The 72089-nt window shown below is 45.8% G+C and overlaps 2 long non-coding RNA genes across 2 annotated transcripts; both read right to left on the bottom strand.

Moving 5' to 3' along the window:
• Positions 1-35595: 35595 nt before the first annotated feature.
• LOC137668083 (uncharacterized) lies at positions 35596-47889 on the bottom strand. The gene is made up of 3 exons (XR_011048873.1): positions 47801-47889; positions 47011-47117; positions 35596-35672 (listed from the first exon to the last, which is right to left on the bottom strand). It is a non-coding gene; the product is annotated as an uncharacterized lncRNA (long non-coding RNA).
• A 3190-nt stretch (positions 47890-51079) lies between these two features.
• On the bottom strand, positions 51080-54161 carry LOC137667549 (uncharacterized). Its single transcript, XR_011048810.1, has 3 exons — positions 53924-54161; positions 53162-53306; positions 51080-51138 (listed from the first exon to the last, which is right to left on the bottom strand). It is a non-coding gene; the product is annotated as an uncharacterized lncRNA (long non-coding RNA).
• Between the last annotated feature and the right edge of the window lie 17928 nt (positions 54162-72089).

The following is a 72089-nucleotide window of genomic DNA, read 5'->3' as shown; positions in this document are numbered from 1 at the left end:
TGCTTCCCAGTCCAGCATTTAATTCAGTTCAGAGCCAGGAGAACACCGGTGACCGAGCCCCGTGCCAGGCTGGGCAGCCAAAGCAGGGGGATGCCCGCTGCACCCCTGCCCTGAGCTCCGTGCACGCATTCACCCCGGTTAGTCCAGCGGGCAGCTCTCGCTTGCACCTTCCTTTTGATGACTTGTTCCATCTTTACAGAGAAGAGAACACTATTTTTTATTGCATTAATTCATTTTGCTCCTCAAAGATTCACCTTCACCGACACTGAACCCGTTTAACCAAACACCCAGGCAGCCGTTCGGAGGGGCAGGACCCCCCCGCTGCCTTGGCACCCTGCAACGAGGCATTTTCTCCTGATCTTGTAGTTTTCTTTTTGTACTTTATGATGTATTTTAAGCTACTCTAGCTAAAATTATTACATTTGGAGAGAAATTAATCTGCATTTCTAAGATTCGACAATTTCTGATTATTGATAGTTGACTATTGCTCATTAACTCTTTGTGTTGTGCAGCAATTGCTATTTTCATGTTAGACAAAGCACGACTTGATGCAGCAAATCAGCAGTTTGATAGGTCAAGTTAAAGACAGACAAAAAATAAATTAACACAGCATAACTGGATTCTACTCAACCTAGTATTTTATTTCTTTGAGAATAAATTCTAAAATTTACCTGTTGCAAATAAAAACGTTTAGACGTGCTTACAGATCTCTGGCATTAAAACATTAAATCCTAACTGGAATTAAGTGAATAACTGAACTGAAACTTTCTATCCCTTTCTATCCCCCAAAAAAAACAGAACCAATAAATCAAATCAATCAGATTTGAGCTGATCAAAACATTTAGTAAATTAACGTCAAAAATCTTTCAAAAACTCAAGCCAGTTTGTTTTGACATTTTCAAATCATTTTGATTCCCTAAATTCACAGTTTAATTATTTTCAAATTTTTTTCTACTGAAAAAATGAATAAAACTCTTTCAAGCTAACGTAAAATTGTTTTCCAGATTTGCACAAAGACTTAAAAAAAGCAAGAAATACTTAAGAATTATTAATTTTAGGTAAAGAAAAACTCTTATAGTGGAAGAAACAACAAATTAACGAGAGAGTATTTTTTTAAAACGCTTATAAATGTACTTGCAGAGTGTGCATTTGCATGGGGAATCGTTTCATCCAGCTGTACCAGAGGAACAGCGACCAGCAGCAGAGCAGCACGGCTCCTTTCACCCGTGCACTTGACCCTTAAAATAGAGAAAAGGAAACCAAAATTGCTCCATCAGTCAGCCCTGGTCCTGGCCCAATTGCACCATTTTTTATTGCGGCTTTATGCTGCCCCTGTCTTTGTACAAGGTTGCCATGACACGGGCTGTTTAAATGCAGTAACTCTGTTGATTAATTAGCTGTGGGGGCTTTAGTGCTCCTTCACACTCCACGCCTGAGCCATCCTGGTGCCACCCCGTGGGTCCTCGGTGCTGCCCTCGCCCCGGCCCCGCAGCACCCCTGGGGCAGAGCCGTGCCCCCCAGGCAGCACTGGGCGCAGGGGCTCTGCTCTCAGCTGATACCATTTGCTTTTATGAGTGAGAAACGGAAAGTTTCTGAACCCAACTCCTCATTCTGCCCCTCGGGGGCTGAGCGGTGCCCACTGCACCGTGCTTTGGAGGTGAGCCCTCCCTGACCCGAGGAGGAGCCCGTGCAGGTTTGTCCTAAGGCTGCGAAGGACTGTTTCACCTTTTGCTCAGCTGAAACCCCACAATGGTATTTTTTTTTTCCCTCATCTTAATGAAAATAAATTGTAGAAATAGATGGTGCTACAAAAAGAAAGACGGCTGCGAGATGGCTGGCTTCAGATGGCATCAGTAACGGGGGCGAAGGAGAAGGGTAGAAAATGTATTTTCATGTACTACAGATATTGTTCTTCAGAGACAAATGATACCAGCAAACACAAGCTCCCTGCCAAGATATAAATATCAAGCTGCTGATACAAGCCTGCTTTTGCTGGTAGCTGGTTCAGCAATTCGGAAACGATGCCAGAGGAGGGTGCGGAATTACAGATGTTGCCTCCGACGTCACCCACAGCAAAGGTGCTGAGGAGCCCATTTATTCTCCAGGAATAGCAATGTCATTACTAAAAAATTCCATGATGACATTGAGCTGTCCAAGTTGTACCAACTTGTTTCTTTTAGAGATAATATCAGACTTCACTTGGAAACATACTAAATTATGGACGTTTTTCAAACCAAGAGAGGCTGAAGTGACCAACATACTCTGCTAATGCTCTTTTCTCTTTATCTTTTCATTTTGGCAAAACATTTTCTGCCTGTCTTCATGCTGACCAGCAAGAGTGACTGTTTCTTTAATAATGTGCTGAAAGATCTTTTCACGTTAAGGATATCCCAGAGGGAATCAATTTGCATGCAGTCCAGTATATTATTAATCTAATGAACCAGACATGCCAAACACAAAGTGAAAAGGAAACACTTAGAGGAGCCATCCTCTGCCAGCCTGAAGTAAAAGGATAGTTGGCAGCTGAGATACAGGCTTTACTGGAAGAACAGCTTCTGTAGTGCTAATCCAATCTGAGATATTTAAATGCTTTGATTTTCACAGCCATCAAAAACCTCAGCAGACAAAAGATGTGTAAGAGGATCCATTAGGCAGAGAAACCAGGGAGCTTGAGAATGACTGAAAAGATGCAAAACAACTAGAGGAGAGGACAGACTGAGCTTATCCCTAGCAAAGAGAATGACATGGGGCTCCTCAGTGTCATCCGACCTGTTGGATTTAACGCTCTGTGCACATCACCGTGAGCCTCCTCAGCACATCTGTAACTGCATCGTTTTAAATGAGTCCCTAGTCCATAAAATGCATCCCAGCATCTGAAATAAGACAGTACGTGCCAGTCTGAAGGGGAACAATCCAAACCCTGAATAACTGTACAGTGAGACTTTTCAGTGCACATGGGGACCAGCACCCCCGACCAAGCTGGCCCAGCCCCATCTCCAGCTGCCTGCTCAGTCTGCAAGGGGAGGGAGAGGGCTTTTGGGGTGGGTTTCCAGTTCCCAGTGTGGTTTTTTAGACACCTGAGTCTATCTGTATGCTGTACACACGCACACACCCATAGAAAGACATAAGAGGCAGGTAGAGCACTGAGTCTCCTCCTGTTGCTGCGAGGACCAAGCTGAGTTCAGTCCTCTCCCTCACCCTGATATCAAAACCTGAGCAGATCTGGGATGAGAACACGTGCTTACACGCAGAGGGAGGAAAAGCTGTGCTGAATACTCACAACAGAGACAAAAACTGTCGTGTGTTAGAAATCAGGTCAGAAAACCAGAGCAGTCACGTTCTTCAAGCGAGCTGCTAAGTCCTAAAACACACTGAGAGCAGAACAGCTGCAAATCACACTGACCAGAGCCATCTGCTCCAGGTACACTCCACATGGGAACAGCATGCCCAAAGCTAACCAACTCATGACCCAACAGTCTTCACATCCATTATTTTACAACTAAATCCAGCTCATTTCAGAGCATGACCAAGACCAAGTGCAGGGCATCAAGGATGTCCTCAGGACCACGCTTTAGCCGGGGCTGCAGAGATTGTGTGCGCAAGAGGGACAGCTTCACTCAACTGCAATGGAAGGGGATTTACTGGTGCCAACAGCTACAAGAGATGAAGCACAGCAAGACCTGCCCTCCAGCCTGTGCAGACCTTGCTCGCCATCATCCTTTGCAAGATTTTCAGGGCTTCATACTTTGGCCTCCTTCCTCCCCTCCACGGGGCTGGTCCGAGCTGCCACCGTGCACTCACAAATGCACCAGCAAGGAGCAGTTTAAGCCCCTGCAAGGGCCACGCTCCCCCAGGGCACAGCGAAGGGCCTCTCCTCCCAAACCCGCTCCTGGAGCCGTCACCAACCCATGCCCACGCTGCTCCCTCACCGAGCACCCCCTGCTCCATCCCAGCCTAACTGGCATTTGATGAGATGATTTCAGATCTGTTCAGAGACATATTATAAATTTTAATTTGCTCTGTTTATTTAATGAAACTCATTGAGACTAATCCTCATTTTCTAGCAAGTGTAAAAAAAGTTCCATTTAATTAAAATTAATGACCTTCACGCCTACAGAAGATTTTTCAGGCTCAGAGGATTAGATTTAACACTTTATGCAAGATGCGAGTACAAAAGCAATGCTCAATTAGATGAGGAAAAATCCCTGAAAAAGACCATTTCTGTTGATAGTTTAAACTTTTGCTTGAAGGGAAAAATATAGTCAGTGGAGGGAAAAAAATGATGTTTCCTAATACCAGATACTCTCTGCAATCATAAAAAATGTGTTTGTAGTTTAATTGCTTCGGGTAAGTTTACTGAAATAGCATTCATCGCTTCTTTTTAATTTTCATTTTTGAGAATTAATATCACAAAGAAAGAGAGAAAATTGGATATATCATCATTAAAATGGCCTTCTTAGTATGTGGGATTTCAGACATGGCAGATTTTAGAAACTAATGGCAAAATTAAATTATATTAATGGCTCTGACATAAAACATGAAGACTAAGCAAATGGTGAGCCACGTTTGGCTGTGCATCGCTACTATTCCCCTCACACAGAGCCTATGGTGCATATTGTGATCTGTATGTATAATTTATTAGAGATGCCAGTGAAGTCCCCTTTACATCGAACTGCTGAAATTACTTTCAAAGTTAATGGATACAGACTTTTAAAAAAGCAAACAGCTTACGTCCACGGGAACGCGCCCTGAGCCTGCTGGGACTCTGCTCATCTCCGTTAATCCCACCCTCACATAAATACTCAGGTATGAAAATTAACTTTCATTCTAAGAAAATCACCGGGTTTCCTTACAGCTGCAGGAAGGTGTATTTCTATTTGTAAACAAGTTATTGTGCACTACTCTGCGGTGTTTTTCTGATTTACACTCGTGTATTTTTAATGAAATAATGCATTTCTGCTTCAGTTAGATGTCTGTATTCTAAGCTGACTGTGCATCGCAGTGAAATTATGAAATCCTTTACTCCAATTACTGTGGCAAAGCAGAACATGACAAATTGATGTGTGGGAGTTGAATGTTCTTAATTTTCTAATTAGTGCTCAAAAAAATAACCAAAAACCAAAAAAAAAAAACACCCAAAAGAAGCTTGCAACAAAAAGCCCAGCAAATGCAAGAACCATCTTAATATCACAGTCAAACCAACCAAAAGCTGAACGAACTCCCTCCCAATGCGCTTTCATAACTGCTCTTCCTCCTAGGGGCATATCCAGCCCCTACCATACATCTCAGGTATTAGGGACTTAGTATTAAATATAAGCTTTCACAGCCTAAAAGCTAGCAGCTTTCCATGCTGATGCGCTTTTCAAACAGAAAAAAGGAAAACATAACCAAAACCACATTCACTTCCACATTCATCATGTTCCCAACTCCTCGTTTCTTTTGGTGTTCACATTTTACTTTCTAATTACTGTTGAAGAAAGTCAGTTTTTCTCATGGTCCAGCTGATAATCTTCACAGCTTGTTGAGTTTTGCCAAGTTGCAAATGGTTTACACATTTTCACATTTATTTTTAAAAATGTAACTTTCAAAAATTTCTCCTGAAGCAACATCTGTGTTTGCATGTATTTTAATTTCTTCCCTGAAGTTTACTTGTTAGTGGCTTTTCCATCTCCACACTTCCATGATGAAGTCTGAGGCTTAAATGAATAAATGCATTTTAGTCAGTGCTGTCTTTTTGATTTAAGAAAATAATTAACCCTGCGTGAACCCTGTGCCATTCCTCCCATCAGTCTGTCTTTAACCCATCCTGGTCACACCACTGGCATCCTACAGGCAGTTGGGTTTTCCCAGTAATTCTTTGTGATACCACCACTGGCAATGCAAGGAATACCCCAAACACACCAATGCAACCACATTTTCCTACAAAAGAAACACTAAAAGGGTTTTCGAAGTTTTATGATGAGGGGTGTGAAGAAAATCCTCTCTCCCCCAAACCCCTGGAAGATCCAGGTGCTGACGGTGCTCAGCCACCTCCCACCGCTCAGTCCTCGCTCAAGCCAAGAGCCAGGGAGGTCAGCAGGGGTTTATTGTGTGGCAGCAGCCACATGCACATGTCTGTGCACACACAGAGCGCCCAGGGCTTGGTGCAGCTCCAGCTGCCCATCACCAGGGCAGCTCTATGCCCATGATGATGGATAATGAAATTAAGTAGCAATTAGGACCGGGCTAACCTCTAAAGGTTACAGGAGATCCTTAAAGCTTTGCAGATAAACATAAGCTACTCGGTGCCTTTTGATTTACAAACCTAAGCTGGAAGCATTGGGCTTAGGGCTGAGGCCCCCTTGCAGCAATTACTCAAGTAAATTCTCCCGACGACCCATTTGCATCCTTAACGAGGCCTCCACATCACTGTATATTGTGTTTAAAGAAAAAAAAAAAATCAGATATATTTTTTGTACTATTTCCAAAGAAGAACAGCAGGGAAGTGTGTGAGGACAGGGGCAAGCGTGAAATCAGACAGAAGTTCACCCTCCCTGTCCATGGACATCTCCAATGTGATGCAGATAGAACATGGAGACCTCACAGTTCAGCTGCTTCCATTAAACAAATCTAAATAAACATTATTTAGACAGATTAGACACCTAATTAGGGTTGTTGAAGACCACTCCTCCCTCTGCAACAGAGGTAAAACCTGCTTGCTTTCACCTGCTCTTGGAGGTCAGGCTGGAGGGAAACTGAGGCACAAAACACCGTGTGACCTGTCTGAGGCTATTCCACAGAGCCGGGTGTAATACAGGGGCATTTGAGAAAGAGCTCTATGACAGGGTCTGTAGGATCCTTCCTAAGAAATCTCCAATGAAATTAATGTTTTTTCATTCATTTGACTAAATTTTTTTCCCTAAGGAAAGCCAACCAAACTCAAACTTTATTCAGTTTGAAAATGTTGAAATATTATGCTTAGTACAACTTCATCTGTCAGATTTCAAAAGTCACTTTTTTCCCTTCTTAAACCAAGAATTTTATAGGAACATATTTCATGTTCAAAACATTATCTCTGTATTTCACAAAGCATTTTTTTTCCTCAGCCAGTTACTTGTAACCAGCAACCTAAAGGATTAATCACCAGCTTGAATGAATTAGTAGGTTCTTTAGTACCTGGGATTGCACAGATCACTCAGCCCCAAGTTCAAGAAAAATTCCTGAGGCTCTTCACTGAAATATATCCCAATTACCCATCACCACTAATCACTTCTCAATGCATTTAGGGTAGCAGTCATGAATCATAGTCTCATCTGCTCATTTCCAGAGCTTTATGCGCTACGAGGGGCTCTCAGGAAGCTCTTCAGGGAGCACTGAGATGCAAGAGCTTCCCCAGAAAGCTCTTTAATGGATCTGGGAAACAAAAGCCTTACAAAAACATGCTCCTAAATGGATCTAAAAATAATTCTGTTCTGGTATCTAAACAACCCTTTAAAATAGAAATATAAATGTTTAAAAGAAACATACCTCAAACAACAAAGCTCTCCTCAGTCCAACAGCTTCGAAAAACCACATATGCCCACAGACCTCCACCCCGAGCTGCAGAAACCCTCCTTTGGCCCCTGCAGCCCCTTTATAATCTGCCTGGGGGCAACGTGCTCTCTCGGGCCCTCCTTGGGCCACTCCCTATGCCAGGTGGCTTCAATAGACTGATTAGTTAGTCAATTAAGCTAACGAGGTGGTTTTTTTTAAAGGGAGTTGACTAATTCAGGAGCACTTCTGAAACCATTTGAAAATTGTGGACCAAACCCTCTTTAAGTTGCAACCCTACAAAAAACATTTCCTTTCACATTGAAGGTGATTGATAAGCAGTATTTTAAATTGTCATCCAAAATTCCCCCCAATTCAGACAAGCAATATTGCAACTGCCTTTTCTACAGAAACCAGCTAAATAAACATCAAGCTACCAACATTTTATTTCTTCTGTGGCAGCACTCGCCCTCGGCAGTTGTTCAGGGCAAGCAGCAGCGTTGTGAAGCGTGTTTGTTTCTATTTGAGTGAGCTCCAGCCGGGATGGGTTGGTGTCAGGAGGAACTGGGTACAGAGGCTGAAACTATGAGGCACTGCAGTGTAAGGGAGCCCTCGCACTCCCTCTCCAGCCACACCAACTCATCAGCAGAGAACATTCAATGGCGATGGTCTTCCTTGCCATTGGTGCAAACACAACAAGGAACGAGCCAACTCTGACAGGGTGGCACATGGGGTGTAGCAGAGTGAGAATCAGCCCTCCTGTCCCACCACCCCATCTCCAGTGAGAGCCAAGCTAACGTGGCTCTGGGCACCCAGACATGGGAGCTTTAATGCAAGTGCCTCTTGTTCCTCCTCCTTTTCTGTTGGGATTAGCAGATCCATCAGATGCTGTTTGGTTACGGTGACAGCTCAGTGGAGGTTTTCAGGATCAATGCTTTAGCTTCCCAAATCTAATGTAGCAAATAGGCAGGAGTTGGTGACCAAGCTCCTGCTGTAGACATCATTTCTATGCCTTACGAAAATGATCTACATCTCTAGTTCATAATAGATTTATCATTGCACTTCATTGAGTTTATAAAACACAGGTGGGGTCCCTTGAAACATGTGCATTTTCTCTGCTAAATGCATCTACCTGTTGCCCATCTCTGCCTCTACATGAGCACCAATTTCTCATTTTAACTTAACTACAGAATGTTTATTCTTTTCCATCGTTGTTGCTTTTGGAAGACCCAGCTGCAGGCTGGGAGGGCTTGCTGCTGCCTTCATCACCAGGTCAAAGCCACTGCGAATGCTCAAGCACAGGGAAGAATCATTGAGCACACATTTAAAATAGTCCAAAAGTCAAGGAAAAACTGACACCGCACTTACTAATGGGTATGATTTATTGAGCAGCATTCTTGAGGCTTTATACCTTGGCAGCAGAGTTTATAATACTCTCCTTTAGGACAAGGACTATAGAAGAGTTTATCTATTGCCTGTTAGAGAAACATCAATTTTTTTAAAGCTTGATTCAGACGTGTAGGGGGGCTCTAAATGCCAAACCACTACTTTTTTTTTTAATTAACAAACATTTTATATGTGTAAATATACAACACACACAAACATATAAACAGAAAAGTGACAAAGGTATTTTAATGCATTAGAATATGAAATCAAAGTAGGATTTTATGGTATAGCTTCGAAGACTGAACTGTGTCTTCTATCGATGTGCTGAGCTGCATTCATTCAGCTCGCTCAGAGTTTGCTGGCTCTGCGGATGAGGAAAGCTCACGCTCCACCCGGGCTCCTCATGTGATGTGCCCGTGTCCTGGGCTGGTTTTGCACCATCTGCAGGAGCCTTCGCTGCTGTCTCTGTGGGGCCTGGCTGGCTTAACCCCACCTCAGGTTTCTCTGCCTGAATTACAGTATAAGCATGCCCTTCAGCACCTAAAAGTTTAACACCTACTTTAAATTATTAGTCACTGTTCCCACCCGTTTGGCCAGCGGAATGAGTTCAGTGTAACCACCAAAAAGGTTGGAGGCTGTCACCAAACCCAGCGCAGGGCATGAACCTTTTTGTGTATCAGAAGCTGCAGAGGATAAAGACGGTCTGCTGCGGAGTCTGGTTTTGTCCAGATCCATTTAGTGACAGTTAAATGGTTTTGTTCCCAGGCACTGAAACAGACAGTCGTGTTTTATCAACTGGTACAAACAGGCAACAGCAAGATAACCTGCCCTGCAGTGACTCTGGAGACCTAATCGGGACTTGTGGCTTTATTACAGGCTGAAGCAGTAAATAAAGCTCCTTCGTCCCAGCGGTGACAGTTCAAAACAGCCAAGCTCACAAAGGTAAAACCTGAAGCCCTTAAACACCCGCCGTCCCTCGGGTAAGGCAGGAGCAGCCAGGCAGGAGGCAGCGGGTCCTGCCCCGCGCGTCGCTGCTCGGGTGCATCGTGACCAAGGGCTGGGCAGACCACGGCAGGGTGCTGGGGTCGTCACAGTGGGTGCCCCGTGGCACCCCGAGCTGCCAAAGCACCCTGGCCTCTCCCCGGCCAGTGGGACAGTGCGGGAAATGAGGGAACACCCCCAGCACCGTGCCCAAGAGAGCAGCCAGCACATCTCTACATGAGCCACGTGCTGTCGTTGTGGTCAATAATACACCAATAAATATATTGATTTGTCATCAGTCGTGCAGCCCCGTTCCATGGCTGGGAGCAGTGCAGGGACCACCTCCAGCACCGCGTTTCCTTACCTGGGGGCTGTGTGTGACACCGAGGGCAGGAGATGCAGCTCCGCCAGCAGCTGGAGCAGAAACACCAGCTTCAGAGAGATGGTTTCAATTACAGCCCCGGCACCCACTCTGAGTAATGACCATGCAGCTGACATAATATTAAGAGCATTGTTAACGCTGTTAATTGTTAAAGAAGAGCCTGCAGAGCAAGGATGGATCACACGTCACAACCACCTCCATGGGAGTGTTATTAACTGCCAGGGAGATGCTCTGAGGTGAAAGCTGCTGAATGAGGGTCAGTTCTGAGACAGCAATTGTGCAGCAAGGGCATTAATACATGGCAGAAGACATCTAAGGGGTGGATATGGCTGTAAGACACGAGTAACTGAGTGCTGCCATTCAGTCTCTACCCAAAATTTAATGTTTGCTGCTGGGTTTACACCAGACAACTTTAACTTTTTAAATACTTGTTATTTACTATTGAATTTATGTGAAATAACTACTTTTGACAGTCGCTGAGTGCTCAGTATTTTTTTTCAATAAAAAAGTAAAAATTACCCAAAGACAGTGTATGCTTTCCATCCCAAATTCAGCCCCACAAACTGGGATCTTGTTCCCTCTCTGATTTCAGGAGCCTTTTGTCTCTTAGTCGCTGGCTGTTGAGACTAGTCACCTCATTTTCCTATCGCTTTGGTGCAGTTGTTGTTGCCAACAACGGCTGAAAGAGAAAGAGAAATTATATTATATCTGAATTTTAATCAAGATTTTCCTAAGAGCTCACTATTCCTAACTGGGACCAGCTGGAGCCGTCCGTGACTTAATTCTTTCATGCTCGCTCGAAGGTCACACTGTAAGTGGCTGCGCTTCCCGAAGAGCTCAAAACCACTTCAGACACTTACACGCACAGAAGAGCTGTTTTAAAAACATGGTTCCCATCCTGGCTGCAGAAGGCTTCAGTATTTAACCCATAAATGCCTTTTGCCTTCACACAACTTCTCCACGAAGGGAAGGAGGTCGGAGCATCAGCGGGGTCGGGAGGATTGGGCTGCTCTGAGGGAGCGGGGCTCAGCCCCGGCTCTCCTGTCCCACATCTGCCTGTGCCCCCAAGGGAGCTGGGTGCTGGGGTCCAGGGGAGGGCTCAGGTCCCCGAGAAGCCCCCCACTACCGCTGAGCCCCCCACAACCACCTGTCCCTCTGCGAGCACAGAGCCAGTGGCACTCGGTATCACCCCACCGCAGCACCCACACGCTCCTTCTCCCCGAGCGGGTCCCACCAGCCGTGGTGCACAGGGCAGGCTGCCCAACGGACCCCGCTGAGCTGGAACCACGGCCCAGATCACGAGGAGTCACCGGCTTCTCCCTCCCTCGGTGTCTTCTGCAAACCCAGCCCGGCAGCTCCTCCCGCGCCCCCTCCAAGCAAGCGGTTTCTGCGCCGCGGTGGGTACTCGTCACCCCTCGTGTCTGGCACTAATAGCCAAAGCTCTTCTGAAGTGAACCTCTCTCCTCTCCTAAAAACAAATGCAACCAATATCAGATGCCATCCTGGGTAGTGAGAATTAATAACTCGCTCCCCCAGAGCCAAGAGCATCCCGTAGACGGGAGGGGACGTGGCTGTGACCTGCCTCTGATTGCAGCAGAGATAATGGGGCCACTCCGGGGCCTTCCTCGTGTGTCACTGTCTCCTCTTGCCATTAGCTATTTACTCCACACTCATTGAATCACACCTTGGATTTCATTATCAAAACCGATAACTGTGTTTTGTTACAAACCAGAATATGTTGCGCTCTGCCTGAAAAAAAAAAAAACAACACCCTGGCATTGTATTTCTCATAATAAGTTTTAATTGGATTTTAGCTCTCTACCTTTTATGCTTCATCTTAGGCTTTATTGGGTTTAATTACAAATCCATAGCCATTTGTTATGTGGCTCTAGTTTGATATTTTGCACTGACAATTATATTTTTATTCAAAGAAAAAATATATTAGGAAAAAATAGCAAGAGACAGGCTCATTGTATGAGCTGATTAATTGAATTCCAGTTTTATGTGCGTTTATGATGAATGATTGTGTGCCAAAAAGTGACTTGAATATTAGATCAGAGTGCACTTATTCATTTTAATTGGTTTGCACAAAGTGCAAGCTGCTGTAATGATAGATCAGCTGTGAGAACACAATGGCAATGGAGGCACTCAGCGCCCCGATTCGGATGTCTCAGTTCATGATTCTTTAAAATCCTTCTGCACAGAAGAGGAGCGAGATGGATGGTGAATCTTCAGCCCTCTCATTTAAAGAAAGCAGAAACAAAACATCCGACCCTCTGCTGTGGTCCCTTCTTTTGAGAGCTGCACCACCAGCTCCAGCATCTGCCTGCTGCAAACACACACCTTGGGCTGAGTCCCCTCAACCAGGACCACGCACCCTGCAAGCCACCAAAAGCGCAGGAGCCTGCGGCAGAGGAAACCTCAATGTGCATTTAAACCCAGAGCAAACAGCAGCCTCACAGCAAATGCACCTGTGGAACCACAAAGGCTTCCACCATGCTTTGAATTCTGTTACAAACAGCTCGCAGCACCCCCCTTTGAGCTCCGATGTGATGTTGTGCAACTCAGCTCAGCACCATCCCACAGCACAACTTAATGTGACACGGCACTGAGAAATACAACCCGACAAACCAGTGGCCACAGCGAGGCTTGCTGGGGAAAGCAAGTTTTACTCTTTGCTTTCCTCACGGACCACCATTAAATATAGTTTGCCACGTAGTGAAACTGTTTAGTCACCCGAGTTTTATCACGTCACGTCAAATTAATGTGAAAGTAGGCAAGGCCAAATGCTGGCACGTGAGCACAGCACACTGATGCTCTGAACCAAGGCCCAGGGTGGAAAAAGAAATGCAAAGTCCCACTTTTAGAGGCTGGAGCATTGCAATGACAGAAAATTTGGTGATTTATTACCACAAACTGATTCAATACAAAAAAAAAAGGAAAAAATTTATTTCTTACTCATCTCTGAAAGCCTGCTGGATTAACAGAGAAGGACCCCCCTGCCCTTGGGTATCCAGCCCTTCTTCCAGACAGCGAGTTTGTTGTGCCCAGCCTTCGTTTCAGATCAATACTCCTAGTCACTCCTTTGGGCTGTGCTTACTGACCACAGCTACCCCTGCAGCCGCCTTATTTGCAAAATGCAGTTCACAAATAAAGACATTTGCGAGGAAAAAAAGCATCATTTGTTCCTCTGAACTTTGCAAAGCAAAGGACAATGAGAATAAGCCAGACAAACCCAACCCTTCTTCCCCTGGAAAGCTGAGCACCAAGGCCTGGAGAGGGACAATCTACAATGTGGAAGTTTGAAACCACTGGCAAGTTTTGATGTTGTGGGTTCTTTTAAAGCTTACCAGACAACTCTGGGAGGAGAAGTTGGTGTCGCAAGCACTGACCTAGATCATAGCAAATTTACTATGTAAAGAATAAACTGTACACTCTCATTAGGTGAAGCCACTGTGACTGTTTGATTGCACTGACACCGCGCTCGTACCGCATCAGTGCGATGGCTTTACAGCCGTCCCTCCTGATCCCCAGTGACAGGAGAGGGGAGCGGGGCTCCTGCTATCAAAGCCAGCAGCATTGTGAACTGACAGCAGAGTCCAGATCCTTTTGCAACAATGCTGCTTTTTACACCATCCCCTCAGCTGCATTCCAGCAAACTGAGAAAACACCATGCCTTGTTAGATATCATTAGACAGTCACGCGGTTTTTCTTTATTTTTATAGTACTTTCACAAGTAATTTGTTTATATAAACCAAAAACTTCCCATGTGTGTGCAGCATAAGTCAGTGACTGCAAGCACAAGTGCTGCCAGGCCCATTCATGCACATCCCACCAAGACTTTTCAGCATTTGGCCTGATGAGAAGGGTGAGATCTGTGCAACGCACAGACCCAGTTACTGATTTTATTAAATTTATTATCTGGAGATAGATTGACATCCCAATACAGGTGAGTCCACAAAGCACAGCTCAGATGGATTTGGAGGGAGGTTCTCTCCTTTTAGGAGTACTAGTCAGAACCATTCTGTTTTTATAAGATCAAATGTTCTTATCATAGCATTACAGCACAGTATAAAAGTCCATTAATAGAAATGGAATAATCAAAACACTCATTGTGAGCCTCGGAGTTGAAATAGGAGTGCACAACAGCTAAGGAAACAGAATACTACCCTTAAATGTGTTTGTAACTCACAGGGAAATAGTTAGGGTCTGCTCTGCCCACTCCTAACAGCTTTCTTTCAAGTTGACCTGCCAGAGCCCAGACTTCATAATTGGAACCTCCCAAAGACATCAAGGACTCTGCAGCTGTCACCACTATGAGGAGAGTAAGCTGCTTGCAACCAGTACTGGGGAAGTCACCCAATTAATTTTTTCAGACCCAAACACCAGCACTGGGAAAGAAATGACATCTTAGAGATCTGCCAGTTCGCTGCGCTCGAAGAGTCAGTAAAGGTCAAGTGAAAGCAAAGTAACAAGTGGCTACATATTTACAGGCAGGATGGTTTCAAGGGATTTTCCTGAATGCTTTAAAGTTCTCAGACTGAGAAATCTGAGCAGCTTTTGATGTTCACCCATGAAAAGTCCCATTTTCTCTGGCTCGTGAGAGGTTTCAGGGAATAAAATTTCCTCAAGGTGTCTGCAAATGACTCTTTCCCCAAGTGGGAGCCCTCGCAGAGCGCTGCGGGTACGAGGCTTGGAGGAGGTCGTGCCATGGGGCTGGTCAGATTTCAGTGGTGTTTCCTCCTCTCCCCTAACTTGCCAGTTTAATCTCTCCACCCTGTTTGAGGCCCCGTATCACATTTGCAAGAGTCGCCTTTGATACCAAGCAGGGGGAATGGTTCTGGCCCTGCTGAGGACCTAAGACCTGCCGCTCTGTACTCCAAAGCCATCCAACAGCACAGGAGTCACCACTGCAACCGAGGCGCCTGGGTTTGCTCTTAACTTGTAGGACAGATGTTCCACAAGTGCTGTCGGACCCCTCAGCTGGTGACATTTGCTCTTCAAGGGCCACATGATGTGATCTGTGACAGCTTTGGCAGGCAGCTGTGAAGACGTGAGGAAGGGGAGATGAATGGCGATCCCCTGACACAGGGACCAGTTTTCACCCTCCACAGGCGGGTTGGTGCTTGTACCTCTCTGGAGACCTGGGACTCCTGACCTTGGAGAATTCCAGTGAGAGTCATTTGTGACATTAATACAAGCAGCAAGTTTGACAACCTGCCTCTGCTGCGACTTCCAAGCCATCACCCTGGTTCAGGGCACAGGATTAATTTAAAGAAAACAGACTGTCCCTACTCAGGGAAAGCTGAGGGAAGCCCAGAACCAACCCTCGCAGAATTAAAGGGGGATTTTTATATGGCTACAGAGCAGAATGAAGAGCACTTCTTTTTAGACAAGCTGCATTGTCTTGCGCTTGTCAGCACAGGTTTGTGCGAGCAACAGGACAAACAAAAGGGCACCGGTATGAAAGTGTAAGAGGGACAAAAGAAAAACAAAGGCTAGACTTGGGCAAGGAGAGATGCTGACAAGCAGCGAGAAAACAGGACAGTTTGAGGTCACATGCTAATTTATATTCAGAAACTGCTTCCAGTTTCAGCCTCAGGATCAACTGTTATTTTTCCCACCTATTATTTTCTTGGATGTCCTTGCACCAAGAGGAAGCGACCGCGATTCATGTCTGTCCTTGGATGAACTGCTCTGAAGACTGAGGAGTTACAGCCCTGCAGAGGCTGCGTCACGGGGGCGTTTGACACCACCACCCCAAGCACATCTCGCTCCCAAAGGTGACTCCCTGTGCCTCCAGCAGCGTCCCCAAAGCAGCACAATGACCAAGCAAAAGTATTTCATTCATTAGTAAAATTGAGGACACTGAGCAAAATGTATCCCTGGGAAAAAAACACCCCTATGTTTACAGTAAACATCGTAATAAAATGGATTTACTCAACAGTATTTTCAAGAGTTTCAAGCAGCCAAAACTTTGAAGTGCTTGAAATAGTTTTCTCTTTATGCTACCGGCATTAGTCAGTAACAGCTCAATCAGAGAAGCTTCTCATGGGGAAAAAGGGTGGAGGAGTCTGGAGCAGAAAGGTCAGATCTTAAGGAAGAGTCGAACCTGACAGCAGCTGTAAGCAGCTCAAAACTAGGACAGAAAACACCACCATTGGGGTCCTCGTTACACCCCATCTCACTGCTTACCAGCCACCTCCATACCTGGTGGGGTGTTAATTGGGACACCTCAGCTCCTGACGACCTGGCACTTGCCTGGGACAGAGCAAGGAGTGCACAGTGCTGCTGCTTTCCAGAATACTGAAGTGTTTGGTTTTGAGAAAATTAATTGTACTTGGATAGTTCTGTGAATCTTGACCCTTACAAAATTACAATAAAATTAACTTCAAAATGAAACAAGTTCAGGTTATTTGAATGCTTCATCTGAAGTCAAAAATTACTTTCTTTTCAGGGAGGTGTCCAGGGATTGTCTTCAATGAAGCAAACTTCTGAACTCAAAAAGTTTTAAAGCTCCTGGCTAAATTGAGGCTATCTTATGAAAAAGAGGGGTCTCCAAAATAATTGTCTACTTCTGAGAACGTGACTACTCACACATCGCTGTTTCTCTACTCATCGCTAGGATTTTCCTGTTACAGAAATACAGAAAAACACTGAGGTCCTTGTTGATAGGAGCAGATTTGCAAAGAACCAGGGCTCGCAGCTGCCTGCACGGCTGGCGAGAGCAACCCAGATGAAATGTGCTGTTATCAAGACAGAGGAGTCACACGAGCATTTTCAAGTGGTGTTCCACAGATTTTGGATTTTACATGGGGAGTTTTTCCCTCTGCCCACCAGCACATTGTGTGCAGCACACAAGTTTACCTTCCTGGTGATTTTAACTCCCGGGCTGGAGGCAGCTCTGTGCAGAGGGCAAAGCTGTTCTGGCCTTCTGTGCAGCCAGAGTTACCGGGTCAGCCTGTCAGCGACCACGTGCATGGACAGATGGACAGCGTCCTCCAGACACCCGCGTCCTCAGATAACCCACGGCACCGCAGAAGCAGAAACCAGGGCAGCTCAGAAGAGGGATGATGATGGACACTGCAGAAACAGGTTGTTAGGAATAAGAGGCTGACGGGCTCTGCGAGGAGAGCTGGAGGGCAGCTGTTACCTTGTATTGCTCGTATAAACACACAACCTGCAGTAATGAATTGCAGCAGGAGGCAAATTGGAAGAGATAGCCCACAGATTACAAATGTAAAAATAGGGTACTTGCTCTTAGCAGGTGCAGAGAGATAAATGATAGTGATGTGGAGAAGCTGAACAGAATGAAATAAGGAGGTAAATCTCTGAGCTTTGATAATTAGCACAGGCCTGACCATCTAGAAGCAAAGCAACACCACACTAAGAAGTCAACGGTGATTAACACCAGAGAGTACTTTCTATGGCAGTTCTTCAGGATTCAAACAATATCCATTCCTTTTGCAGGCTTTAACAAAACCATAACAACACCTGTGAGGACTCTTTGTACACGCTGCCTGTGACAGGGCCCTCCCGTTGTTCAACCCATGATTTATCTGGGAGCTCCGAGTGCAATCATTAGACCACCACAGGAAGCAGAAGACTCTCTGAGGGCTAATGATCATTGCAAAACCTTCCCCGTGAGTGCACAAAAGGTGATTTATCATAATTTGCTTCTGTAATGTTGATACATTGAGCAACATTCCTATTGTTCAGCAACCCCTCAAACCTTCCTGGGTAGCATGGATGCAGGGGTGGACGAAGCTGTGAGATGCAGGAGATGGGCTACGCAACTGCAAGATCACTCTTCAAGCTCACTGTTTGCACACTCAGGTGTGTATCTGCGATAGCCTCATCCAAGGAGTCTGGGAAAAAACATGCCCGAGTCAGTGGACCAACGCCAGAGTCCTCAGTGTCCGATGGACAAGTTGTCACTGGCCTGTCCTGAGAGAAGAGCGGTCAGGTACTGTGGGAAAAGGTGTTGCCACAGTATCTGTTCAATTTAAACCAAAGATGATCAAAATCACAAAACTACTACAATTCCTTTGCATGTCTGATAAGAGACACTTTGAAAGTCAGATACAGTGTTTGTTTTTGAAAGAAAACCTGTGCAGATTTAATGATAGACTCTATTTACTTTTCCTTACGTTCTTGATCTTAAGACAAAAATGCTAACAGGTATTGCAACTGTCAATTTGGTTCCCAAAACACATCCTTCTCTTTTTCTTTATATCAGTAAAGCATTTATCACTTTTTCCTCTTTCGTAAGAGTGTCAGCATTTGTGTACTAACACCTTACTGCTACTGTGTCGTGTACTCAGCCAGTGAGATGAACTAGGAGTATTTTGGGGGCAGCAAACAAGCACAAAAGGAAGCATATGGTGCTCTGTTTAGAGAAGCAACGCCAGTCTCATCACTGCCGAGATCCCAGAAAATGCATCTCAGATGCAAATTGGTTTCATGAAACCAGGGGAAAAAAATAACAATCATATTTCTAAGGAAATAAGGTGAAAAAAAATATTAACTGTGAGCAAACTAGATGTCACTGGCAGGACTGGTAGTCAGTTATTTTTTTCCTATCAGATCTCCTATTGTTTTTTCCTTCTACCCCAAATTCTGACAATCAAGAAGGAACACTGGGGAATCAATTCTGAAACTGGAAATCCCATTAGATGAAAATTAAGTAGATTTCAGAGCAGTTATTTGGACATTTGCCATGAAGGAAATACTGTCTTTGGCTGTGCCCTGCCCCAAACCCCAGGGATTCCTTTCCCCCTCCACTTTGGGCAGGAAAGTCAGTTAGTGGTTCAAGACTCCTTACAAAAATCCAGAGATGTCTTTCTCCCATTGACTTGAATCACAAATAGCTCGTCCATGCACCCTCGTGCTCTTCTCTATGATCCTTAGGGGTCCCTTCCAACTTGAGATATTCTATGATTCCTACCAGGCATGACTAAATCACACCTCCCCTTAACTCACAACTAAAGAAAGGTGTGAGGAGCAGACAGCACTATGGTTGATGCAAAAAAGGACTCATGTTGGACATTAGAAAAATTCTAGTTGTTAGCAAGAAGGCTAATTGACAGAAGGCAAAGAGGTTCTCACTGATCATATTTGCTTAATCCATGATCGATAGCAGTATTATAAGTGAATAAAGGACAAATGGCTCTCTTGCATGTTACCCTTCCTAGAAAGAAAGCACTGAGCTACCTGAAACAACCTTTTCCTTACCCTATTTAGCTACAATAAAATTACACCGAGGCATTAAAGAGCAGCAGGCTTCACAGGGTGTTACGCTCCCTGCCCATCTGCTAACAGTGAGAATATTCTGCCAGGATCACACCAAGGAGTCCCTGCTAAAGCAAACTGCCGCCCACCGGGTCCACTGAGGTGTGAATGAGGCATTCGTGTTTCGGAGAAGTGCTTGCTGTCCATTATGGCACAGTTTGGCTTGGCAGCTTGAGCTCGTGTACTGCAGAAGTCTCGGCATCACTTCTGAGGTGCAGAGCTTTTGCCTCCTGGTCTGGAGGCCAAAACACGTGAACCAAGACATGGGTTATGCCTACACGGGACAGCACAAGACCCGCACTGGGCTCTGCAGTGCTGGAGGGGCTGCTTTGGGCATGTACGTGCACACAGGAGAGCCATCCTAACACACCACAGCTCTAGCACCCGGGCTAATCCTGGTTGTGTTGACACACCAACCAAGATAGTAGAGCAGAGCATGGTCAGTAATATCCATAAAACTGCATCAGCACCCACAGGCGTGCTGAGCGTTGTAAGCTTAAGCAAATGAACAAACTGGTGCTCACTGAACTGCTAACAGTTATTCCCACAAACAGCGTTTGGGTGGCACGTCGCCAGCTATTTAGCCACTTGCTGCATGTGCCAAAAAAGTTATTGAGTAACTGCCTCTTGTGCTGTGATGCGTCTTGATGTTGATGCTTCATCATTTCCTGGCAGTCGCAACTGTTTTCTGCTTTTCTTGAAAACTCATTTTGTTTCATTGCTATTTGTCTGTAGCACAGTCTTCAGCAATGCTGGGGTTTATGAGCTGGAATTAATGGCGAGTGTGGCTTTTGGCTAAGCCCGCCTAGTGCACCCATGAAACCTATAGTCATTTTTCTGTAGAGCAGAAATTGTACTGTCCTAAGCCTTGCCCCCAGTCAAGTATCTATTTGTGCATAGCGTAAGTACTAGCATCTTCATTTGCTCTGCTCTCACTTCCCCTACATCAGGGCTCAGTGGATTTCTCATGTGGATGAAGCTCTTTTAGTGTTTATCAAATTTTTCTTCATTTTTTTAAATCAAGTTAAAAAGCAGCAACTTAATCTTTTATTAGCTGTGTGGGTAGATTCATGTAAACTGTGATTTTTGTTTCCTTTTTTCCCTGGGGGTACATTAATCAGCTCCCAAATGATGGAAAGACAGAACAAGGCACTGGGGCGACATCTCGATGCAGAAGCAAGAAAAGTCAGTTTTAGGGTGGTTCTTAACTTCGTGAATGAGCAAAGTAACCTGAATCCCCATGAGAGCTGGGCATAGACTTCTTCACCCGGGACACATCCCATCATAAAGGGGTCCTTAAGGGTAGACAAAGTAGGAACAGTAAAACAGGGCATCGCCTGTTCCTCCCAGTCCTCCAGGTCATCTTTCCCAATCTAAGAGTGCACATCATCTTCTTCACTAAACCAAAAAATTGTAAAGGATAAATAAGATAATCTCCTGCAGGACAAATTTTCTCAATCAGATTTTTTTCTCCTGTCCTTGCTTTCACTAGTATAATCTCAGAACACAAGCAGTGATGCTGAAATTCATGAGTTAACTCCTTCTCTGGGCAGCTGAACACTTGCTGCACACCCAGAAGGTGGTCAGATATCACAGGAAGGAGCACACCATAACTACCTAAAGAAAACAGGATAGACAAGCACCTCTGCTGCAACAACCACCCCAACATCACACAGCCTGTGCTCCACTAGTCCCATACGGCGAATGGCCAACCATGCTCTGGTGCCTGGTCGGGCATTTACACGGCCTAACCAGGGCTTTGATCACTTTATAAATGGCAACTCACTGCTCTGTCACCCAGTTGAGCTGTTTGAGGATAATTAATGTGCCTGGACAAAGGCAAAATAGAACACAAACACATAATACTAGCTCTGGTTTTTTTTTTTGAAGATGTGACAGAAGAAAACAAGCTCCCAGTCTCCCTGTCATTTTGCATCTTTAAGCACTGTTTTTTTCCTTGTATTTTTTACTGATTTACTACCAAGGCCCCCTCAGATTTTATTTCAGCATGAATATTAATTCAAGTATCATTTATATTGTGAACAAAACAAGAAAAATCTCAAGGCTGTTACAAATCCTAGTCTTCCTAGCAGAGCTGTCTGGCTCTTTTTAGAATAATCACACATGCATTATTCATGTAGTAACTGATGCTTTACAAAATAAACACAAAAGCACAGTTCTTACACAAAAGGACTTCCACTGGATGCTTGGCTCTGTCTTTGCTTTCAGCTGGATGACACAACAAACTGGTTAACCAGGGGTAAGACAGGAGTATTTCACTTTTTCCATATCCATCCCCATTTGTTGCATTCAGGTCTCCCCACGCATGAAGCCATCACACATGCACTGTCATTGCCCACAAGCTGAGGGTACCCCTGAATCACTGAGCTCAATGTGGAGGAATTCAGGCCACATGCTCCTCCGCTTTGTTCATCGCCAACATTAGCAACTCACCAGAGCCAGAGAACAGCCAAGGTCTGCAAGGAGCTCTGGAGATCACCTGGCCTCTCCGGGCAACTCGTTGAAGCGTTCAACCAACCTCACAGTAAAAACAGCTTTTTCTTATGTTCACACAGAATAACCACCTCCCTAAGCACTATCCCTAATGCAGCCCAGGATCCTGTTGACCTTTTTGCAGGAAGAGCACATTGCTGGCTCATGTTCACCTTCGTGTCCACCAGGATGCTCAGGTCTTTCTGCAAAGCTGCTTTCCAGCTGGTTGGCCCCCAGCATCCACTGGTGCACAGGGTTATTCTTCCCCAGGCGCAGGACTTGGCATTTCACTTTGCTGAACTTCACAAAGTCCCTGTTGGCCCCTTTCTCCAGCCTGTCCATGTCCCTCCCAAACAGCAGCACAGCCATCTCATCTCTCAGCTGCTCCCCCAATGTCTTATCTGCAAGCTCCTCAGGGTACACTGCCCCATCATCCAGGTCAATAATCAAGATGTTAATCAGTATTGGCTCCAAGCATATCTTACAATCTCTGTTGATTGCAGAACAGAAAGCACAAAGCAGGGTGAGCACGTTGTGGAGGAGAGGAGACAGAACAGATTAAAATTTAATTAATTTTTAGTGTTTAACTTAAATGGTCAAGACAAACAGCAGCTCTTTTGTGGTGTGAGATTCACACATGCTGCCTGAGTTTCACTCAAGAGAAATTTTACTTTAACTTGGCTGAGAAGCTTGCAACCTCCAAGACATCAGCAGTTCACACCTCTGCACCCTGTTCAGGTATGATTCCATGCTACCAGCTACAGCTGTGTGACACCCAGTGTCAACTCCTACCCCATGCAGGGTGTTATGCTCACAGGGCAGGTTTGACACTCCACACCCAATCTTCCAGAGGCTGACCCCTGAACATTAGTGCTTCTGCAAAATTAATGCAGGAAAACTCTCTTGAGCAACTAATTCTTCGCTCCCCTGCTGAGGGTGACGTTTCCAATTAGCATCTCAAAGCCTTCCAAACAAAACGCTGGGTTTACAAAGCCTGTGTCCACAACTATGTGTGACATGTTGGAGTTACTGCTGGTTTTCCACCGTCTGGAAAGCTGCCCATGTAAGCCTTTAAAATGCCCCAAACCCTTCCAATACAAGTGACAAAAAGAGACTTTCAGTGGTGCAGTATTTTACCTCTGAAAAGAGTATATGTTCGTCATAGCGAACTGGGCTCTGTCGCTCACACTCTGAAAGCAGCATAGAAATGCTGCAATAGTTAATGTTATCTTGGTTAATTAACTGCAGCTTCTATTTAGATCTTGGTCAGCTACCTCCTACAACATACAAACACCCTCCAAAACAAGACTTAGGGATTATTGAGCTGGATCAGTTACATCTTGCAACATCACCCATCATATTCAGGTCTTACTTTTCCTAAGTAGCTCTTACGGATTCACCTTGGGTGTCTGCACGTCCTTTCATTAGAGGCTGCTGAAGAGATTGTCATCAGATCTCCAGTCTTTCTCCTTGACTCTTTTGGATGTGCAGGCATCACCTCACATACAGACAAACTTCCTTTATAGTTGTAACCACACGGGCTGAGGAGATAACCAGCCTCAATGCACTCCTACCTGCTTACCTTCAGATCAACCCACCTTGCTGCTCAGGCGTGGGACACAGAGCAGGGAGCACCCAGCAGAAGCCTGGCTGCATTTAAAGGGCAGCTCTTTGCTTAATAGGTTCACTCTGGAGGAAGGAAATTAGAGAGTGATCACACACAGCTCTACCGGCAGATTGAGGTGATGGTCAGCAGCTGGGGATGGGCACAAAGCTCACCCCGGCACAGCTGTGGCCAGGGAGGGTGTGTGTCCATAGCATAAATCACACCGGATTCTCTGTTTGCTGGTTTTATGGCACGTTTCATAACAGATGCATCAGAGACAGCCTTATTTGTGTACAAACTCCAGCATTCGTATACAAACACGGCTCCTGGTACAGAGAAAACTACTCCCAAAACACTTGTGTGAAAAACAACTTTTAAAAAAAACCCAAACACCTGGGAAATGTTTGCAAACACAAGTAGCACAGGACACACACACAAGTAGCACAGGACACACACATGACTAGCACAGGACACACACACGACTGCACTGGAAGCGGCTGGGACGCAAAGGACTCCTCTGTTTTTTTGCAGTGCTCGGCTGGTTCTGCTCTCCTCGATGTCAGGCACCAAGGAAGGTGCAACACTGATCAAACTGGGCAGTAAAACGGCTGGAGTGTTTAACCCATCACAGGAGGCTGCTCAGGGCCCCCGGGGCAGGCTGTGTCCTCATTAGACAATAAATCTATTGGCTATATTGTCTGTGTGCAATTGCCTGGGTGATCGAAAAGAAAGAGGCGTAACTCAAGTAAACCTCAAACTTCATGAGCTATTATTAGCACTTTAATCATCGTAAAGTTGCAGACTGCAAAAGCCAAAGCCCTCGGAAGCCAGCACTTCATCATGTATTAATTATTTATTATTTCCGTCATTGTTGGTCATCTGAAAAAAAAAAAAATAAACACACAAAGGCAAAATCAGCACTACAAATTCTGTTGCAGTGTCTGTAAGTGAGCCAGCACGGTTTGGTTCTTGGCTTTAGGTCCCTCTCTCGCCAGGACACCAAGATTTTGGAAAGCCCAACTTAGCAAGGGTCCACAATAACCGAGTGAACCTCGGCAGGAAAGAAATCCCTGCACATCTTGTACAGTGAGATACAGCTGCAAAGGGCCATTATTTCATTTCGCTGGTTACAGAATTGTTTATCTTGCTTTTCAGTAAAGCTTAAAAAACAAGCAGGCTGGTCTGGCTCATCATTAAGATTTCTCATTAATCGTATTTGGAGGGTCCAGACTCCAGAAGCTGCAGTGCAGGTACTGAACTATAGTGCTGAATAGCTTTAAAGCCTCACAGAATAAAACCAAAGCAATGTCATTTCCCAAAACTCTTGAAGAAACACTGCAGGCACAAGCAGAAGTTGAAAAATAAAGCCACATATTCCATTGGCATCTGTGTTACAGGGAAGCAGAGCGTCTCCTCGGACACTGGGGAAACGATGGAGAAAAGCTGGTGGCGGCAGGACGGGGCTGACGTGACGCTCCGGGTGCTCCCACCTTCCTCCACCCGGGTGTGGAGCCTCTTCCTCTGCTGCAAGCTGCTCCAGATTACAGTTACCAGAACTGTGCTGGCTCACTGCTAGCCCAAAGGCCAACTCTTTTATTTTACTTTAATTGGCAATACGAGTGAGCCTGAGAATAGCTTCATCGCTTGGAAACAGAGTCGTTTTTGAGCTTGTCCATCATATCGTCCCACCTTAGCTTTCAGTGAGGCATTACTGGCCTCTGGAGACGTGCTGGCGGCCACCTTCTCTTTCTCTCAGGTGACCCCAAGTGATCAGAGACACCACGACACTCGGGCACTCATCAGGTGGCCGTCGACAGCTGGAAAATTCACCTAAGGGGGGAAAAAAGACAAAAAAGAGCTTTGTGGTGAAGAAAAAGCCTGATCTCTGGAGAACCACTTGGAACGGACAGTATGGACCAGGGAGATGGGCCACCACCACAGAGGCACCCGGCTGCAGCTGCGTGGCCACCCGCCACCCAGCCGAGCACAGGGCCAAGGAGGGGTCCCTCCTCCTGTGCCCCTCCAGGGTGGGCCTGGGAAACCTTTAAGAGCAGAGGACACGGGCATTACATACCCTGGATAAAAACAGCATGAAGCAGCGTAACAGAAACTCCTGCTCGCTGCTCTCTGTCACTGCAGAAATTTGCCTGTATGGAAGTTGTTCCTCCTGTATCCACTACTACAGCTTTAGCCCTTTGTCGCAGAAAAAGTCGTGTCTCAAATTGTGCCTACAATCAAAAAGGGGTTGAAATAGGGTTGCTGGCATCTGGCCAGCATAGGCCCACTTTGCAGAAATATAAATCTTTTAAAATGACAGTTTTGATTTGGCACAGCATCATAGGATTACCCCCCCCTTTTGAAGCCCCCAGCGACCATCCTGACTCACCCGCTGTCTTGGGGTTTACACTGACATTTGGTGACTCAAACCCTGCCCGTGAAAAGCAAAAAGGGGTTTTCGTGTACTCCGAGAAGGGTTGTACAGCAGTTTCATCTGGCAGTGTCGGGAAGAGGAGGTGGGTTTTATACGCAACCTTGGGAAAAAAGGGAAAAGGAGGAGGCTGGAGTCAGCTGAAATGTGAACATGACAGTTCTCCTTCTGTTCCCTCTTTGGAGAGCGCCTGAGCCACGGATTGCCAGAGGAGAATGTCACACTGAAAATTGCTTTGTTACTCTGACTGTATTGCATGAATCGGAGTGATGAAGCGGAGCAGGTGCCGTGGTACCCAAGGTGCCCAGATCCCAGGACACCCGAGGTGCCCAGCTCCCGGGGTACCCCAGGTGCCCAGCTCCCAGGGTGCCCAGCTCCCAGGGTACCCGAGGTGCCCAGTTCCCGGGGTACTCGAGGTGCCCAGATCCCATGGTGCCCAGCTCCCAGGGTACCCGAGGTGCCCAGTTCCCGGGGTACCCAGCTCCCAGGGTACCCGATGTGCCCGGTTCCCGGGGCAGCAGCACCCATCTGCACCCAGGCTCGGTGGGGCAGGGCTGAGGAGGGATGCTCAGCACCCGGGACAGGACCACAGCACCTCTGACCGAGGCTCTGAGGGTGCAGCCTGTCCCTGCACATCACCAGCGGCTTCTTTCCTTAAAAAAAAACCCCACAGGCTTTTGTAGCAGTTCAAGCCGTCCCTTGCTACAACCCGTGGGGCTGCACAGAACCACCAGCAAAACCCACCAACGTGATCTGTGCTGGGAACACCCAAACCCGAACAATGCCAGGGTCTGCCCTCCAAGCTGGGGCAGAAACAAGTGTGTGGCTGCTTTTCTATAGCTGCTACAGCTGGGTGTTACACAAATGTTTTCTTGTCCCGAGGACGGTGATTTTCTCTCTCCAGCATGTGCTGTGTGGGGCTCTAATGCCCTGCTAAAATGCTTCCTGGTTGGAAAGCTGCGTGAGCATTGCCAGGGAAATAGCGAGACATTCCAGATAATTATGCTTTAGTAGAGTTTAATCAAAGGAGCCGTGGACTGTGCTGGCACCGGAGGCATCCTGCAGTTGTATTGATTTCCACTATGAAAGCCGCATCCGTGTGCTGTAGCATGTAGAGAAACAACGAGAGAGGATTGTGAATCCTGGCTGGAAGATGGTTGGGATAAGCTTGATAAATCAATGTACAAATAGACTATTTTGCTTTTCAGAAATAAGTACAGAATAGCTCTCTCTCATCTACCACCCAGGCTTTTTTCCCTTCAGAAGAAACATACGTTTCTGTTTGAAGTCTGTTTCTCTGGTTGGTAAGTAGAGATCTGTGATCAGGGGTTCAGCCATTGTATCCTCTGAGGCTGGAGTACATCAGCCATCTGTTAATGTTCCTCACAGCAGCAGCTCAGAGGGTAACCAGGGCTGCCGGAGTGAATTAGTGCATCTCTGCACGTCACATTTTAAACGAAGCTGTAATTCAGGAGTAAGATTGTCGAGACCCTGCGACAAATGTCTCTTTTTCTGTCAAGCTGTATTTACTCCACAATATATAAAACTGCACTTACAGTGTGTTTGATGGGGTGTTCATGTGTATTTAACATACCCGTAACAGGACAATCCTAAGACCAGCTCTGTGTGGGGGAAAAAGGGTTGATCAAAGTACTGCAGCCCAAGTCTGATACATTACAAAGACCGGCAGTGATCACTGCAAAAGAGCAGTAATAACAGGGAGCTTTTTTGCTTGGGTTTTCTTATTTCACACACGGACATCTCCAGTTCTACTGATGGCTCCAGGTCCGTGCAAGCACACGCAGTTGCGTTATGGCAGCTCACGTGTCCCATTGTCCCAGCAGCCATCCCAGGACCTGCAGAACCACACTTGTCTAAAACTGTTTCTGTTTGAGCACTGGGACCCACAAAGTGCCAGTGGGCTGAAAAAAAACCTGTTTTTCTCCCCATCTGCAGTAAAGGAGCAACCTGCTCCCCCTGCTTGAGAGATGGGCCAAAATGCTGCGAACTTGAGCAATTTGAGTGTATTTTTTTATTTCCATTGCGCTTAAAAAGCACCACCTTCCAATGGGAATGCTATTCGTCATTTGTCTTTCCTACTGTATGTAGCTGACTTTGGCTCACAATATTATGGATATTTAAAAAAAAAAAAAGGAAAAATACAGATACATCCCATTTAACTGACTTCTGTAGGTTTGTTAATGAGCCCTGCAGCAGCTCGCAGGCAGACATCTCCACGGTGGCTGAAGGACCAGCCCTGCTCTATCGGGGCTGTATGGACACAAACAAGTCTCTGCTCTGAGGAACTTACAATAATGCCAGCAAAGAAATCACAATATAATTTATTCCTCCCTCAAAAGGTTGATTTATTGTAGTGGAAACACTTCTGAGAACAAAGCTGTTTCGACTACATTTTCAACTGGAACTTTCTGTCTCAGCTGCTGGATGAAAGTATTGATCAAAACCAGGGAGGCTTTCAGAGAAACTCCAGCGATAGGGTCTGTGCTGTGCCCGGCTCGCACGAGGGACATGGCACAGGCTTCCTACCACGGGTCAGAACGTCCTCCCTGCCAGGCAACAAACCCTTTTTGAGGTGGTCTCTCCTCCTCCTTTTTCCCACATGTTTGAAAAGTCTTGGGGTTTCCACTGCAGAGTAGGGAAAATAATTAAAGCTAAAAGTCTTCTGCAGGTGGCTGAGCAGTTTCCCACCTACCCGAAGTATAATCTGAACAGACAAATGCACACTCAGGTTTCCACAACCTTTATTTTCAAATAAAACATTTCCACGTGGGTCCCTTTTTCCTGGTAATGCAGCAGCTCCCACACGGCAACCGCACGCCCAGCTGTGCTGGTCACGGCACAAACAGCTGCTGCCTCCAGCAAACAGGCTGAAAGATCTTCTTTCCATCAAGCAAGGCAGACCAGAACCAATGTTTTATTAAAGGAAATGATTGATATTTAGGTATTTGGCACATTCATTAAGCAACTTGAAAGGTCACCCTTTTAAACGTTTGCGAACAAATGCAGGAAGAAAATCTCACCGCCCTCTACCTCGCATACCAATAAGAAGAAATTTAAACAATAGCTGTCTTTCATTTAACAAGAACAAACAGAAAGATTTGTGCTTCTCTTATCTCTAATCCTTACTTCTCTCTCCAGAGACTTGGTCCAATTAGTTATTTCATATTAATCGTGGCTTGTGCTGCTCATTTCTTCCTGTAGCAGCTTTCCACAGCCCCCGTCTGCGTCAAAGGAAATAAAATACAAATATTACTGGCTCCGACACTCTAGCAAGGACAACAGGTTGACTACTGAGGCAGATCAAGAGTTACTTTTTGTTTTCCCAAGCAGCCTGCGCACAGGGAGATCTATTTCTGTAACTGAAGGTGTAAATCTGCCCCGAGGCCCATCTCTATTTGGCCAAAGTAGCTGGAGTCAGTGCAAATCTCCAGCTGTTTGCAACTGTGCACTTTTTTGATGCTACAGCTTATGGGGATGTTTTTCTTATTTTAACATTTGCTGGTTTATCAAATGCTAAAGAAATGTGAGATGTACATAATCATTTTATATGTAGAGTGGGAGAGGTTACGACGAGGTTTGTAAAATTATGAATAGCAGATTAAGGGTGAATAGGGAAAAACTAATCATTCACGTAACACACGAGTAAGGAACATTAAATCAAATTACCACAGCAGTTCTAAAACAAATGAAAGGAAGTACACGTAATTATATTTTGGAAGTCATTACCACGGAATGCTTTGAAAAACACAAAGTGTGAATGTGGTTAGAAAACAAGCAGGCAAATTCCTGGCAAAAAAGTGGGACAAAGGCTGCCTAACGCAGAGGTGCAGCTACAGGATGGGGACGCTGAGCAAGAACCGCTTTATTCTCACCCTCTGCGTTTGCTGTTCCCTAACGACCATCCTCCAAGTCAGGACACTGCAAGAGCTGGACCTTCAGCCTGACCTTCCACAGCTCCTGTGCTGTATTTCAGACCAACGCCCCACGGCTTTACAGCATTCCAGGGCATACAGTCCGAAGTCGTAGAAGAGTTCCTGGAGCCACTTATCATTTCTTCCAATGTGCAGTTGGGTCTGTGCTGCCTAATTAGAAGCAATAGAAATCAGATTAAAGCAAACAGCCTGGTCCGAAGAGCTCTGAGTGCCCAGCTGGCACCTGGGCTGTGCCTTCTTAGGGATCCTGGGCCAACTCTTCTGCTGGGTTTTGCTGGGCCAGGTGGGGGCTCTTGGATTCGTAGCCACCAAGCAAGGCTGGGGGGGAGCTGATGCCCTGCCATATTCCCATGCAGCCACTGGTGATAGGGGAGTCTGACAGGGGTCACAAACCAGCTTCACTGGAGGAGGGGATGTTTGTGTTAGATCTTTGGCCTCCATTTGCAAATCAGGGTCATTAAGCTTTTTTCTTTTAATAAATAAAGCAGGATATCCCATGACCTACAGCATGGGAACCTTCCAAAAAGGAGGAAGGAGAGAAACAGTGTGTCCTCTTGATCCTCTCTGCACTTCTCTTTTATCTTTGCAGCTTTTTAAAATCCAGTTTTCTGGTGACAAAGGATATGCAGAAAGACAAAGAGCCCTCAGATTTCACCACATTTATTACCAGTTCTCATGCACTGGGAGGGGAATGGGAGAGGAGTAAAAAAACCCAAACAAAACAAAAAAGAAAACTACCTACCTGTTGACTTTCCATCCGTGATAACAGAGGGCTGAGCATCCTCTAGCACCTCAGGGGTCTCTTCACCGCCCTCCTGCTTATACTGCATGTACGGTCATGACCCTACCTCCAAACTGGCACTTTCATGGCAGGCAAAGCACAGCTGAAGGCATCCAGTGCCCTTCCCAGCTCTGCCCATCCATTTCTCTGTCAGAAAGTGCTGACACATCTCCTACACTTCTGTAAGGCACATGGAGATGTGCAGATAAGGAGTGCTACTCCATAAATTCTCTTAATTACTATTCTTCTCCTGTCCTGAAAATGTCACACAACCCCCACTTTTCAATACAGTAGTTTCTTCCATCTAGGGATGGGATCACCTCTGTTCTTCAAGGTGAGCATCATAATGTTGCATCCCCTCACTGCTCAGATTGCACTGCTGGCACTCAGTCAGAGTGAGAAGGTATGTAAGGAAATCAGGGTTGAGTCTTTTGTCTCTCCTAGATCACATTTTGTGTTTAACACATTTGACTTCTCTTGAGATGAAACAATAGACATAGCTCTTGAAAGGGCTGTACTGTCTTACATCCCCATTTATGTCTTTCAGATAGCCTGCTTGACAAAGGTGTCCTCTTCTCACTGGGCACCAAAACCACTGTGCCACCTGAACTCTTATTGATTGCGGTATTTGGAGAACGCTGTGTGCTGCAATCTTCCAGTATATGGTTAATATATGAGATGAGACAATGTACCCTGTCAAAGCACGCTTGGTTATATCGACTTTGACAGTACTTAGGACAGAGCAACAGATCCAATTTCATTGAGGAGACTCAAAAGGCACCAATGTACTCCAGAAAAAAAAGCCACAATCTGTCCAGTATTCAGCTTTGTCACTAAACTAGTTAAATACATTGATCTAAAGCCAATTATGCCTCAAACATACCTTTGAGTAAGTATCTGGCATTGGTATTGTTACGGTAAGCCATAACAATTCTGGATCGTTTGCAGGTCAAACGATCCAGAAGTCTGACCTGCAAAGAGGAATTACTCTTCAGAAGCCCTACATTGTCCTTAGGGCATCACTGCTTGAGGACCTTCTGCTGCTCTAAGATCTGCTAATCAAAATAACCTGAAATCTGACCCGAGTCCCAAGATGGACAAAGGTATTTTTAAAAGAATGGAACAAATTTATCACCACCTTTACCAGCCTGTGGCACTTCAGCAGCTCTGAGCTCCTGAACGGCAGCTCAGTATCTGCAACACACTCACCAGCTCAACACCAAAAGTAGCAAATATGCCACAGTTCATCAAATTTAACCTTTCCCAATTTATTATTCTCATAATTGCCTTTATTAAATAACTGTACTTGAGCACTGCAGCTGCAACAGAATAAAATGAAGAATACAGTAAGGCACGTCTGAGCGCAGAGTCCGGCAGCGCAGGAGTTTACCCTGGAACGTACGGACCAGATCTCCATCCCATCCACGGTGCGTTGCCTTAGCAACATGGACATCTTAAACACTGTTAACCACTCCTGTGCAGTAAAGCTGGCTTAAATTTTTCAGTAGAAACACCATAAATGGCTTTTTCAGTAAACTCAAAGATGTTACGTTTGTGGCTGAAATCTCAGCAAAACAAAAATAATCAAGCAACTGAAAACTGCTTCTCCCATTTTGATCTTTCCTGACCATAAAATGTTAGAAAAAGGTGAAGTACTTTGCCAACTTGGGACAAATTAGTCTGGTGTGCTTCAAGCAGCCTGCACAGCCAGGCAGCACCGCAGAGACGAGCTCATGGCTGAGAGTGGCATGTTTCTGCAAATACCATGCGTGTGCCCCTCTGCAGCGTTACATATATACCATAACAAGCTCTCCTGGGAAACGTTCCCATGTTTATTTTACTCCTCCAAGTGAGAAATGTAAATGTCTTTTTTCCCCTACATCTTCTGTCTTTGCTTCTCTGTGTTTTGCAGAGCATCTTGTCAGCGTGCTGTGGTACCAGGGCAGCACTGAGCTGTAAGTGTAACCCAGCCTGTTCCACCCGGGCTGCCAGGCTCAGCAACCACCGGGTAATTCGGGGAAGAAACAGACGTCAGAGCAAGTGCTCTGGAAGAACTGAACTCCCACGTGGCAGAGCGAGAAACCTTCTGGTTTGGAAAGCGAAGCCCAGGTGCTGCCGCAGCTCCGGGCACGCGGCAGCTCCCTCCTCCACTGTGACCACAGAGCTGCAACGCCAGCACGGGCGATGCAGGGAGAGGCTGGGCTTGTTGGGAACTCATGACAAACACTAACCACTCACTCTTTGTTGTCACGACTCCCTGCCTTCGTTCCCTTTACCTCTTCTGAAGAAGAAAAGTGCCTTTCCCTTAAAACTGGTCAGCCTATGAGCTTTATTGAGATGGGAAAATACACCACCGCAGCTCGTCCCCGCTGCAGCCATCCCTGGGCTTATCTTGGACCCTTCTTGGAGCAGACCCCTTCGCCCAGCGCCGGGGCAGTTGGGCTCACGGTGACACCAGCACAATCTGAGCAGTCACCGTCCCCATGTGTGAGCTGGTGGCTGGAGCTGGGCAGGTCAAAAGAAAACTTTCTGCTAGCTGTACAATGCTGTAACCCACTGGTGGCTGCCCGAAGCTAGGCACTCGCCTGGCCTGCAGTTAAGAAATAATGGGCTTTCTGGAGTGGTTTATTTCCATAGATTTAGTGTCAGCTCTGAAAAGATACAGTTTAAATTATTGCAGGTCTCCAAAGCATCACCCTGACAAATCACCTCAGAGACATTTAGATAAACTTCCCTGCCTAAGCAGAAGGCTGGACAGAGACTTGCTCCTCCAGGTACTCTGGAAATGAGGGGGATACCACATGTGCATCCCCAAACCAGCAAGAGAGGGGAGAAGTACCCAGGGCCAGGCTTACTGGCAGACAGCCAGTTAGCTGGGAAAAAAAAAAAAAAAAATCAAACTCATTACCCTAAAAAAAGTCTCCCAAACTGTCATGTTTAGGGTTCACAAGTGCTTCCAATCCCAATCACTTTCCATCTAAGCAGGAGTGCACACAACTCAAAAAGAGTCTGCTGATTGGTGAGGACAGCAGAGATACATCAATAAACATCCAGGTCTTTATTACCTCTGGGATCGAGCCCTTTGGCACCGCCCCTGCAGCCGCCAGCCCCAGACCGCGGCGAGCCACAGCATCCTGCGTGTGACGTGAAGCGGCTCCTGGCAGTCAGCTCTGCCTGGCTCCGGGACACGACAGGAACGGGACAGTGCCAAATCCAGGCCAGACTGTCCCCGCGTGGTCCCCAGTGCCACACAGCTCTTTATATCCAGGCTGGCTCCTGCTAAACCAAAAAAGAACCAATTAACAGAAACACGTTTTCGTGACCTCACGGTATGTGTCACTGGCTCTACAGCGAACAGCATTTTTGGTTTGTTTTTCCAAGGAAATCTTCAAAAGCTCCTGCTTTCAATGCAAGACGAGCAAGAAAACTTTCTGAAATCTCAGGGACATATGAGAAATGGGAACATTAAAACCCACAGGTTTTGAGCCAGTGCTACTCTTCACTTTTGTGAAGCGTGGTAAGAAACAGCTCCTGGTTTCTGGCTCTGAGAAAAAAAATGATTTTTAACACTGGCAGCTTTCCGTGTGGCTGAGCTGCCTCACACACGACACAGCTCTGCGTAGTCACCATGCGAAAATGATGAATGAATATGAGATGGAAGGAGCAGCGAAAGTCATTTTCCCATGGCCTTGAAATGAAATGGAAGCTGAACTGAAAAGGTGCATGAGGCACAGAACTCAGACAGCCACCAACATCCACCCCAGTCTGTGCACAGATCAAAGAAAAGGGGTTTATAATATATCCTTTAAAATATGTCTTTTGTGAAGTGAGAGCTGTAATCTAGACCAAAAAAAAATCCATATGTACATAAAGTTCAGTCTCCTCAAGCTGAAATCCCCCAGATTTTTGTGGTGTTTTGCTCTCTCCTCCTATGACATCTGCGCTGGTAGCAGTAAGGGTAAGCAGAGAACAGCATATGGGGAAGAACAACTCAATATATATTAAGAGTAATTTACTGGGAAATTTTGCATGGGAGCACAGGAAATTTTGGACATACTCCTTAGGGGGACCCCTCAATAAGAGCAATGCACTGGTTTAATAATTTTGAGTTTACAATGAGCTTGATTCAGAGTGGCCCCTGAACCTTGAACACTTACCCAGCGCACCTTCATCACTTTAACCTGCAAAATTGGACTGGAAATGAAGTTACACCTTCCCAGCCATTCAGTCCTGGCGACGTGGTGCGTGCTACGAATTTCACAGCTGTTTTGCACTTCTGGACTTTCCAGTCTGTACAAAACCAGAAGGGAGTAGAAAAGAAAACCTCCTTCAGCAGGGCTGTGGGAGCATGGGTGACGGGAGGAGAAAGCCTTTTAGAAGCTGCTAAAAGATTTGTTTACAAAATCAGGAGGGTATTCTGGTCATAAAGCCAGGCAGGCACTCACAGGAGGTGATCTCCTGCCTAATCACAGTGCCATCTTTTTGCAGAGAGCGCTGCCGGGCTGCAGATTGCACTTCTCCATGGCAATGGCTTTTGCAACGCAGCAATCAAAAGATGAAGAAAAATGCTGCATCACTCTGCCTTTTACACCCTCTCCATTATTTACTTACGATTTCTCTACTAGAAACAAAGTGATGAACGCCACCAGGCCAGAATGTCCCTGTTGCTTGAAATTGCTTCTCAGCCACCTGAAAAGAGAAATTTCAGAGTGAATGGCTTCTATTGCCCAGTCCGTCTTCAGATGAGAAACCCACCACCTAATCACTATTTATCTTACCTAGGCAAATGGTAACATCCGTTTTTTCCCAATGCTGCAGCGAGGGGATGGCTGGGCACAGCAGATCATTGTAAGGAAGGTTGCCTGGATTTAAGGAAAACAAGAAGAGAAAGAAACAAAAAGTCAGTAGCAGGGCAGCATGGAGCTGTTGTCGACACACAGAGGTACCCACTCCCCAGGCAGCCTTGATCAATTTGTAGATTTGAACATGAGAAACTACTTTTTCTTGCTAGATTTAGGGAAATCTTTAATTTTCTAAGGTAACTCTAGCCTTCAACACGGCCAAGGTGCCGAGCCCAGTGCAGAGAGGAGGGAATTTCCCAGTGGGAACGGGGCAAATAAACATTTAGCTTTGAAATCCTCAGCTGGGATGCACTGTGCTGGCAATGCCGGAGCAGAGCACATCCAGTAGAGATCAAAACCCAAGAAACTCTCCACGTTGTCTCAGAAATTAGGAAGCACAGCGCTCAGTGCAGGGGAGCAGCAGTGAAAGCACACAGCAGCTTTATTAATAGCATCATTCCAGAGCAGAAACATACGGCAATTCCCAGGAGGCAGTATGTGAAATTCAGATCAAAAATATGAGGTAATATTTGAATGGCAGTGAAGAAAAGCCTTACCCAGTGCCTTTATAACAGAAAATGGCTCATACAGTTAACTAAAAAGCTCAAAGCAGCACTGCAGGGCACTCAGCGTTCAGAGATGCAGTTGACTCCTGACAGCTTCTCCTGGTTCATCTCAGACTCGGTGGAAAGTATAACTTCCATCCTCAGCTATTTCTCTTTTTCAGAGTTCATAAGCATGCTCTTTTATTAAAAGTTAAAAGCAGCGCATAAATTAGGTGCTGCTTCTTAAGAGGATGAGGCTGCTTTTAAACTGCAGGCATATGTTAAATTAGAGGGAAGTCAACTCCAGAAATCTTAGAGCAGTATGAAACAGTTGCCAGCAAGAGAGAATGATTTATTCATGCTCTGCACCGAGCTTACGCAACGAGGGAGGTTGTTCCCCTCCTCTCTCTCCACGCTGTGCAATCTGCCTTGACACTTGACCAGTCAAAAGTCCATTACTTGGTGCTTCATTATTGATATTGTAAATTGATTTAAGAGTAAATTAATTATCCATGCTCAGCCAAAAACTATTGTAGCATCCCATAAGCACGTCTCCTGGACAGTCTTCCTGCAGCCGCCTGCTCTCCAGAAACAACCACAGCCACACATGTCAATAATCAATTTGTAACATACTGTAAATATCTTCATTTTAATGCTTTGGTGCGTTGTGTTATTTTTAATATCGAGAATAATTGCACACAAAACTTTGTTCACTGCTTGGCAGTATTTTGGACCATCAGACCCAAAGCCTCATGTCACAGCTTCCATTTCTTTGCTTTTATGTTCAAGACATTTTTCCAAGTGGTCGGGTTTTGTTTTCATGGACGTTTTTTCTACTCTGAATCCATTATTTACCCCCAGCTGAGGTTAATAATAATAGTATTTTATCACACCACATGTACTCATCAGCCTAGGGGAATACTCCCTGATTTGTTGTTTTTTTCTCTTTTCTCCCATAAAATGCTTCATCAGTTCTGATGATGTAAGAGTGTATCAGAAGCCAAAAGTGCAGTGAACCCATTATCACACCTCTAGGTTCTAGGATGAAGTCTTGAGCATTGATTACAGCTATTTTTGTGACAGAAGATTTGCCTGAACTCCTGCTCAAGTCAAATGAAGGACCCCAAAGGACTTAGTGAGAAATTCCCAGCAAACTTAACAGGACTAATTAAATTTTTAAGGTCAAGACTTTCCCAATGGCAAATCGGATTTTCAGGGGAACACCATTTTTCCACAGAAAGAGTTTCTGCAGAAAAGTGCTTTCTTCTGTACTGTTCAGCCCCGTCCTCCCGAGGTGAGCTCTCCCACCCCAGCTGCAGACGGAACAGCCAGCGCAGGCTGCAGAGGAGAGCTTTCAGCACTCAATCCTTCAGCACAATATGCACATTTCCCACAGCCACGTCTCTGCTCTCTGGGCCAGCCCCTCTCCTCCGGCTGCAGCGAACGGCCGCGGGCTGGAGCACACGGCTGAGGAACCAGCTCAGTGCTGAGCTGAGCTTCATCTCCTCGCAGGTAGGTCAAACCGGGCTTGACCAGGGCACGTTAGGGAAGTACCTGTGCGAGCAGCGATCCGTTTTCAGGTTAAGCCATGTGTTTATAAGGATGCTGTTCATTAGATGCCATGCTTCTGCAAGAGGAGCACATCCATCTCATTTATTTACAAACTTTTTTTCTTTTCTGAACAAAAATACATTCACCAACTTCAGTAAAATCTTCGACACGGATAAGCCTTAATTTGTTACTGTCTTGTAATCCTGAAACTGATAAAAAGGGGAAAGAGAAAGAGCGAGGCAGTAAGTGAGAACAAATTCCCTCCTGCCCCACGGCCTCGCTAGCGATACGCCATGTGTGGGCTGTGGGAAAAGCCACCCGCAAGCCGAGAACTGGGCGTGGTAAAATCCGTGTACAATAAACAAATGGTCCATATGATGTATGACTTATAAAGTGTAGCAGCACTCTTGAAAAGGCTTTTAATTTCAGAAAACCCGCTCACGCAGGAGGAACGGCTATTTAAGGAGCACGCTGGGCCTGTGGGCAGAGGAGCTCTCAGACAGGAGTAAAGCGGCTGGCTGTATATTTGCATTTTGTAACTGCAAGTAGAAGGGGCTAATAAGAGTGGTGCAGGCCAGAAAATAGCAGAAGGGAGAATTTATACCCCATATGGTAAAGGATAAGCTGTGCAAGAAAAAAGAACTAGAAAGAAAGTAAAATAAAAAGGCAGCAGACGAGTGCAAGAGAGCCCTGGGCAAGGGCCGCGGCAGCCTGCTCCGAAGGCCGCAGCCAGCACTGGCCGCCTGATCCTCCTCGCCTCTACGTCATCCTTATTTAAAACTTTGCCCTGTACAGCTCCATATTTTGTCAGAGAGAAAAGCTTCTGGGAAATAACGACAGCAACGTCCTACGCGTAACCTGGATCTGTTCATATTTCTAGCAGAATCACTTTAATGATTATTTCCGACAACCGGGTTGTTGAACGACTTTACCTGACACATTTCCATACAAATCTGTGGCAGGAGCAATGTTTTTGCTCAGCAGTGAGTGACCCTTGTCCCCACGCGATGTTCTGCCCAGGTGTGTTTGTACAGTTTATATTCCTAGTCCTGCTTAGGGTCAGTATTACATACAACCCCCTACACCCCTGCAGGGTTTCCTCGCAGCTGCAAAAGCAGATTTCTTCGGCGTTACCTCCTGCAGACCATTAATCAAGAGCTTCAATTCCAGCAGACACTCCAGTAAAATAAATGGACAAATAAATTCCTTCTATCAATGAAAAGTGATTCATAACCACTTTCTGTTTGTATCCACAGAAATGGAAGAAGATGAAATTCAGCTTTCTCCAAGTATATTTTTTTTTTGCTCACATTACGAGGCGAGTATATCGATAGCTACTTTCTACATTGAAAGTATAAATACAGAATAACTGAAAAAAAATCCGTTTTGAGAGTTCTTACTGGGGTTTTAGTGAATTTTAAAAATCCCCATCTTTGAAATGATAAAATCACATTTCATGTTATTCTCCACTTTGGAATGTTTTCAAGGGACCAGTTTCATTTTCCTGTATTTTCCACAGTCCATCAATAAATGGCATCAGAGCAATGACAAAGTTTTACTCTGGATTTCAAAGCAACTGACTTCTAATCTCCATTGCGCCACTGATCTACACCTCAGCAATTCAGCTGATTTCCCTGTGTGTTTGTTTTCAGTCCTTTCAGCTGTCTACCTTGCCTACTTAATATTAAAGTTTTCCAGAGCAGGGAATAGCACTTACAGGATTTCTGCAGCACGCAAAACTTCGGGCCCCTAATCTACACACTAACACAATGTAAATGGCTTATTTCCAAATATTTCTTTTGTATATTAGAATGAAAAGAAGTTTTCAATAATGTAAAGACAACTGGGCTGATTAAAGACTAACTCCTGGAGAAGGACAAACACTCCTTCTGTCTTGAGGGATGCATTTAGAAATCACAGCTCCCCTTGGCAGCTGCAAAGATACCGGAATCTATTATTCATCAATCAAGTTGTCATCACCTAGAAGATTAGATGGTGGCCCAAGAGACATAGCCAATATAAGTTTCTACATTTCTCAAGAATAAATAATAAAAATAAAAGCAAACTTAAGGAGGATTTGGTCAGGGAAGGGAAGATGAGAACATGGTGGGAGGGAAGGCAAGGACCTCACCACCGAGGCAGTGTGAGATATGGAGTGTCTCGGTGAGCAAGGCTCTGTACACAGCTCCATACAAGAGTCTCACAAGTAAAACCCAAAAAGCACAGTCTAAATAAAATTAACATAATGCAAGTACGAAGTGTGATGAAAGTCACCGACCAAAGAGTGGCTATCAGCATCCCCTGTGAACCGGAGGCTCTCATGCACCCCCACATCTTTCCCCTCATAGTCCCCTGGGTGAGCCCAAAGTGGCTACTGACATCTCCTTGTCCTAAAGTAACCCCAGGTGCCCTCATTTAACAGTGGAACAGAGGAAAAACAGGAAAAAAAGACCATTAAAAAGGTGTTTTTTTAGCAAATACGTAACAAAAGCATTTCGGTTCATTCACTCCGAGTGTCCCATTATCAAAATACACATAGTCATCCCTCAACCCTTAATACAGCTGACATTATCTTACCTGTCCTCTCCATTATTCTTGGTGACAAACGAACAGTATGAACGCCCCACAGCTCTAGGATAAGTATGCTTCCCTTACAGATTAGGTTAGATGATTTAGTGCTAACAAACATATCCATGAAAAGAAAATAGACACGCTAATCTATAAAGATTTAGATGAAGGAAGAAGCCATCAATCTGCCAAGAGTTATCAGGTTGGTTTTCTCCCTGTGTTACTACAGAGATTTCTTTTTAAACTATCTACCCTTGCTACTAAGGAGATTATGCATGAATTGCAGCTGGAACACATTTTTTTCCTAAAAAATAGGGAATTTACCAAAAAGGCATCCATCTCCCATGTGTGGGAGGACACCTTGCCAAGGAAACAGTCTTCTCTTTGAAACTTCTATTTCCCTAATCAGGAAAGCTCTCACTATGTATTTACCAGTAGGAATAAAAGGGGGGAAATAGACAAAAATAACATTCCAGCACTGCTATCAAAATAAATACAGGTGTGGCTCCAGAAAAGCTGTAACATTTATATTTATAAACACTTTGGCTGGGGTTTTGTTGTTGTTTGAGTGCTTCATCACTGTCTTTCCTCTTCATCTCAGAAGACATTTGTTGTTTCCCTAACCCACTCAACACCTTGTAATCCAGCTGGTACCAGCACCAGGTATTGCTCCCAACAGAACGGGCTACCCACTGCACCGGGGGACATGAGAAACCCAACCCAGCTCCTCGGCTCCTCCCCACCTCGTCTCAGCTCCCAGGCCACCAGCCACCGAAGGAGAGTCTCAGCCCAGGTCACATCCCCGACCACGGGGCTCAGCACCCCCTCACACACGTGCGATCCCAGAAACACCGAGGGAAACCATTTCACTGTCACCTTACTCAGCCAAATCAGCAGAAAACAGTACAAAATTGTTTTAAAAGCTATTAAAAAAAAAAAACATTTCTTCAGGCAACCTCTACCACTTTCAAGCCTAAGAGGAATTTTAAACCCCTGGCATTTCATTAAGCTGAAAATAGGGGAAATCAGTCTGCCTGTGCAAAGCTCGTCAGCTCGCGTGGTGATGCTGCTGGCTCAGCCTGAAGGACACAAAAAAAAAGGGACAACCCTCCCTGTCCCCTGGGGCACAGCGTGGCAGCAGCTGAATGCTGCATCCCTGCCTGGAAAAACATGCTGAAGTCAAGGTTTGATCAGGGTGGAACTGCGGGGAAGTTTAAGGAGGAGAGATCCAATTTCCACACAGGAATTTGGCAGGACTGTGGGCTTTAAAGGCTTCCCAAGAAGCAGAGCCATATCCCAGAGAACACAAAATACAAAGGGTTATTTCAGCCGCTCCACGCTCTGTGCATGACCCCAAACCTGTGTCAGCAAACCTCTAGCCATCACTTTTTTTGCTCTTTGCTGATATTAGTTCCAATAGCTCTGCAAGACCACACTGGAGTCATCCACCACTAACTAGAGAATTAACCAAATTCTAAACAAAGGGCACTCCTGACTGGTGACATCTTATCTAGAAAGAAGCCAGTGTTAGATTCAGCCCGAGTTCACCATTTAGGTAAGAGAAAGACATGGGAAATGTTAACTGAGAACCTCACATCGCCACTGGTGGGAAAAGACTCATTTATTGTGTTATGCTGCTTGAAACCCACTTTTTTCTGCATATGTTAAGTGATAATTCACATCATGTTTAATGAATGAGATAGAAATGCCTTCCGTTTCTACATAAATTAGAAGCATTTATACTCTAAACAACTGAATAGTTATTTGCTAAACTATGATGCAGCTCTAGTCCAACTGATGTCAGTAGGATCACTCACGTGAGCGATTGCTTGCCAATGGGATTAAGGGGTCACTCGCTGGTGGCAAATGAGACACCCTTTGCAGAACACTTGTAAAAGTCCCACAGTGCTTTAAAACCCCTGCAGCCAGGGCCCGCGGCGTTCCAGCACCCCAGCTCCACGCTGGGGTGTTTTTTCAGCACTGACTTGCCGCAGAAAGTGCCGTCTTCAGTCACAAACAATTCCTCACGGCATCGTGAGGCTCCTGTGAAATCTCTCATCCAAGCACCGGCCAACCTCCAACCAGCTTAGTTTGCAAGATCTGACAAGATCAAAGACTGAAGTGCAATAGCCCCAGGCAACAAAAAGTACAAAAATGTACACGTGTCAATTCAGTGAGCACTAATTCTACCAAAAAATAAGTTAGGAAAATGGGAAAATAACACCTGCATCTCTCTGTGAATGCTCGAAGGCAGCCCATCAATTACATGGCTATGCCAGAATAGACATCGGCATTAATCTGCAGGATGTGCTGTTATTGTTCTCCACCTCCCTGAGCACATAGACAGATATTTTTGACATTAGTACTCACTGCCTGCATTCTCCACAGTGATATGTACAGGTTTAGTCTCCTAGAAAATTCTGAATCCTCTCCTTTGCGAACAGCTTTGGGAGACTTCACTGAGGCTAAGTGGATGTCACCAAGAAACTCAGTATACGACCCAGTCCTACAGGCAACCATTTATATGCAGAATATTAAGCTTCTGTAACAAATGGCTGGTGTACTCAGGTACTGCTGAGTAAGCTCCTGCAGCTCTCAGAGTAGTGTCTGCTCTTGCTTCGTCCAGGCAAGGATATTCCCTCTAATTCTCATGCTTCAAAAGGCCGATTTAAACATTTGCACCTTTTCTTTGCACAACAGCAATCATCATGTTAAGCAATAAATATAACAATCCCTTTTGACAGAACGCCTCGATATTGTCCAGCTGGAATAACATGGAAGGATAACTGGAGTAACGTGGAGGGATAACAGGAGTAACCAAGGAATAGTCTCTCATGCTAAGGGACATTTTCTGAGAAGAAAACTAGAGGAGCAGCCTTCTGTAAGATGGGAAAGCAATAGTTATTCACTTACACATTTCAGCATGTTAAAGCTGTTTTGGTGGCACCTGGGACTCCAGAAATGCTTTTCCATTTTCACAAAAGTTATTAGGATGTTTGTATATCATTGAGGACCACTTGGCTGTAGATCCATCCTGCTAGAGAGTAAGCTGGACGGAGCAGCAAGCAATCTGTTCAAAGGTTTATGGCAAGATCAATCACCACGGAGCACAATGAAGCGATAAGGGATTTCCCTGCGTTTTTAGAGAGCTGTGAATACCACCGTGTACCCAAGCAGAGGGACTGGTTCCTCCAGCAGGTCCCTGCCATCCTGATTCAGCAGGTACCTGCGGTGGGGCTGGCCTCGGTGCTCCCCAGCTCCCACCGACCGGAGGCAGTGGGTGGGTGTCACCTCTTTGCCTCCAACTCCTGAACTGTGCTCACCTTCACATGACAAGCCTCTCGCCAGAGACCTTGCAGCAGGGTGTGGAGTAATTCCAGCTTTTCACCAGAGCAGTGCTCCAACCAACTTCGTGACGGCAGTAAACGCGTTTGAAGCCTACCACAGCCTTTCCGTCAATACCACGCTCATCCCCGCCAAGTCAACTTAATAAGTGCAGTTCATCAGGCCTGTCCCTTTCACTGCTTCTCTCCTGAAGGGGAATATAATGCATTTAACATGTCAGCTATTTAAAGGGTTCTTTCATGTGCGGCCTCAGTTCATCACTAATAAAATACATTTCACTCTGCTGTTTTGTTCCCTGTGTGCTACATGCTGTATTGAATTTAAGATACAGCTTCTCAACACATTTTTTAGCAGGAAATAGTCATCTGAAGACTCATTAAAGCCTTCCAGACTTCTAGTTTCAGTGTCAGATGCCGTTAAACAAGCACCATAATGAAGAACGGCAGCAAGCGCGAGCAGGCAATGCTGGTGAGAGCCGTGTGATGATCCTTCTTTCTCCAGAGCAGAGGCTATTCTTCAAACCACCCTCCACGTGATGAACCTTTCCTACCACCTCCTTTCTGGCAGGGCACAGAGCGAGCGACCCGACCTCCATGGGGCAGACGTTGTGTTGCAGGAACAGTGCCGAGCAGCTGGCTTCAGAGACCAAACTCATCCCAAATACGCTGCTTTTCCACGAGGAATTACTCCCTGAGATGAAGGCATCGCTCACTGGCTTTCACTCTTTGTCTCAGTCAAGTTTTTGAGGAAGACACAAACTTTGGGATGTTTGTTCTAAGCAAAATGAACGTCATTCATCACCTTTGGAGAACCACCAGTCACTAAAAGTTAATGCCTCCCAAAGCTTCTCAATTGCAAATTCCTTTCTAATACAAAGTTAAAAACAACCTCTGAAATGCAAATAACCCAGCAACCTACACAAGATGATTTATGCCATGCCATCTTTTTCATGCAAATAAATTAAAAGAAGAAAATGTAATTTAGGGCGAACTGCATTGTATAATAAAATCAAAGAGTGACATTATGTCTGCAAAACTCTGAGTGCAACGTGTTGCTGCCATTGCTGCTGGAGGTTTAACCTTCCCAAACATGGAGAAAGAGATTCTGAGTTATTTAGGTTGATTTTGTATACAAACCTTCTTATGGCTTCAGGCGTGTCAGGAAAAGACACTTATTTTAATTTCTTTATGTTGGTGTCATTTCAAGGGAAGGCAGAAAGTCTGATTCTCAGTTAACGTCTGAAACAGCAAAGGAGAACGAAGAGCCTCCTGTAAGAGCAAACCAGCCCCAACCCAGTCCCCGCCGGAGTCCAGGGAGCGTGGGGTGAGCTCCTCTCACACCAGGCTGCCCACGCCGGCGGGTTCAGGGTGTGAAACCATTAGAAATGCAACCTCAGAACAGGAAAGGTGCTTTGAACCAACAAGGACTGGAAGATGCACCAAAAGGCGCACGCTGAAGAAGTCAACGGCAACAAAAGCTAACGCTACACTAAGGTCAACGTTGTGTAACTGTTCAAGTAGTAGTAATCACAACAGAGGAGATGGCTTTTTCTGTGGGGGCTGATGGAGACCAAGCTCCATTATAGCGAGGACTGGGAGTGGGGCACCAAGCCCCCTCCCCTGCCGCACTGGGCAGCGCCTGGGCCCCGCCGGCGTGCTGCGGGAACTGCATCCCCCTCTGCGTTACCTTATGGCTGATGTTAACTTCGGGATTTTTGTTCTGCTCTATTGAACTTTACCAAATGGAGGGGAAAAATCTCCTCTGATAAACCGAGTGGATGTGATCCAGCCCGGTGGGGTGATCGCACTCCACTCCCAGCAGCCGCCCGCAGCAGCCTGCCCTCGCAGCCACACTGCCTGCCGCGCTGCACAGCTCCCTTCAGGCTGGAACCTAAACGGGAAAGGACTTATAGATTTGTTTACTATGGCTATGCAGCGAGTCAGGCGGGTGTAAAAGTGCCCCGCTATAAATAACGGCGGCGAGGGGACAGCAGCCCCAGCACAAGGAGGAACGCTAAAGCTCTCTCAAAGGGATGACTTGCACAGTGCATAAATCTGAGCCGAGTGATACTACCCTGAGCCCCGTTAACAGCAAAGAGCTTGTCTAAGCTGTTGGGCTGTCACCAGACACTTCCAGCCCAAGGACACCCTGTCCGGGCACCCGGCCACGCCAGCTCCAGTCAGAGAGAAAAGGCTGCCAGAAGCTGAGGCACGACAGACAGCTTGTGCGCAGAGCCTGGGAGGATTTTGTGGTCTCACATCCACATAAATTGCCACTAGCAGCTTATAAAACCCAAGGATTGATCTACAAGGCTCTCTGAATTTCATTTTAAGTCATAAATTTCAACCAAGTAAAGATATAGGCCTTAGATTTATTTTTATTAATGTTATATTAATTATATTAATATTAATGTATATTAATAGCAGTAAGAAAAAACTGTGCTATTAAAAAGAAACAGCTACTTATAAATGAACAGATCTTTTCTAAATCAGGGTCATTTCTCCTGGTCATGATAAGACCCTGTCAGGTAATCATAATCCTTACAGAAAAATGCTATGCCTTCACTGCTCTCCTCTAAGATAGTAAATCTGAGACAACCTGTCTGGTTCTTAAAATATAATTCCTCTTTACTACAACTGATCTTCTAAAATGGGCTGGAGGACGTGTCTTATTCCTTCTTTTTCATTGGCGAAGCCTCAGATCTGCTTAGGGTTGTTTTGTTCATCTCCCACTATGCATGTTTTTGCAGGAAGGGGAAGTCTTCAAACAGAAAAATATCATAAGCACCAGCCAGGGACTGCAAAATCCCAAGCTCCAACTTGAATTCTGCCAAAGAGACAACGTGTGGCCTTGGGAAGAATCACCTCTCCTCCCTGCAGGCTCTCCATCTGCTGCTCACTAATAAAATGGGATTATAAAACTGCCCCATCCCAAAGGGCAGGTAAAACTTTGAAGGTGAAAATTCTGTTACAAGCATGATACATTACTATAACACAGCAAAAACCCTTTCAGGCCTCTTTTCTCCTCTATTCAGTGAAAAGCAGCTACATTTCAAAATGAAAGCTGTGGACCGGCTTTTGCATTTGCACAGACTTCTTTCAGCAGGCGGCAGATTAAAGCTGAGAGAATAATCCATAGCAATTAATTTATTCAATGAATTTAGCCTCATTTTCTGTTCACAAAATGTCTGCAAGCCATTTACCATTTTTTTTGTGGTTTACTCCGTTATTGCAATGTAACTCTTGGTCTGTAAATTACTCCTGAACAATTAGCCCAGCGTATTTTAGAAGCTATTTGGGTTAGTTTCAATTTAATACACGGGGCACATTGTCTCTTTGTTCTCTACTCACCATTAAGAATAAGAAAGGGCACAGATGTGGCCGGGATCCAAACAGCCGCGTTCACTGACTGCACCCAAAAACACCCTGGTCACTCGGCTCCTAGGGCTGGTTGGCTTCTGCAACAGAGAAAACGGAGCCCTGCTAGAGACAGTTATACAGGGCTGTCTCCACCCCGTGATGGGTCAGACTTCCTCTCTAGAAACATGCTCCAGAAAAAAATACATTTTTTACAAAGTTGAGCATTTTGTGTGTCTGTGAATGTTTTCTTACGTTGGTTTAAGTATATGTTTTCACAAGCATGTCCATCAGCATAGACAATTACTGCAACGTTAACAAATTTCCTTCAGTTTTCACCAAAAATGGAGGAATCCTTCAAGGTGTGTTACCAGAGGGAACACTGAGAAGTGGTATTTTAACAAAAAATGGATGGCGTTACCGGTGGGTAAAGGGGCTGCTGGCAAAGCCCATGCAAGTTACCACCAGACTGGCTACAGGTTCAGAGACATTTCAGCGTTTTAATGTGCTATTGGCTTAGCAAATAAATAAATTACAAAGTGCAAAAAGAGCTTCTGGGAAATACATTAAGGCAATTTGCAAATAATTGCAGCGAGCTGGGCTATTACGACTTTGACTTCTGAAGTATAAAATCTCCCAGAGATAATGATGATAATCATATTGAAAATAGTTGCCACCCTTTAATCTTCTAAGACAAAACAGAGATCTTGGGGAATTTGGGACCCTGTTGCTCTAATTGAACATCTGACAGGAAAGTAATTAGAGTGGAAAGCAAAAGGGTCACCGGATTGCCTGTGCAGAATCCATCAGCCTCCGCTTGCCATCGCACGGGGCAGCTAGCTCATCTCCCGCGCGGGTTTCTCATTTAAATAGCTTCGTTGCCAATAAAACGGCTGTCAGACAGACTATTTCCAGAACAGATTTGGATCTCAGTAGCTCGCACCGGGCATGTAAAGATTCACCATTCATTATAAAGGCAGTTCAGGAAAAATGGCACCAAAACGCTGGAACAAAAGTCGTTTGCTGACAACTCTGTTAAGATGCAGCGTCGCTACCTGGAGTTTCATTTTTCTAAAGACAAGAGAAATACATCAAAAAAAAAAAAAAGGCACCACTATTTCCATCAGCAATAGCTTTCTGCCGCCCCAGCCCCCTTCCCTCCAAGTGTGCTCTGCTTTTACAGCACGTTCACGTCCCTGGCTGGGGCAGGCTGCGGCCGCTGCCTCGCCTGGGATGAGGGCGATGCTCGGCCGCCCGCATCCCCCAGGACACCCCAGCCACTGCTGGAGGGACAGCACCACACTGAGCCTGGTCAGCACGAGGAGAGTCCATGGGAAAACTGCAGCAAAGCTCCTCATGGGCAGAAAAGAGATTTAAGGGAAGAGAGAGAGAAAATCGTGAACTGCTGGTGGTGTGCTGAGGGAGGCTCTCAGAGCAGGTTTAATTCAACAGCCTTGGAATTCAATGGAAAAAATCCCACTGGCTTCAGAAAAATAGCAGGCTAAATCCACTACAGCCTTTCAGAGCTCAGGGGATATCTGTCAGTGTAACACGTGACACGGACGTGCAAAGGAATCAAAAGATCATCCATTCAGTTAATTCAGCAGCCGCTATCAGATGGTTGAAAAGTAAATGCCAACTGACAGTCACAACATATTTCATAGACTTTAATTAGTGTGAAGTATGAAGGCAATTTCATCCATGATGCCTATCTCTGGGAAATAATTTGATTTTTTCTTTAGTTGAAATGCCTGTATCCCATTATGTGTTCTCAACACATAACCATATTTCAACCTGGCGAGTCAATAAGGATATTTTCTCTGCTTTTCATATATTCTTTTTAGGTTTCATTTCGGATGTATTAGAGAAGCTCCTAGAGGCTACTACCTGCTTTTCTTGTTTAATGTATGAACCTAATTCCCATAGAGAGCAACAAAATATTCTCTACCTCAGTACAGAGGACTCTGAGCAAACCTGGCCAGTGGAAGACGTGCCTGCCCACGGCAGGGGTGCTGGGCTAGGTGATCTTTGAAGGCCCCTTCCCACTCAAAGCGCTCTGTGATTCTGCACTTCATCTGAACACAGTGACTGGCAAAGCTGGCTCTCATCTCAGCTTCAACCTTTAGGAAAATAAAAGGACAGAGCCCAGGTCCCCCCTCGTGCTTTGTGCTGGAGATGCAGGATAGGACCATGTCAGCACCCTACACAGGTGTGACAGACCAAACAAAAACTGCTGTGCCAGGGCTGAGGAAGGGCTGGAGCAGCCAGGACACCCACCCAGCCAGGCTCCATCCCCCCGAGACTCACCCTAAGAGTCTTCAGAAACTTCTTGTTTTCAGCCAACTCGCAGACATTCAGCTGATGCTGTTTAACTCAGGGTCATTGCTCAAGGCTAACAATAAAAAAGCCTCCTTGCATTTTCAGAGCTCTGGAGGAGGTATAAAAACAAATTACCTAGAAAAAGAAGCACTTTGAGAAAGTGAACTAAGGTGATTGAAAAATAAGTTTGGTGCTCAGCCAGTATAACATTTGGATTTTGAAATACAAATTATTCCTAATACGAGGGTTAAGCTCATATCAAAAAACTATTTTTCTCCTTCAGATCATCTACGAAGAAGAGCAAAAGAAGACAAAAGAAAACCCAAGCCACACAGTGCGGGGGAAATGCAATGCTGTATGGATCACTATTTCACAAGTCCAAGAAATAAATCCAAGAAATTTCTCCTATTTATCCCATAACTGATGTAACGATGTACTTGGATACAGGGCTCAATTAGCAAAACAATGAGATTTTCTATCTTTGCTCATGACGAAATATTTTTTCAGTCAAGTATTCTAAAAGTCTCTCCAACTTGCAGACCATGTGTAGGACTACACATTCCTTAGTACAGGCAATAAAACTCCTGTGATTACAATATGAAATACATAAATATGAAGACAGTGATAATGACACACACTTCATCCTGCAGGTACTTCTCTGGATGTTCCCCAGAGCCTTCCACACTGCCGTACAGCCTGGAGTTAATTCCTAGCATTAATACCTTTTATTTCTACCCTGGTTAATCTGGCAAATCGATCCAGCTCGTCTAGTCCCCAGCCTGGAATCCGGCCATGGTCTAATTCGGATCCAAGGACAGACCAGTTCTTCCATCCTGCCCATCTCCCACCCAGCACCTACCACTTCCACATACAGTGAAAGTTCCAACTTCCCACCCTAGAAATTGATTCTTAACCATGTCTCAAAACCGGTGAGGAGCACAGTACCCCACAACCCGTCATCCTCTCGATGAGACACCAGGACTATGAGAGGCAGAAAATACAGCCTTGTCTCCACGTGCAAGTGGATCCAACACCACCTTTCCTTGCCGGCGGGTGGGAAGGGTTGCTGCGTGGAGAGCTGGCTGCCTTTCTGCAAGAGGTGCAGGGACTCCATGGAAGGACTCTGGGGAAAAAACCTGACGAGCTCTCCACAGATCTAAGACATTCCCGTCATCTCCATGCAGTTAGATTTTGGTTTTCCCTTATACCTAAGCCTGATCAAGTGGTATCACCACCATATGAAATGTACTTTTTCTTAGTATTGTCCCATTTCTCTCAGCAATTCTGCCTGTGACATGCTGAACGGTTCTTCAGATCCTTGATACTTGGAGCCTTGAAACACTCACAAAGAGTTATACTTCCCCTTAAGTCATTGTTCAGCCAGGCTATACATACTTAATTGTTTAATCTTTCCTCATAAATCCTCTCCTAGCTTTAATCATTTTAGCTGCTCTGTGAATCATCTCCATGTCCCCAGAACTGGCACCATGAGCACAGCCCCCAGCAGAGCCTGACAAGAGATGCACATTGAGAGACAACTGCAATTGCTCTGCAGCTTCATACCTGTAATCCAGAATTATTTTGCACTTCCATTCAACTACCAGTCTTAGAACTAGAATTTAACCTACCACTAAAATCTCTTTTGAAGTCTCTGTTTCCCATGCGATGCTCCTCCATTATATGGATTTATGTCCTTGATACTTCAGCTCTAGGGAACAGCAGGAGGCACCTCTCCCCCTCCTGGCATCTCAGAGGACAAACAGCTGATGGGAGAGCTTGTCTGTAGGGACGGCAAACGCTTCCCTGCAAGAGTCAGGTCAAGATGATGAATTTTAATTCACTTCTACTAAATATATTCAGGTTATTTTCCCCAAAACTGAGCTGACAACCTTCCTCTGCGTCAGTTCTTTGGCAGTAAAATCAAGGTACCAAATTGGTTGCGCCTTTCCTAACACCTACCAGCTCACAACTGCAAGGGACGAGCCAAAGTTTATAAAACGTTGGCGTCAACAGCACTGACAAGCCTTATGCTGTTCTAGAGGAAGGACAGGCTGCAGGTTTTGATAGAGAGATAGATGGATACAGCCATAAATATATTTAATTATGCAATGTCACATTTCTGAGTTCTTCATTCTATTCTCCTCCCTTTTTGGAATAACAAAGACAAATTTGAAAACTTGACTGAAATTACAATCCAGGACCAAATCTATTCATCTGGACTATTCAACAGATGATTTATCCTTCAGCAGATGTGGTCTTAACTATGCAGCACAGCTCAAGCGAGGCTATTAAAATCCTACACCAACCACCAGCGTGCTGAAAATTAGCCAGCATAGAGCCAACAGCAGCACAGTATTATTACCTAATATACGTGATTGATAGAGCAGCTCACTGTTAGCTGTGATCAAACAGTCCCTCATACAAGTATTGTGTGGTGTGGTTTTGTTAAAGAAAAAAAAAATATTTAGGAGTTTGCTTTTAAGCTTTATTTTTATGGGGATATTTTCATAAACAAGTCGGACATGATGCTAGGTCATGATGTCATTAAACTTTGCGTCTGAAACTAAAATAGAACTGACAAATGTGCCTCTCAAAGCCAGTTTATCTTACAAGACCCAAGGCAGGAAAAAGGTTTATTCATTTATTGTTTGTTTTCCCAACCAGGAAATGAGGCAGGAGAGGCTCTCTCAAGCAAGGCCCTGAAGACTCACAGTCAGTGAGTTACTCTGGCCAGATGTAGTCTAGTACTTACTCACATTTCTACTCATATTAACGTAAATGCACCAACGGCAGCAGAGGCACTGCTGACTTCACGGCACAAGCAAAAACGAACACTAATGACACTGCCAAGAAGGGCACAGAGCCGAGCTGGGTGTGAAGGTGGTCCCACCCTGAAGGCAGTGACAAGGAGCTGCTGTGAGGACACCGATGCGCTTCAGAAGAGTGTGAAGAACGTGCGCGAGTTAATGCTCAGATCAAAACTATGCTGAACCACACTTCCCAGGGATGTACGTTGATCTGTGTGCCATGATTACACTCATGAATGGCTCATTGTCACCAGTTACAGTATATTAGTTTTCATTAAGATGCTTTTCTTTTTATCTCATGTTTGCCAGAATAGTTTTATCTATAGCCGTAAACTACAACAGGACACTTGTAAGGTGAATCTACCACCAGTTGTTCAAACTAGAGGAGTAATACCTCTCACAGCAGAATCTGAAGGACCAAAAGGCTCCACCTAAATAATTCAATACAGTTAAAAGACACCAGTACACTTAAGGGCATTTTAAAAGCATCTCACTCAACGTCCAGCTGCAGGCCAGGGGCTCCGAGGGCAGCAGACAATTTTTATGGATTTCTAAACCTTCACAGGATTAATTATTGCGTGCATCTGCTGATGTGTGCACACCCCATCGTCACAAGCACAAGCACAGAGCCACTCCTGCAAACCCACGTCCAGACTTTACCCCAGCGCTCAACAGCAGCAGGTTCATCTCACCACTGGTGAATATTCCTCGGACCCAGGAGCTCAAAACACCCGCCTGTCCTCTGCCTCAGGAGGAGAGGGATGATTAAGGAGGGGTAATTAAGGGTCGAGATGAAGTGCACGGGCTGGGTCCACCTGCCTGCGACACGCTCGACCCACGTGGTCTGGGATTGAGCCGCCTACCAGTCACACCAGGTACTAACAGATCTTTCCTGGGTTGAACCACCATGAGCAAGAGGAGTCTGTACCTTCACCTCTCTCTAGGATTTAATTTTCCCTCTTACCCCATATTTAAAACAATAACAGAGCTGTTATTAAGCAGAATTACAGAAGACTCACCTTATGTATCTTCATGTATCTCATTAATCTTTTACACCAAGCTTGCTGGAAAACGAATAAGGGTTTTTAATCAGACGGTGTAAGATCTTGTGAAGCGACAGCTCTTATGAATTGCAGTTGTTGTCTCTCGCACAGAACTTTGACACTGGCAAAGCAGAAGAATAGACACAGTGAAGAACATCCATTTTACAAACATGCAATTCATCAAATGACACAGATCAGCTAAATTACATGAAAATATATCTGGAGACTTCATAATGTCACCTTACATTCCTGATAGGATTTGACAGATACGGGCTGAAGAGAGCTGCTCTAAGCTGCACAGAACACCATCACCGGGTGAGATTATTCTATCACTTTAATACCAGCTATTTTCTCATCTTTTAGGGGCTGTCTTTCCTTCTAATCTTACAACTGTTAAACTACTGACATGCTTTCTGCTATTCTAGTTAAAATGGCATCCCTTTCTCAAACCAAAGTACATCTTTGTTATACATTGAGGGAGGAGATGGAGGCATTCCTGTTCGATCGCATCCAATGAAAGGATGGGAAGGAAGATAAGGTGCAGCAACCTTTCAGCATTTGGCTGTCTTTGATTAGGAGATGCTGAGCGTGAAACTTGTCTTCTGCTTCACTTTGAGTCCTTTCTGAATCTTGTCTCCTACCTCGCCTCCTGCACGGGACCCCCTTCTCTCAGGTCAAGCTCATAGGAGTGAGCTGGGGTTTCAGTGCTATTAATCCATGTACCTCCCGAGTACTCACACTCCTGCTGAAACCACCAGGCTTTCCAGCAGCTCCTCAGAACCTTCCAGTACTTTCCCACAGCGTCCAAGACATGTAGGACCTCATCAGAGAAGCACAGAAGAGAGCCCTGGTCCTGCTGCCAGGCGCTCTGGTGTAGACCTGCCAGCGCTTTGCTGACTCCAGAGGAAGAGTGCAGGAGCTGGAGCAGTAAGCAACACAGACCTCTCCTCAGGGCTTCACTCACGGCTTAACACAGCAGAACTGAAAAGGCTTCTGAAGAAATATAAAATGATCATTTACATTGTAAACACTACACTGGTTTCTGCTGCAAAAACATCCTGATGGAGGATGTTGCTGCAACGAAAAACCACTTTAAGTGCTCCTCCAAACAGCAACATTTCAGGAATGTTCTTGGGGTCTCGTATTTGTCTGATTTTATTTTCCTCTCCTCCTGCATTACCCAGTGATTACTATCTTGCTACTCAGCAGCAGCCTCTCCATAGTTCTTGGTGTTATAACATCCACGAGCTACATTCCCATACTTCAGCCAAATGCACTAATTACATCTAATTTACTAATTTGGATACTCCAACTGCTATTAGGCAGGTATTTAAGTAACTGTAGAATGGGGACACTTAATTGCATCTCCTTTCTCTCCTACCCTGTATGTATTTATCACATTGCAGGACGCCATCCAGGCACTGTGCGCTCTGTGATACGCATCAGCCACGCACCTGAGAAGGGCCAGGAGCAGCCGTGCCCCCCCCAGAATTATCAGTTTTCCTGCCAGACTAAGCTCATCCACTCGTTTTTCCCCTTTCTGGAAGCAGCAGAGCAGCAGTTCTGCGTGTTGTGGGCTAAAAGCTGATCTTCATGGCACCGGGCAGAGGGGGAAATGCCCAGCTCCACCGAGGTGCCTCTGCCAGGACCCCAAAGGTCACCTTGCCCTGTCCCCCAAACACAAAAGGCTCTCCATGGACGTGGGGTGTGCTCTGAGGCAAGGCTGCACCTTGGCTTCAAGGGAGAACAGATTTATTAAAATTATTCCAATTTAGAATAGAAAAAAAAAAACACTAATTTTTTCTCTTGCCACTTTTATTCAGTTTCATTGCACAGAAAGACCTCAATATTTTTAAAAGCTTGACTTATTTTTTATCATTAGTATCAAACTTGATCTGCAGCAAATGAAGTCAAATGAAAGAAATTTGCACTAATTTCTGATCTGCTTAACAGGGCGTTCAGCTCACCCTAAATGCCATCAGCCTAATTTTCCTAACAGCACTTTTTTCTGCAAATTGCTTTAAAATAATGAAGAGCTGAAATAAAACTTTTCCCATGAAGAGAAAAATTGGTATAAATAGAGATTTAATTGTGCGTGCTAATTGTTTTTAGCAGGGCACTTAATTTCAAAGCAACTATTAGTTGATAAAGTCTAAAATTTGGAAAAGGGAGTCAGTGAAAACAAAAAAACTTGCAAAACTCAAGAATCATTATAGAGCTTATTCTCTACACTCTAAACTAAGGGGAAAAAAAAAACAGGGCTGGATTTCTCCGTGTTTACATTGTGTTTCTGCTTACTTCAGTTGCTTTGGGAGACAATGAAACTCCATATAATATAACTGTAAATGGTACCCGTTGAGATGATGAAATGAAGCTCCCCCAGAGCTGCTGCAGCCTGGCACAGCTCAGGACTCTGGCAGGAAAGCCGTGCTGCCCACGCACGTACCCAACACCCACCACCTGAGGAAAACTCCCCTCGTGAAAGCCCGGCTGTACCTTCAAGGCTTCCAATCGCACGGGAATAAATTTGAATAAAGTGCTGCTTGAGGCTTGACAAACAACGTGGATCCTACTTGTATCTTCCAAGTTTAATACAACTTGATGTAAGGCTGCGCTGGGTTAACGTAAAACTAAAAATAGCTGCTCCTGTTATCAGCATCGTTCGCTAATTTTGACACAAGCCAACATCTGTTTCTATTAGGAACTCACAGGAGTAATTTATCTAAATGAAATTGAAACACAAAATTAGTATTACGCAGCTGGGCCCGTTGCTTTCACTGCTTTGAATCTACACGGCTTTCAAAGCCAAAAAAAGAAATGCCAAATGCACCTCGAGCTTCCCTGCGATCGCTTGCTGAATGTGTGAGATGAACAGAGCCTGCCTGTTCCTGCAGGGGAAGGACAAGCACACCCTGGTCCCCTTTAACCCTTGGTGTCTGGATATGCACCACACCAGGCACGCCTTGGCCTGTGAAACCCACCAGAGCAGATGGGGCGTCTGCCCAAAGCCATCATCCAACAGCTGCGTCTTAATCCTCAGTTTTGTAAAACACACAAAAACATTTCATACCTTGGTATATTTTGTAACTCGTATTCGAGTTCCCAAGCCATCCCTAGCAGTGACTCTATGCCAGAAAACATAGTCCACCTTCTTGCATCTCCAGGGTCCGGCTCTTCCCACCTCTCACTCCAGCTGGACACGGCGGAGTCACCCCGCTGCTTTCTGCTTCATGCTCAAGCGATTGCTCCAGCAGAAACAGATGTGCAGCTGCTGGATAGAGCAAGACACAAATAGAGGTTGCAGGGGAGAATATGTTTATTCAGTCATAAATATCCCCAGTAGCACCCTGGGGAAAGCCAGAACAACTGAAAATCACTTCGCTTCTCTGGGAAAAAATGAAGGCAACGGGAGAAGCGCAGCGCTGGGGGACCAAGGGGCTTTCTCCCCCCGTTTTCTTTGCACAGGTTATCTTTTTCAAATCGCATCGTGCCTGTCATTTGGGTTTCCTGCATTATCAGTCACAGGCTGCAGTCTGTCTTTTTGAGATGGTATCTCTGGGTCACCAGGCTGCCGCCGGATCCATCATCCTTGCAGTGGCATCACCTCTCGAGAGGAGCGAGCGCTCGCTCGGGATTCATGGCTCTGCTGCAGGGTGCCTGGCAAATGGGTGCATGGAGGGGCTGCACCCAGGAGGATGCTGAGCCCAGCCCAAGCCTGCGGGGCTGCGCACTCTCACCTGCCTTTCAGAGGAGACCAGCTTTGAGCCAAGTGACCACGCACCCCGCTTGTCCCGTGGCAGCACAACCATCGCCCAAGGAGCTTTTATTAAGTACTCAGGGGGAAAAAAACCAAATCTGACTTCACAAAGTGCACTTTCCTCCCTTCTAGCTCTGCTACGTCACTCAGAGACAACACTAACGTGACAGTGGAGACAGGGCTGAGCTGCACAGCGTCAGAGCTGCTCTCAGAGGTCCCCAGAGCTGGTGGCATCAGTTTGTCCTGCACAGTGACCACGGAGCTCAGACTTACATGTGGGCCTGAAGCTTTAATCAAACCTGAGCGCGTATGTAACTCAGTAAAGGCAGCGCTATCTGCGAGTACTTAAATATAAAATACATCTTCTTTTAGTCAAGAATTGAAGCATTGCTCACATTTTACCTACGTGAAGTCCCAGAGGAGGAAGAACTCTGTACTCACCTTTCAGTGAGCTCGGGGGAAAGGCTGCAGCTTTCTTCTAAAGCACAGAAAAAAAGAACAAGCATTTTATCTGCACCAGTTACTGGCACAGGCGCTTTTCCTTGCCTCTGTCCCACAGCAATACAGTAGCTCAGGTGTTGTTTACTTAAATTAGCCCATCTGAAATATTCACCTTGCACCAATTAGGTAACACAACCTATAAACCCTCCTCCAAACAAGATAGTTTGCTGTTGTAGGTCTGAATCATGTTGGTCTGAGAATACAGCGACTACAACAGGGACACTAGAGACCTGTGAAGCGATTTTAATTGCCCGAAACTCCAGTACTGTCAAACTGCGGGACAGGGAGTGAGAAGCCTTTATAGTTATCTCACTGTTACAGATGAGTAGGGTGTCTGAGCTTGAAATGCTTCTACGTGATAAGGGGCTTAAAATAGTGATCAACTTTTCTTACTCAAACAAGATACCTGTTTTTCACTCCCGTGGCTTCCTGCATGTACTTTGAGTCAGTAACTGGGTCACGGAGATAGAAGCAGCCGTGGGAGGCGAATAACTCTTGTATTCTGGGGATAACTCCTGCAGCCGGTTTCTCCGCAGCACGGGGCTGGGGGCGCAGAGGCTAATCGAGCACTTCGGGCAAGCTGCCTCCCGTGACAGCACACGCCCTGCACCGGAGCCGGCACTGACCCGACACGAGTGTCCCGGAGCAGCCCAGCTCGCCCACCGGCCCCGCTCGCCCCCCGGTCCCGGAGCATCCCCCTCCGACCGCTGACCCGCCGCGGCTGAGCTCCTCCGACCCAGAATGCACATAACACCTTTAGAAAGCAACAAAATGAAGATGTTAATTACGAAGAGAGAAGCTGCCAGGATTATTAGAGATGTGTCGAGCAAATTAGAAGCGGTTATTCATGTGGAGAATGGTTTAACATATGCTTGGATTTTTTTTATCCATTCAAACCCCAGACTCTAATATATATTGAGCTGCTTCTTGTCCCCACACTACCTACCTGTGGCAGGCGTACCACACTGAATCCCCACGCTTCCCATTTATTCCTGTCTTCCAAAGGCACCTTTTTGGCTTAGTAACGCACTGAAATGCTGCCAATGATTCCCTCCAGCGTATCGTGACGACTGGGCTGTGGTTTTGAAAGAGAAAGTTCTACAGATGGGTCCTTCAGATCAAGTTAGCATCTCCTCGCTGCTAGTGACTATGCCATATTGTAGCTTAATTAATAATAGCCTTCGCTGGAATTTATTCATTAGAACAACAAAAAAAGATGCATAATGCAACGTGGCAGATCCTCAGCAACTCCCACTAACCTCGCACGGTAGCAGTCACACTCCTGCTGAAGCAATGGAGAATTTAGATAATGCAGAATGGCTGGATTGTTAGTTTAGAACCGAAAACACAAGAGAGATTTATTGTAAAAATTCTTGCAGAGCTGATTAGGCAGCTCGTGGATGTGTCTGTGTAAGAGAAAGCACGCACGGGCTCCTCTACTGTTTCCAGACTGCAAAGCACTTGGAGCTCTTACTGTTTTTCAGGCATTTGCATACTTTCTCAAGCATTTAATTTCCACAGTTCTTCTTTCCTGAAACAAGCATGTCGTAGCTGTCACAGATTTGTATGCACACACAATCATACAATCTGTATGTACAACCAAGCGACTGAATGTGCATAAGTGCATGTCTAACAGCAATATACTCCCATTTGTTATATTAATGCCTGTTCATGTCTAAGTATGATGTTCCAAATAATTTGCAGTAAAACTGCAAAATAATATTATTTTATTCTTCATGGTGCCTACAGTGGGTTAAGTATGATGATATTCACATACACTGAATATTGAATTGAGATAACTTATTAGGTGCAAAAAATATGCTCTGTGATGTGCTGGAGAAAGAGGCACTACGAGACAGTGAGTAGGGACCCATTCAGGGAGCAGAAGTCTATAGGTCCAGAGAACCTGGGACTCTGTGAGCTCCCCGAGACCCAAGAATCTGGCTGGCACTTGCCTGTCAAAACACAAACAAATATTACAGACCACAACCTCGACCGAAGCGTACCTGAGGTGAAGCTTTTAATGACAGGAGATCAGCTCTGAAGAATGCAATGCTTACAGAGCTGGCAACGTGTCAAACAGCTCTTCTGTGGCATTACCTCAACCATCCAGCTGAATCCAGTGCGTGTATGGTGAATACTAATATGATGCAATCATCATACAGAGGCACACAAATTTGCTTCCCCAAAAACTAAGTGAAGCCTGAAGCACATCGACCACAAATGTCAAAGTGATGAATAAAATGAGGGGGAAAAAAAAAGATGGTTATCTTGAGGTAATTGTAGGTTTTTAATGAACGGAGACATGCTAGACTCAAAGCCACGTCACATCACACAGATACAGAAATAATACTGACAGATGAATGCTGAATCCATAAAAGAAACCAGACTCATTCAGAAGCTTTTAACACAGAGCTGTGGATAAACATTTGGTACATCACCTTTGGACCAAACCTGAGCACAGGCGGACAGCAGTGAGGTGCAGGACTGACCTTGCGGGACATCGCTGACCTTTATGCCATTTAATTGTTGAGAAAATAAGTCACTGTCACCCAGGGCGAAGAACCTGAGCTGGTGCTCGGCTGGAGTCTGCCACTAACTGCAGGTGGCAGCAGGATGAGCCCCACAGACACGGACATGGGCAGCAACAGCAGTGCGTCATGCCAGGTACAGAGGCAGCGAGGAGGCATCTTCATCCTTGCCTGGCATTTACTTAGGGGGCCTAACACAAAGGAAACTGGAGTATTTGTTTTATCAACGCCTGGGTTTCTCCACTTAGAGAAAGTAACCGCTGAAAGCACAAAAGCTTTCCTGCACAGGAACAGCCGTCCTAACCCGATGCACAAAGAAACCTCCGGAGCAGATGGACAGATAAAATAATTACATCTGACAACAAAACTAAGGTGTCAGTCCCACAGAAAAATCTTGTACTTCGAAAAACACATTTAAAACAAGCTTAAAAATCCACATGCACGCTCAAAGGCCCACACTGTTTGAACTATGTTTGGTTTGCTTCCCTTTCCTCCTCTTCCCATTTTCCTGATACTCTGTCCTCACAGCTTCTAATGAGAAATTGTCCAAATTTGAGTTATAAATGCTAAATGTACAACCTTAGTCCCGCATCAAAATCAGGATTTTTTTAATCAGATGCCTCTCTTACTTGGCAGCCCAAATATAAAACCAAAACATTTATTTTTCCAACTTTAACTGCACATTCTTGCTTCCTACTAACTATTTGCCTGCGTTAATTGAGCAGCGAGTTCTCATAGAAGAGCTCTGCCCCCAAGCTCTGGCGGTGGCTTTTCCATCTACTCCAACAGCATACGTCAAAATTTTATAAAAGCTGTAAAATATGCTGCAGCCTAGTTTTATCTTCTCCCTTTGAGCATGCAAATAATTTGACTCCATCTTATCCAAACACTCAATAACGGAACAGAGCAGGATAATTTCCTGGCTGGTGCTGGCAGAGGGAAGGGGAGAAGGGGCAGGCGGAGGGGAGCGATGCTGCTGCTTCTGTGCGTAAGGCACTTTGTGTGGACAACGCTGCTGCTGGAGAAGCCTCACTCACTTCTCAGTCTTTCATCACCACACACCTCTAATCTTTTCCATTCTGAGAGAAAGAAAAACCTTCTGAACAAGAGCTCCCACGTGCCACCACGCCGCTGCTCCCAGCTCCCTGCCCTCCGTGTCAGCGCTCCCCTCCCTTTCTCCCCCATTAAACAGCCTCTCCCCCCAGTTCAGACCCCATCCCACAGCACCCGTCTGCTCAAGGACTGCTGGCTCCCCCGGGAGGGAACAGGCTGCCCAGAGAGGTTGTGGAGTCTCCTTCTCTGGAGACATTCAAAACCCGCCTGGACGCGTTCCTGTGTGATATGGTCTAGGCAATCCTGCCCCGGCAGGGGGATTGGACTAGATCTTTCGAGGTCCCTTCCAATCCCTGACATTCTGTGATTCTGTGTACCCTCCCCTGCTGCCCTCGGGCTGCCCAGCACACGGGCTCAGCACCACATCCAAAGCCAGCACTGGGGCGTTGAGCAGCCAGAGCCAGAGCGCGGGGCTGCGCGTGTTCCTCCTTCACTCTTGCTGCCCATAACCGCAAAAATCAATTAGTGAATAATAATCGACTCGGTGCTGGAAAAGGGCTTTAACGAGGAATGAGCTTGGCTGCAGCCGGCTGCACAGCGGGCGTTACAGGGCAGCGTCGTGGTGGGCAGAGCCTTCACCAACACCTCCATGGTCACGGGCTGTCGGCAGCACCCTCGGGGAGCCGACGCAGTGCCCACCCCCAGCACACCAGCCACCCCAGCCAGGTCCCCCCACAACGGGGGTCACGCAGCCCCCCAGAGCCCCTCGCCAGCCAGCCCCTCGCCTGCGCTCCACGGCACGGCCGCCCGGAGAGCCCAGCCACAGCTTAGTCTGCACACAGAGGCGTATCCAAGAGTTAATTAATTGTTTGATTCTGTTGTCCTCTCTGAGGATCAGGCGAGGGAAGCAGAGGAACCCACAAGGCGAGAAGCAGGCAGGCTAGCAGGCCAGAACACCAGTGGCAGATCCAGGCGCTCCACGGGCTTGCGTTTTCCAGAATTACTTTCACTGACTTTAATTAAGCTCTCCCCAGACTCGCCAGCTTGGAGAGATTAAAGCAAGAGAGATCACGCCAAAGAACTCGTGTACCACATCGCTTTCCCTACGAGCTTTTACAGTTCTGTAATTGAATTCACATACAAACGCGTCACAATTACGCTATGTGAAAAGCCACGCTGACCTACTTTCGAGCCAATTTCTATGTACTCCATGGATGCTTTAAGTCACTTTATAAACAGAATACTTTTTTTATCTTTATCAGACAAATGTAACCATTATTGGCAAAATCAGGAATCCCTCATCCTGCAAAAGAGCCCTTCTATTCAGAAATTTTGCATGAGGTTTACGTACAAGAAATTATCTTGCATTTCCATGTAATCTTAATTATTTGCTATTATAATTAGCAAATTATAATAATTTGCTAATTTTGAAAGTGTGGTACACAGTATTAGAGTGATTTAACCTGGCTGTGTTTCCTCCTGGCCATGGAGAAGGGCCTTGGTGGGCTGGAGGAAGGGCACAGCCACTCCTGCGTAACGAGCAGGCTGTGATGAACAGGGCTGGTGAGAAAACGGTCAGGCAGATTTCCCGTGCGATGGAACTCACACTGCTTGCAAAATTGTATTGTTTTGATTCAACTAACTGCAAAAAAAAATCTACCCGACACATCTGAGAAACAAACTGAAGGAAATAAACACTCTGGGAGGAAAAAAACAACAAAATCCTTCCAGATCAAACACTCCCTTTGAAGGTGTGTTCTCCTATTTCCACTTGTATATTACCTTTATAATTGTGCAGTGGAGCTCTCTACCCGCACACCCCGTGCAGGCACTACGAATGCCCTCCCCTCGCCCATCCTGCTGCTGCACACACGTGGAAGGAGCGGGGAGCAGTTCATACCTCTCTTGTTGGTGTGTCCAGGCTCTCAGAGGCAGCCCAAGGGCAGCGGTGTGGACAGAGGCGAAGCCAAACCATGGGGCGGGAGGGGATGCGGGAGAAAGCACCAGGGCCCTCCTGCAGCACCCCACAGCTCACTGCCTGCTTTGGTAACAACAACTAGGAGCTTCCTTTTATGCTTAAACTCGAAAACCTGCCTACAGCAGCTGGAGCTCTTTGACAGCAATCGGATAAGGTGTTTTCAATAGCGAGTTAAATTCACTCACACACCGACCCTCCCCTCTCCTTCCCACCCCCTGCTTCAGTTTTCACAGGTGAGCTTTGTTACGACACTTAAACAGTTACAGGCTGCTGGCTTTTTAATCTTGTCTTAAATAAGTCAAAGCAAATAAATAAAACATTGAGACACAAGATAAGTTTGAAGACCCCAGAAGCAAGCTGCCCCTGAACACCTCCCACAGAGCGGACACACAGCATGCCCAGCTCCCCAACGCTGAGCTTGGAAACTGCGTCCAACACGCAGGGACCCGGTTCGGAGGCTTCGTTAGCCGTGTGTGTCCTTCCAGCACAGCAGGACGGCCAAGCCAGGAGAGCAGCAGCAGTCCTGCGCCCAGCCCTCAGCGGGTTTCATTTTGTGCTCCACTTCACAAGCAATAACTGGGGGATGATAAGGCTCCGCTCAACAAACAGAGCTGCACAGCGCCTGGGTTTGGGAGCTCTGAGCATGAAAATCCATTTCAGAGCCTATCTCCCTCCTCGCCGAGATAAACCCCTCCCAAGCGTGCTGCAGAAATCTCCTACCGGGAACACAAACAACCCCAAAACTTGTTATTTTCTTGGCAGAACCAGCACTCGGAGCACGGGACCCGAGCACCCCGTCCAGCCGCGGTTTGCATTTGCGCATCAGCTCCTTGTAGCTGAAAGAGGACGAAAACGGGCATCGCCTCCCACGAAGCCCCGACCCCAGCTGCTTCCACCCACCAGCCTTTCCCCTGGGGTGCTGTGAAGGGAGCCCGCTTCCAGCCCCCTCCTCTGCCCCCTCCAGTGGGCAGGGCGTGCTGGGGCAGAGCCCGCGGCCAGCGCTGCACCTGGACTCGACACGGGGCAGGGCAGGAGCCCGGCTTTGCTGCTCAGCCTGGGCCCCTCGTGTGACGATGCCCACCTTAATTTCAGCCAAAATGAAAAATTCTGTGTCAGAAGTAGAAATACTCTGGTGAGGATACACCGTTTTTCAGGGGTGGGTTGTTCCTCAGGGCAGGTGCCCTCCCCATGGGAAGTGGAAACACATCACCACCACTTCCATCAGAGAGCAGATTTTTCACCGATCAATGCTGATGGGAAATCCACCAGCAGCAGCGCTTTTTAACATTTTGTTGAGCATTTTTCCTCGGGAACATACGCTATGTCACAGATACATATGCTTTAAAAATAATTACGAATAATATTTTTCACTATTTTCCCAACACTCTTCACGGATGAGCAGAAGTACCGCACTCCTTCAGGAGTAAGGCAAAACATTCTTCTGTGCATCTAAAACTACTCTGACTTACACGACCCTGGACAGACACATCCCTCACCCATTGCTTTTAACAAACATCTCTGAAATTTCTCTATCACCAAGATGCCTCTCGCTGACCAAGCGCTGGGGAACAACGTGGCTCCTGCCTGGATGAGGAACCACACTCACCCAGACACTGAGCTCCTCATCTAACACCGCAACAAATGACTTCATTCCCGTGCAGCCATCGAAAAGCAGAGTTAGATTTTATATTAATAAAATGTAAAGGAGACTGGACAAATACAACAGAGGGGAAACCCATTAAGAGAGACTAAATACAAGAGATTTGTCTTGCTCTGCAAGTTTCAGGAGCTGAAGGCAGCCAGAGGCAGGTGGGTCTGGGGGATGTCAGAGATGGGCCGTGTGTCCCCTCTGCATCTGCCCACGGTCCGCGGGACACGGGCCCTGGGAGGGGACGGAGCCCAGCCCGGAGCCGCAGGGCAGCGTGCAAGCCCCCTGCATCTGTGTACACGGGCCTCGGTCAGGAGGAGAATAAAGCTGTTTGCCTGAGAAAACTTCAACATAGAATTTTATTTGCAGAACAATAAAGCCCCAAAGGAGAAAGAAGCAATTTTGTTAACACAAAATTACCCCTTTAAAATTTTTTAAAAAGGATATTGCTGTGTCTCTGCCCTGCCAATCTTCAGCTCTCCCTCTCTATTTAATAGGTCTAAACTAATTAAATTAATTTCCCAGAATAATAACCTCCCAGGGACACACAGCTAGATAATCCTTAACTCCTCATGAAGTTAGCTTCCTGTAGGGTTGGGGAGCAATTACAACTCATTAGTCATCTGTCGTACGAGGAGACGACAGGGTTTCATATTGATTGTTTTTCCAAGAGCAAGAGCACGTGGGTGTCGTGTTAACAAAAACTTTATGGGGAGACAGCATCAAGCGAGATGCTTGATGTGCAAGAGTATATACAGCTCTTTAATCTTAATTTACGCCAGGCACATCCTCCCTGCCGAGCAGGAGGGGGTGGCCAGGCTGCCTACGGTGCAGCTGCGGATCCCTGTGGGGCAGTCGGGTGGGGGAGATGCCAGGACCAAAGGCAGGTCAGGGGATGCCACGGCCCCGGATCTTTGTGCATCCCGTGTACCAGCTGCTGCTAAAGCTCCTGCGCGTCCCGACTGTGGGAATAACTGCTAAAACCAACGGGGTCACTGTGACTGTGATAGCGGGCGAGCATCCCAGCACGCAACGGCTACCCAGGGGTTTGCAGGACCAAAAGCCCACTGAGTTTCCCTGGAAACCCAACAAAAGCCCCGGGGGGACGGGCAAAGGCCACAGCTGCTGGCTGGCTCTGCGAGTCATGTGTGGGGTAACCCCCCCTGTACATCTCCATATTAACACAGGTGGAACTACTGCTGTCATGCAGCATTATCACACTGTGTATATATGTACGTGTGTGCTGATACCAGCATAATATACACTGTACAAAATTATACAGGGCTCTGGTAATACTGACAAGTCATTTTTGCCAGTTCCCTGTGTGTCTCTCAAGCTTTGCCTGCCATAGAGCAGGGTGGAATAGTTTAAATAAAATCCAAACGAGGCAGCAATTAGCCTTTTCTGGACATACAGTAACAACAAGAACAGCAGAAGTTAAACGGTTTTCACCTGAGTGAAAGATCTCAACTATTTCTCCTGAAGCAAAGGTGCCTGCCCTAGTCCAGAAATCACGGCAAACTGATCAGCTGACAGCACAATTCATGTCACTTCATACAAAATAAAAGCCTACTGCGAGTCAGAGTATGAGAGCTTCCTACCTCGGTCACACAACCCAGCTTCAACCTCATCAGCTTCCTACCACAGACTCCTCCAAGGCGTGGAGTCTCTCCTTGGATTATCCAGTCTTGTTCTAGGAAAGATTTCCTCCTTTCAAAAGGAAAGAGTCAGCCAAGATGAAAATATTTGGATTAAAAAAAACACCGAAGAATATGTACACGTTTCTAGTGGCTATCAGACCCTGAAAAGAGAATTGTTGTAATAAATTATCTTCTTGGGTTTCAAACAGGGATACATTTCTACCCAGAACAAATGTTATTTAATAGAGATTGTTCTGGTTAAACTAAGCCTAGCAAAGTACTTTAAAAATCCACAAAAGCCGTAGAAAGACAGAAGGAAAGACAAAACACGGGATTGTGCACGATATGTAGAAACAGGACCCTGACAAGTATCCAGTTAGTAAGGTTGTGTTGGGTCTTGGGGATCTTAAACCTTCTGACTTGATCAAAAGGACTAAATCCTGATGAACCCAGTTACAAGGTATCAGAAATGAAAGCTTAGTACTGTGCTTAATTTTGACATTACGGGGGTCAGCCCCAGGGTACCCTGTCCGCCACCAAAATTAACTCCATTTCCCTGGCGCTTGGGTGGGTGACTTTAAAAAAAATAAAGTGAAGTGCCCCTTGAAGGTAACGCCTGTAACTGCCACAGTTAAAGCTGCTGGGGAGGGAGGGAATCCCGAGGCTTGGCAATAAAAGGCATCTTTAGAAGTTCATGGATATTTTCAGGGAAAAAAAATATGACTATTTGTACCAAGCATCGAGATAAACAGCCACGCTACATTTAAAAGGATGCTCTGTTTATTCTAGGGATTTTTTAATTATAAAATCAATGAAGTGTTAATGATTTCAAGTGTTACTTCAGCTCACTGGGAGTTCCAAAACAACTTTTTTCAGTCTGTGGCATAAATTCGTAAGTTGCTCAGTTTGACCAATTTGTCAAGACAATTTCCATTAGTAAACATGAATATTTAATGAAAGGGAAAACTGGCACAAGCAACTTCACTTAAGCGACTAATGACTTACTGGAAAACGAGTAAGATACATTAATATGCCACTTCTTTAAGCATTTGCAGAGCATAACAACCCAAATATTTCAGTAAAACCTTATTTTACTTTTTATTTATTTATATATCTACCATTGCCATTGAAGATAGATGTCAGCAAATCAGCTCAAAAATAAACACTTCCCTGGTTTAAACTAATCACTGCTGCTGTGCACGCAGGGCTTTCACAAGACCTAAAAGTATGGTCACCTCTTTCATTGCTAAATTAGCTGATTTGTTTGTTTAAAGACAACTACAAGGGCCTTAGGACTATAAAGCACTTGAAGTTAACGTACACAGGAGAGAAAAACACTGCAAGGCACTGAAAACCCAACTGAAGACCCAGGAGTTGTTCCAGGAGATCTTACACCACAACAAGCTACAGAGAGCAGCTAGATACCGTGTGCTCTGCTCTCCAGCCATCGTTTGGTGGGACATTCCCCTACGAAAACACCAAAACCAGCCTGACTAAGTACCCCTTGGGGCGTTTTAGAGCAAAGTACCAGCAGGAACAGAAACGCAGGCACTGACAGGCTGACGATGACGGAGCCCTCTGTGCGAGGGGACGGGCTGGGAACGGTGTTGGACTTCCTGCACGTGTTGCTGTTCACTGTCAGCCGTGAACTTAACGGGGACCACAGCAAAGATGCTTTGGCTCTCCCACTTACCCCTTCTCCCACTGCCGGGTACCCGTGCAGACCACGCCGCCGTGGTAAATCCCGCTCCCCTTCAGCCCGCAGGCTCCTCTACCTCACTCCCAAGGGTGGAGGTTTGATCTCACCCAAGGTGTGAGAGCTGGCACCAGAGCCGCTGGCTCTGCGGGACCTGCTGACACGCCGCCTCTCTCCGGACGGGGCTGTGGGGTTTGGGTCTGGGGGTTTTGGTCTCAGACTGCGGCGCAGGCAGCGCGTGCCCCGGGAGAGCCGAGCCCATCCGTACACACGGCATCTGTAAAAAGTCGTAATTCTGATGAACACCATCACACCCATCCGAGGGGGAAGGCAGCGTTTCTCCAGCAGCAGCTCTCTTCCCAGCTGACCTCCCTTTGCCACAAATCTCTTTTGACAGGCGCTCACAATTACTAAAGTGAAAAGCTGTTTCCTTTAGTCACTATCCCCGTAAAATACACTGACTCTCTTAATTACATGCTTAGTTTTTTTCCGAAGGCTCTACCCAGGCATGTAGGCAATAACTCACGCTCAGAGGCAAGGGACCATGTAATAGAGCACGAGCAGCACAGACGGGTGGGAAACAAGCCCCCCCGCCCCGAGCCCACAGGGGCCAGGGGACTCAGTGGGGGCCAGCACCAGCTCCCCGAGGACACCTCCCACACCCCCCAGCTGAGGTTTGCTGCCCTGGGACCCACATTTCAGGGGCTCCCAGCCAGCACGGTCACACACGGCTCCTGTTTTCACGTAGATACAAGCCAGCGCGTTGGCCGACCAGACTGAGGACCTGGGAACCTAAATTCCTGACAGCTTCACCTGTGACTCACGGTACGGAGCATCTCCTCGCTGGAGGTGCAGGTCCCAGAGGTGTGGGGACACTGCTGAAGCTCCCTGGCAGCCAGAGACACCAGAGGCTCAGCACGGCTTCATGCTGGTGTACACGGGTTAGGGCAACGCTTAATGTAGGAGACCATGCCCAGTGGTGGGCACTGTACACTAAATATGGGCATAGAGGTTCACAAAATCAAGGGATTCCCAGTCCCACGTGTGCTTTCAGTGCACTTTTCCCCAGCGTTATCAGCAGCAAAGCCAGCAGGAACCCCACGGTCCCCCCGACACACCAGAAAAATTATCCAAATACTAAATTGTCTCAATTATCCCTTCAAAATACAGAAACAGAAAAACAAATCCACTCTCTTATTCCTCTTTGCTTCAATAAAACAACAAGAAAAAGCGGTCAGAGTGCAAATACCTGCACGGTGCCTTCATCTCGCCCCGTGAAGAGGTCCTCTCCAGCAGCACCTCCGTGCCTGTTTGCTGGAAAGCAAAATAATTCAGCGAATTTCACAGCCCCATCTGCTCAATCTGTGTCCTCGGCTCCACGAGAGGTGATGTACCCGGTAAAAGCCACGCCACCTTCCCCGGCAATACTGGGGAACCCCTGAGGACAACCGCTTCACCGGAGAGCTGAAGGTGATCTGAACGTTATTGACAAGAAAGGCACCGATCGATCCACTTAATATCAGAGGGAGGAGATAACTGTCCCGCTGAAGATGAAACGTCTTTATTTGTTTAAAGAAATGCCTGACTGAACTGAAAATCGTAATAGATAATCTCCATTGAGTATTTTTTTGTGCAGTAATTCAAGAACATCAAAAGCATGCTAGCCAACCCAATTTTGTGTGAATCTGATATGGATTTACTCATGGCAGAGTTTGTTTGAAGTCTGCAACAAGACACCTGCATGCTCTTTCACCCCAAAGCACCCTTCTTCCATATTTCAAGGTAGATTAGCAAAAAAAGAAAAAAAAAAGTGAGCAAAACAAAACCAAACCAAATGAGTAAAACTAAGAAGCTATTAAAAAGTATTTCTTTGAAAAGCATAAAGTAGAAGAAAAGATGGATTCTTTTCCATATGCTGCCTATGGTCCACCCAAGCCATTTACAAGCTCTGGTGGTAATAGTTAATTATGGTAGTCATCAGGAAACAGAAAATATATAAAGTGTTTCAAATCTCTGTGTAGGGAACACTGTCCTTGGAGCAAAGCATTAGCTGGGACTGTCTCTGATGCCAGGAGCCGGGGACAAAGTAAAGAGCAAAGGACAAGACGAGCTGTGAAATAACGGAGCTATAAACTTTGACGGCCTTTCTGAAGAACTTCTGAAAGGCAGCAGAGCCCGTCTGAGCTTTCCCAGCCTTTAAAGAGGACTCTGAGGCAAGAGCTTTCACACCGTGGGGCTCTCAGGGGTTTTCAGGCAGGTTTGAAGTGAACACACTTCTAGAAGTATCTTGCTAAAACCTTTCCACTTCCAGACACTCCGGCTTGAGTGTCTTTTCCCGCAGTGCCTCAGCCCCACCAGGCTCCACCGAGGAGCTGATGTGAAGCCAGGCTCTTAAAAGACCTGCTCCTCTCCCCAGCCGCCCCGAAGCAACCGCTCATCTCGAGATGATTAACTCTGCCCCACACAATTCTGGATGCTCTGTGCAAATGTTTCTTTATTAATGAAATTAAACACCAGAGACACATGCTGGAGGATAAATTGACACAGTAAGCTCTTCTTTAGCCCGAGTCTGATAAATCACGTGCAACACTCAGAACAAGATTTGTGAGGGTTTATTAAAAACCTCGGCTACTTTTCAATTCCCAGGCTCTGATCCAGTAAGGTTGAAACTAGTCTCTCATTAAAATTAATTAGAAGTGCTGAACCGTTCCATGATGAATTAATTTCATACCTAAATATACATAAAAACCACCAGACTGGAATGACCTCTAGCCATACATATTAAAAAAAAAAAAAATACTCTGGAAACATACGGAAAAAAATTATTTTTCTCATTGACTGTCACCTACAGTGATAGCTATAGCAACCTCACACCCCTACAAATTTAACATGGAATAGTTTTGAAAAGGATGCAGACAGCAGCAATTTTAAAAGTTTAGTTTTGCTGGCCTGGAGGAGTTTGGTTTCTTTGTAACAGCCAGCCTTTATCTTCTGCTGTACTCTCTACTTAAGAAGAGAAAAAAAACCCCACACTTTTATTTTTAAAATTTTGGTTTTAAAACTTTTTCTCCTGATTAAAATAGCTTCATTCTCAGCATCCTTTTGGATGGGGGGGGGGGGGGGGGGGGGGAGGGGAGCGCGGAGGATAACAATTTTTTTTTTTTTTACCTCTCATGAAAATAAATCAAAGCAGAGAAACAAAATACATTTCTAGAGTTTCTAAAGCTTTCCCAGTACGCTGCAGAATCAGCATCTAGAGGTGGGATTTGGTTTTTCAGCACTGACCACCTGTGACCATTGACCTGCTCTGCAAAGGCAGCCCCAGCAGCAGCCAAAGCAGTTCCTTTGTTTTCAGAGCAAGTCATTTGTCACCAGACCACAGAAGAAAACAGGCACTAATATCTAGGCAATAAATTCACCTCCTTAGTTCATTACAAAGCTCCTCTGCCTGATCCACACAGCCTGAAAAGTGAAAGACAGTGTCTAAAAATGCTGTAACGGGTGTAAATTAGAGAACGGATTTGACAGGCCAAAGACCCTTAAAGTTACGCAAATGCCATTTTCTCCAGTGTAAAATCTAACAGGAAAATGTCATCTCATTACAAAACCTCCCAAGGAACAGAACACGATGCACCCCAGGTAGAACTGAATTCACTGTCTTCCCCAGACGGCTGGCGAGGTTATTCACAGGAGGTGACATTCACACTCTGCAAAGGACCAGCAAACAGAGGGCAAGTGGCACGGAGCGAAGTTAACGAGTTCTGCAGACCCCCAGTTTCCACCCAAACAAAAGAAACCACAGAGCACGGCCACAGGCTGGTACAACGGCTCCACACCATCACCTGCCGACTGCAGCGACAGAGTTATTGCAGGGAGCAAACGTGTCCATGGCACTGAAAGCCTGGATACTGCTGTGACACGATTCCTCCTTCCTCCATGGCACTGCAACATTTGGACTTTTACCAAAAGCGGTGCTTTTGTAGGAGTTTGGAAGAGGGTTAATTTCACTTTTTCCCATTGAAAGTCATATTCCCCTCCTCCCCTTCTCAAAAACAAAAGATTAATTAAAGCAGCATTGATTTTCCACTCCCTATGTTAGC

The sequence above is a fragment of the Nyctibius grandis genome, chromosome 10 (genome assembly GCF_013368605.1).
Source record: "Nyctibius grandis isolate bNycGra1 chromosome 10, bNycGra1.pri, whole genome shotgun sequence".
Lineage (NCBI taxonomy): Eukaryota > Metazoa > Chordata > Aves > Nyctibiiformes > Nyctibiidae > Nyctibius > Nyctibius grandis.
This window is presented reverse-complemented; position numbering and strand designations above follow the sequence as displayed.